The 60,948-nt window shown below is 38.3% G+C and overlaps 4 protein-coding genes, 1 long non-coding RNA gene and 1 other non-coding gene across 8 annotated transcripts; 3 read left to right on the top strand and 3 right to left on the bottom strand.

The window, feature by feature from the left end:
- Positions 1-1,792: 1,792 nt before the first annotated feature.
- Positions 1,793-1,878, bottom strand: LOC116189690. Its single transcript, XR_004152461.1, has one exon. It is a non-coding gene; the product is annotated as a small nucleolar RNA snoR53Y (small nucleolar RNA).
- A 3,922-nt stretch (positions 1,879-5,800) lies between these two features.
- LOC116188784 lies at positions 5,801-7,525 on the bottom strand. Its single transcript, XM_031518255.1, has 2 exons — positions 6,039-7,525; positions 5,801-5,936 (listed from the first exon to the last, which is right to left on the bottom strand). The coding sequence occupies exons 1-2, from the start codon at positions 7,523-7,525 to the stop codon at positions 5,801-5,803; spliced, it is 1,623 nt and encodes a 540-aa protein (XP_031374115.1).
- An 11,443-nt stretch (positions 7,526-18,968) lies between these two features.
- On the top strand, positions 18,969-24,440 carry LOC116188659 (coproporphyrinogen-III oxidase 1, chloroplastic-like). Of its 2 annotated transcripts, XM_031518146.1 has the most exons (8): positions 18,974-19,818; positions 20,276-20,351; positions 21,270-21,364; positions 21,821-21,904; positions 22,847-22,934; positions 23,047-23,171; positions 23,801-23,899; positions 24,007-24,440. In XM_031518146.1, the coding sequence occupies exons 1-8, from the start codon at positions 19,249-19,251 to the stop codon at positions 24,073-24,075; spliced, it is 1,206 nt and encodes a 401-aa protein (XP_031374006.1). In that variant the 5' UTR covers positions 18,974-19,248; the 3' UTR covers positions 24,076-24,440. The 2 variants fall into 2 exon arrangements, with proteins under 2 accessions (XP_031374007.1, XP_031374006.1); XM_031518147.1 differs by lacking the exons at positions 23,801-23,899; positions 24,007-24,440 and adding an exon at positions 23,621-23,781 and having other exon boundaries at positions 18,969-19,818.
- Positions 24,441-27,504: 3,064 nt separating this feature from the next.
- Positions 27,505-30,339, top strand: LOC116187543. Its single transcript, XR_004152092.1, has 3 exons — positions 27,505-27,790; positions 28,853-28,936; positions 30,034-30,339. It is a non-coding gene; the product is annotated as an uncharacterized LOC116187543 (long non-coding RNA).
- A 1,801-nt stretch (positions 30,340-32,140) lies between these two features.
- LOC116189165 (RCC1 domain-containing protein RUG3, mitochondrial) lies at positions 32,141-35,981 on the top strand. 2 transcript variants are annotated; one of them, XM_031518713.1, is made up of 6 exons: positions 32,141-32,554; positions 33,112-33,258; positions 34,172-34,366; positions 34,904-35,032; positions 35,119-35,274; positions 35,462-35,981. In XM_031518713.1, exons 1-6 carry the CDS (start codon positions 32,245-32,247, stop codon positions 35,653-35,655), a joined length of 1,131 nt encoding a protein of 376 aa, XP_031374573.1. In that variant the 5' UTR covers positions 32,141-32,244; the 3' UTR covers positions 35,656-35,981. The 2 variants fall into 2 exon arrangements, with proteins under 2 accessions (XP_031374573.1, XP_031374572.1); XM_031518712.1 differs by having other exon boundaries at positions 32,141-32,783; positions 33,119-33,258.
- Positions 35,982-45,489: 9,508 nt separating this feature from the next.
- LOC116187087 (probably inactive leucine-rich repeat receptor-like protein kinase IMK2) lies at positions 45,490-47,270 on the bottom strand. Its single transcript, XM_031515680.1, has one exon. The coding sequence runs from the start codon at positions 47,086-47,088 to the stop codon at positions 45,847-45,849; it is 1,242 nt and encodes a 413-aa protein (XP_031371540.1). The 5' UTR covers positions 47,089-47,270; the 3' UTR covers positions 45,490-45,846.
- Between the last annotated feature and the right edge of the window lie 13,678 nt (positions 47,271-60,948).

Below are 60,948 nucleotides of genomic sequence, written 5' to 3'. Positions count from 1 at the left end.
TTTTAGGCTGGATAAGACACTCGCAGCGGTATCGGAGAGGTTCTATTGGCCAAAGTTGAGGGGTGATGTGGAGAAGTACGTCCAATGGTGCAGCGCGTGCCAGACTTCTAAGGGGCATTCACAAAATACCGGGTTGTATATGCCGCTGCATGTTTCCGAGGGTACTTGGGAGAACTTGTCCATGGATTTCGTGTTGGGTCTTTCTCGAACTCAGCGAGGTATGGACTCTATTTTAGTTGTGGTGGATAGGTTTTCCAAGATGGCGCATTTCATCCCATGTCGCAAGACTACCGATGCATCGAGTGTGGCTCGGTTATTCTTCAAGGAGGTAGTTCGCTTGCACGGTGTGCCTAAGTCTATTGTGTCAGATCGAGATTCACGGTTTCTTAGTCACTTTTGGCTTACTCTGTGGCGTATGTTCGATGCGACTCTCAAGTTCAGCAGCACCGCCCATCCTCAAACGGACGGCCAAACTAAGTCCATGAATCGGACCTTGGGTAACATGATTAGGTGCATTTGTGGAGACAAGCCAAAATAGTTGGACTTTGTTATCTCACAAGCCGAGTTTGCTTATAACAGCGCTGTCCATAGCGCAATGGGAAGGTCCCCATTTTCTATTGTCTACCAAAAGGTCCCTCGACATGCGGTGGATTTGCTCAAACTACCCAAGGGTGCCCATTCTAGTGCTGCAGCTGAGTCACTTGCCGAGCACATCCAAGAGACAAGGGTGAAAGTTAAGGAGAAGCTCGAGGAAGCTAATGCAAAGTATAAGAAGGCAACAGATCAGCATCGACGGGAAAAGCTCTTTTCGGAGGGTGATATGGTTATGGTGTTTCTTCAGAAGGAGAGGTTACCGATTGGGAACTACAACAAGCTCAACCCGAAGAAATATGGTCCTTATAAGGTGCTGAAGAAAATCAATGATAATGCCTACGTCATCGACCTTCCAACGTCCATGAACATTTCTCGCACTTTTAATGTTGCAGATATTTTCCCATATTTTGATTCACAGGAGCCATTGTATCCGGAGCTACCAAGCTCGAGGTCGAGCTTTTCTTAAGTGGGGAGATTGATGTGGAGGCCCTAGGGGTTGAATTTATAGAGAAGTTCGATGGCGCCAAGCCCAAGTTTATAAGCCCGGGAAGAAGTCCAATGAGAAGGGGAATTTGTCCAAGGTCAAGGGAAGTCCAGGAAGTGAGAAATCAAGCCCATCATCAAAGGCCAAGGACAAATCAAGCTAAAATTCGTCCAAACTGAAGGAGCCCTCATAAATGTCAAGTGGTTGAGTCATTTTATTCAAATAATGCCTTGAGAATGTTTCCAAGGCTTAGTTAATTGAGTCTAGTTATCAGAAGTTGTTTATTTAGTCTGTTTTAGAGTGCCCATTGGTACTTTGGTATTGTAAGTGACATTTATTGCTTGTTTGACTTATTGTGCTGGAGTTGGATAGTTGTAAGCATATATGAATGGGGGTTGGATGAATTTGAGGGATCAATTACTTTCTATTTCCTTTCATATTGCTGAGCTCTGCTTAGTGTTTGTTCTGTCCTTTTTTTTGCTTGGTCTCGACGTGTTTGGGCTGAGTTCTACCGATCATCGCTGCGTTACAACGTGTAGGCAGAAATAGACCATACATTGCATGTGAGTGCGAGTGTTGAAGATATTAATTCCACATAGAAAAGATAAATCAAAATCCATTGATTTATATGACATTTGGGTATCACCACTTATCAGCTTGACCTTTTAAGTTAATATGGGTCCAAGTGTCTTTTCCTTTAGCTTGTAGAGTATGAATTCCCTAAAAAATAAATGGAGAAAAGAATCAATTACTGAATTGATCAGCATTAGCATGGTCTGATATTAAACATCACAGGGAACAAATTAATCATTGATTATTAGATGTGTAAATACATATAAAGGGTCTCTATCCATTTTTTGTTTTTTATTTTTTTTAATTTGGCTTTCCTTGCTTTTATTTTGCCACAATTTTCTCTATCACTTGCAATCAAAGTTGAATCCTTCCCTTCCCTCATTTTACTTTTATCCTCTCATCTCATCTCCTCTCCTCTCCCTTCATAGCTTTGACCGTTGAGTTCAGGCATGAGTGTTTATATTACAAGAGGAACAAAACTAAAACAAAGAGAAAACTGCATAAAAGATTGATAGATATAATATATATATATATATATATTAAATATATTGTTATTTATATATTTCACTCAATCAAAATGGAAAACATCACGAAGTCGATTTTCAGGGCTGAAAGTCAATTAATTACCGCACAAGGAAGCCGCACCCTAGTCATCTTGAAGTCAATTTTCGTGGCTGGGAAGATCCATTTCAATTGTGAACCCTCACTAACGTCCACTTTAATCACCCTAAGCTATTAATCACACTCAAAACCATATTTTTAGAGGTGAAAGGGAGAGCTTTAGAGCTTTAGAGCTTGATGGGAGACATGCGACTCTTCTCCTCCCTTCTCTCTATCTGTGTCTCTGTCTTCCTTTTCAAGTTTGCTCTTTTTATTTTTGGTTTTTATCTTTTTAATTTCCATTCATGCTGGCACTCTTCTTTCCCACCCCTCGCCACATAAGTTAAAGTTCGTGTCATGTAAACATCGGGCTAACGGCGTTGAACGGGAGATGACAGACTGCCTTGATTGAAACATTTTTGAAACCTTGTCCACCAAATTTTTACAATTTTTTCATTTTGCCCCAAAGTGTTACAATCTAGAAACATTCCCCCGGGGGCAATTTACCCTACAAAATCAATATAAAAGAGTAAATGGATCCGAGCATCAATGTTATGATACATAGATTAGAAGAACAACATAAAATTATAATAGAAGATAATATAGATGACAATATTGTAGCAGAAAACAACGAGCATGAAGTTATCAATACGAGATATAAATGAAGTCTGTCTTTTATTTGATGTTTCATTCATTTAGAAACAACAGGCCAATAACATGTCTAGCACGTGTTTTATATAATTAGGTACGTGGTTTGAATTTCGTTTCAATTTTAACACCTTTGTTAATGTTCGTTTAAAAAATTCCATTAAATGCTGATGGGTCATGTTTGGTGGTCCAAAATTGCACACATGGACTTTACGTGGCGATTAGTTGGGGGCACGACATAGGTGCTGGCGAAGAGGGCATTGTTGAGGAGGAGCTGCCCCTGCTGTGGTGATCTTGTCGGGGTTGCCAAAGGGATGAGAGATGGATGAGCTACCGCAAGAGTCTCGCTAATCGAGGATGCCTCTTTCTTACTCGGTTGTTGGTGTATATCTAGCTCCCTCTTTACGAGAAGCCTATCTCCTTGGCGTTTTTCTTGCTCGGGGCGACCTTGTTGGCTAGCCATGAGTCTCGCCATTCGTCATTGCCGTTGTTCATGGTGTTTTTGTATACGAGTTAAAGGTCAAGGATCCTTTGGATGTTGGACCCTCTGCCAACTATTCTCGAGAACGTTTCCAGGCGGCATTACGAGCCTTTCCTTGGCTAGAATTCATTGAATGATGGTTCAAAACCTTTCTAGTCTCTCTCCCACGCAACTCAGCCTTTGAGCCATACTTTGGTGAAGCATATCAGTTTGCGAAGGACAAACCTCTCCTTGACTTGCAGCTTTGATCGAGGGTTGATCCTTGGAGAAAACATTATGGGAAGCTCGGTTTGGCTCTCTCGAACCACTGAATTCGCTCCCAACCCCCATTGCATTGCTCGAAGGTGCAACCTCAACCTTGGATAGACCACTCTTGGCCTTATACTCGGATCGCTTCAGCTCTCGAATGCCTAGGCCAGAGCTAAATGTTCCCTTTTGTGAGCTTAAACCAACATGTTGTACTTCCTTGGATATGGGCCAAGCTGAAGATTCAACCCCCCGAGCTTTGCTTGAAGACCCGAAATCAAACGCACGCACAACTCCTCGAGAATTAAAGTTCTTGTGTCTCGAATCTCGGGATGGAGACTCAAACTTAAGCTTAACCCATCGAGCTTTAGAGTTCTCGTATCTTGAGTTTCGAATATTGTAGCCATCGTACCTTCGCTCTCGAAACATAGGCTCAGTCATACACCCGACCCCTTGTGCTCTACATGCGGATACAGAAAGGGACATATACTCGACCCCTCGAGTATTGGAGCTTCTCGAATCTTTCTCAACTTCAAATGGCTTTTCACCAGCTCGACTTCTACTTGTGCCTCTACTTTGTGGAGTCCATTTAGTGAACCATTTTTTCAATGATTGTGGCTTTGTTGGTTCGACGTGCTTTGCAACCCCATGCCGGCTTAGGTGGATTCGGTCAACGGGGACTTTTCTTGGAGAAAACCGACTTGGAGCAAGTCGAGCACAATCTTTTCTTCATGTTTAGCTTATGGAGCAGCCTAATAACCTCCTTGATGGTCTTCAATGAGAAATCCTCTTTTGATTTGTGCTTTGGCAAGATAGACCCCAAATCGGCCGAACCGATTAAAATTGGAGTCGTGGCTGGAAAATGGTTAGAATCGACTTTCATAGGCTTATCTTTACTGCCCCCGAAAAACTTTTTTGATGGAGTGGAAGAATTTCCATCCTCGAGACTTAGTTTAGCCACGTCGACTTCTATATCGGCATGAGCTTGATGTTCAAGATTGGCTAGAGCCAATTGTTGCATAGATTCTTCTCCAAGTTGGCACCGTATTTTAGTGTTATTAACACCATGAGACTTAACTTCATCGACTCTGGGAAAGAGTTTAGAAAAATTAGCTACGCTTGACTCTTGAGGCGGAATTGGTCTCGGCGGAACGATCTCATCTTGCATTAACGGTCTATGATTGACTTTTTCCTCTTTGATAAGATGTCCCTCACATGGAGGCTAAGCTGAAACTTCCTCGGGAACTAATTCATCCGCTAACTCGAGTTGAAGGGGATAATTTAGCTCATCCACCCTACCCCTCAAGAGTTGATCGTGAAAATCTTGACCGACTTTCTTCCTTCGGGAAGACGGTGATGATGAAGGAGTGGATAAAGCTTGTACCGGAAGCTAAAGTTGAGTCTGAACTGGAGGTTGAGACGGCGCTCGAGGCTGAGCCGTGTTGAAAGTTGAATTTGAACTGGAGGCTAAGTCATAGCATAGGGTGCCGAATAAGTTGTAGAGTGTAGCACATGAGGTTAACCAAGATGAAGCTGGATAGCCAGCCGAGTTTGATGCAAATTCAACTGACTTCGAGATGGACATAATTAGGCTAACGGGGGCATCTTCTCATGAAGCAACTGCTGAATCTAAGGCTCAACGTACTGTTGTTAATGTAGATTAGCCTGCATTTGAGGCGGTTGATGGTGAGCTACCACAGGCTGTTGCATCGGCGACGACAACATATGTCGAGGTTGAGCCACAATTGGAGGCTGAGGTGTCTTCCCATATGGCGATTGTCGAACATGTGCCTCCACACCTTATGGTTATTATATGAAAGGTGCTTTCGGCGCTGTCACTTGACTTGCCACTTGCGGCACTGAAATGTGTACAAATGTAGTCGGGGCATGGGTCTCGGTCATGGTAAAGGTTGAGACAGTTGGCATGCGGGGCATGGGTCTCGGTCATGGCAAAGGTCGAGATAGTTGGCGTGCAACTCATCAGATTAAGTGAACCGTATGGTCTAAAGGATGAAGGATACCGCGACGGGCACCACATTCCAATTGAGTATCCCTTAGGGTTCGAGACTCCGTGATTGGAAGAGGACGCTACTTCGGAGACTTCGTTGTTGATAAAACCCTAATTTTTTATGTTCTTCTCCTCTATGAGGTCTCATGAGTGGCCTCTTGGCTTTTTACCATGACCAAAGTCGCCTCAATTCTATCAAATATGTAGTGCCAACTTGGTTCAGGTAATAAGCAGCAGCATGTAGAGGCCTATGAAGTTGAACCTCCCATCTCTCATCAATAACTTTCCAAACAGGATCATAGCTAAAAGCATGAAACGAGCCATTATTAGATACTTATAAATTTCAAATAATAATGAATAAGTAAGTAAATACTAAGCATATGGCAACTTATAAATAATTTTACCTTTTCCGATCATCTTTGAAGTTTGTTTTGATCTTCTGCTTAGCTTTCTCCATCTCATTATAAATAAAGCCCATCGCAGGCTTTTCATCCGAATCCACCATGCGGAGCACCTTAATGAGAGGATATGCAACCTTCAAACATGTATTAACATTATTCCAAAATCTGTTATCCATAACAGCACGTTCCGCATACTTTCCACCTTTTAACTTTGCAAATCGACTCCCTTTCCATTGTTTGGATGCAAACATAGTCCTTAGAGCATTTCTATTATCGAAGAGGCATCCCAAAGTCAGATAAGCAGTAGCAAAGCGAGTCATAGCCGGTCTAATCAAATCTTTACCCTTTGTGAAACGCTTCAGCATCGTGATAATGAGTGTTCTCAAGTAAATGAAGGTTGTGATCTTCCTACCCTTCATTATTGTCAGCTCATGTACCTTAATTTTCTTCTCCAAATCCTCTAGCATAAGATCTATGCAATGAGCTGCACAAGGAGTCCAAAATAACTTCTTCCGTTTCTCCATTAACATCTCACCTGCCGCCTTATAATTGGCAGCATTATCCGTGACAATTTGAACTACATTCTCTTCCCCAACTTGCTCTACTATATCATCTATCATTTCGAACACTTTATCTGCAGTCTTAGAGATGTTTGATGTGTCAATAGAAGTCAAAAAAACTGTACCCTTGGGGCTATTCACTAGGAAATTACATATAGACCTCCTCTTCTTATCAGTCCATCCATCTGACATAATGGAACACCCCGACTTCCTCCACATAGCTTTATGCTCCTCAAGCAATGACATAGTATTATCAACCTCTTTTCTTAAATATTTATCTCTAAGCTCGTGATAAGATGGCGGTTTCAATCCAATGCCATACTTCCCAATCAATTGACACATCTTCTCAAACTCAGGATTCTTCACACAATTAAATGGAATTGCACTTGTATAGAAAAAACGAGCAATCTGCATACACACATCCTCTCTCAAATCCTTTTTCATCATCTGATTAATTGTCGGTTGTCCTTGCCTGCTTTGAATGCTCAAACTTTTCTTCTTAAACAAAGTAGAGATTTCAGTTGTTTCCTTTCCCTTTCTCTTTGTACCAACCCCTACATTTTCATCATCATTATCAATGTCTACAACATCATCATTTTCCAATCCACAACTACTAGCTTGTTTCTTCTTCATTGAAATATCCTCCAAATGCATACAAATCGCGAGCATATTATTCTTAACATCATCAGGAACAGCAATACAAGGTGACACATTAATCTTGGTACATCCCAAGTGATGCTTCAATCTATAAGGACCCCCAGAAACTATCTTATTACAGTATTTGCATTTAATCTTTAGTCTTTCTCCTGGAACTTCATAACCGTGTGCCCATGCCGAATCATCTCTAACTCCAGTTGCATTTTTTCTAGATTTGACAACTACCCCAGTATTACTAGCCGATGCACTCCCAGATCCACTTGCAGAAGCCATATCTGTTCAGCCCAAACTCAACAGTCACTCACTTAACGATAAAGAGACAACACATCAAAGGGAAAGGAAAACACACCAATCAATCCACTTCTGCATTCGCTTCCCACTCCTAAATTACACAGATGCAGCCAACATGACATAACGCTTGAGCATCATTCACCTATCTAGCACTACGAAGTCTACTTCATAAACAATAACAATATACTCACACAACACGCCTCTTATAAATTTAAAGCTTATATCTCTCGCAGCTTCTACGGCATACCCACAGATAAACCAGCTCGAGCACATTCAATTCCGGAAATCCACAAATCAATTCAAACAAAGAAACCGACTCTACACGAACCTAAATGGAATAAGAAAATGATCACAAAAGGAACCACGCGAGAAGGCACGCAGCTCAAGTGACCTCTAACTGAATACTATCAAGCAGCAAAAAATGTCGAAGGCATTAAGCAATCACGGCAGACAAGAGATCGCAGTCAGAACACGTAAACGTCACCAGTCACCGATCATCGTCGAACATCACAATCGCAAGGAGCACAGGACAACAACGCCTGCGTTGAATACACGCAGATGCCACAGAAACGAGGCAAACATCCTAAAAGGGCAGCGGATCGAATAGACGTGCCGGCGGAAACAATCGCAAGGGGAACAGAGGTCTAGATCTGGTGAGAAGAGAAGACGAGCTGAGAATGAAAGAGGGGGAAGGGAGAGAGATCTGACCGTCCCCGTCCTTGCTGCAGTATCGTGACGATTCGAAGATTTCGAACTATCGAAGATTTCGTCAAAGACGTTCGAACGAAGGTCGAATTGGAAGGACTTCAGCAGGGGAGAAATTAGGGTTTCGTTGCAGGAAAAGAGGAAGAAGGGCGGAAGAAGGGCGGGTGGGAGAGGGGTTTCGGGTTTGGGCTTTCGGGTCCAGGCTTCGGCCCGCTTATTGGGCCCGGGCTTGGGCCGAATCCAGGCTGAATGTAGAATCGCAGAATCGGCCCGATTCTGCGATTCTACGATTCAACACGCGATTCGGTTCCGATTCTACAATCCCGACTCACCTAGCTGAATCAGAATCGGTGATCCTCCTTGAATCGTAGAATCGTACGATTCTACGATTCGAATCGCGATTCTGACAACCATGGTGCCAAGTCTTAAACATGTCCACACATTGATCCACAAACTTGCGTTCCCATTCGTGCATATCCTCCTTAAACGGCACAGGGTCGTCGACACCGTCATGAGAGCAAGTTACCATCTTGATATCTAGCACTTCTTCGGTGGAAAGGTGGGTCCCACAAGGCGTGCCAAATTGTTGATCAAGTAAAAAAGTCAAGAGACCAATTCAGCTATGCATGTAGTGATTGTAGGCATGTCAGGAAGCAATTCCAATAATTGACGTGTCACTAGCTGGCCCCACCAAAACAAAGCATGTACCACGGCCCAAGAAAGTTTGCGGATTGAATTGCGACTAGGTTTTAAATCTTCAAAACTAAAGTGCGCTTCAGACGATTTCACGACTCGCGGATTTAGCTATTATTAGTTCTCCACCAATTATCCATGCACGAATCTGAGTTTGAAAATAAACAAGTGGCTCGTGATCCTACTTATTACTCTTGGCCAAATACAACTCAAAGGCTGAGTTGCAATAGGAGAAGGTTCACTTGAATAAGTGTACCCACAAATCCTTGCGTGTGTTCGGTCACCGTTGCTAAAGGTAAATAAATCTTCGCCTTGAATGCCCGGAAGATCCAAGAATGGAAGTAACTACAAGGGATCTGTTGAAGGGAAAAGTAAAAGGAACTGAAAGTACAGGGAATTGAAAATGCAGTAAAAGAAGTGCGATGAATGTAAAAGTGTGAGGAAAATGTAAAGGTACAAAGAAAATAAAGATGGGTAAAATGAAGTGCTGGAAATGAAAAGATAAGTAAAATGTACGATTGATGTGTTGGTCGGGGACCCTTACAACGAACTTCAACATGCGTATTGATAGGTGTCACATGAAACCCTAAAAAATCTCTTACAATCGGATACGCCCATAAAATACGGTATTGGACTAAAATCCGAATAGGAAATTGACTACCTAACCTAAATAAATTACCAAAAGATAAGATATCAAATAAAATCGGAGGAGCATCTGACTCATTCGATTTCCTAAAATCAAACATAATGCTAGAGAACACAAAAATACTACGTGCTTGATCTCCAAGATATCGGCTACCAAAAATATTTTCTTCCACCGCCCTTGTTGAATACAATTCACGCCGATACACATGCATATATGTATTTATGTCTTTCTCATGGGCTCCACTTGCAGGGCTTCCTTCAATTGGGCTCCAAGAATTAGGCTTAGTCTTCTAATTGGCTGACTCCACACTCTTAGGCTTAAATTAGTCCAAACCGTTCTACATATCCTCGACCCATCTCCTCTGTATCCAATTAGATATTTCTCCAAGACTCGGGAAAATCGTCAAGAAGTCACACACACGTCACGGCTCGACTATTTTCACATTTTACGAAAAATAGGTGTAAACATATGTATATTAATTGGATAATAATCCTCATGAAATTTCCATAAATTAATTAAATGTATGTATGAAATTTTCAAGTTAAAATTTTTTCTTTCAATTTTAAGCAAGATTTTTAACTTCTTCGATTTAAACGGAGGCCTATGAGCCCTAGTACATTGAAATAGAAATTATAAACTTGGTAGCTAATGAAAGGGCACAGTAGTTACCCTGCGAGAATCGAAGGTACAATCTCTTGGTTGACTAGCAAGAGCATGCGTCACTATACTGCAATCCTTTTTCTCACAAGCTTTTTAAATAAAACTTTTCATATCTACATTTAACTAATTTTTTGGAAATCGCATGAGAATAATTGGCCCTCGAGACCAACATTGATGCAATTCATGCCAAGAATAACGAGACCCGACAACTAAAGGATCCCAAGATCGTTCCACGATCAGATTTGATTGACAAACCCTCGACTCGTTATTTACAACATAAATAAGAACCTTGGTATAATTGACCTCAACCCGTTGTTTATTGCGAAAAAAGAACCTCGGTATAGGAAGATGCCACAAACAGTAGTGGAAAGCCGTTTGATAAGCCGATGATGAACGCCACGGAAATTTCTGATAAGTTCGAATCATTTCTTCAAGAACCAAAGAGAATACTCTCACGATTTTCTGAATGTTCATCTATTAAAAATTGACAAAATGAGTATATATAGACCAAAACTAATCCAAATCTGGTCATGTCTCATTGCAAAGTAAGGAAAATAAAATCTAAAGTATCTATAGAGATATAACTTAATTTATAAAGACATGAAATCTAAATATTCATAGAATATCTCCATCAGATTTAAACTTAAAACAAATTTGATGATATCCTCTCTTAATTTTTAACAAATATTCTAGAAACTTCTAGAAAATGGCATTATCATGGGTTAATCCTCTACATCATAGACTTGGCTGGAATTTTCTAGAACTTGAATCATGTTAATGCATCTTTGTTGATCACGTGGTTCGTGTCCAATGGGCCTCCACGAATTTGTTTGAGCCCAAACCTCTTGAATTATGCCATTGAGTTCATCTTTAAACTTCTTTGCTCATGCTCGCGTAATCGGTCCAATAGGAACTTGAATTGGATCCTTGGAAGTCGTGCTACGATTTGCATCATTCCCCTCCTCTTAAAAGAATTTGCCTTCAAATCATCACCTACATCAAAAGGAAGCAAATCAGTAACATTAAAAGTAGCACTTACATTGTACTCACCAGGTAAGTCTCGTTTGTAAGCGTTGTCATTGATGCGCTCTAGGACTTGAAAATGACCATCCCCTCTTGGAAGCAATTTGGAACGTCTTTAGCCGAAAATATCTCTTTCCTCATATGCAACCAAACCCAATCTCCGGTTCAAAAGTCAGCTTATGACGCCCCTTGTTGGCGTATTTTGCATACTGCTCCGTTCTTCGTTCAATGTTGAGTCTTGCTTTCTCGTGAATCTACTTGACAAATTCAGTTTTCTTTTTGTCATCTAAATTAACATGCTCAGTCAAAGGTAAAGGAGATAAATCCAATGGAGTTAAAGGATTAAATCCATAAACAATTTCAAATGGTGAAAATTTAGTAGCAGAATGAACAGATCTTTTATAAGTAAACTCAACATGTGGTAAACACTATTCCCATGTTTTGATATTCTTTTTAATGATTGCCCTCAATAAAGTAGACAAAGTCCTATTTACTACTTCTGTTTGTCTATCAGTTCGTGGGTGACAAGTAGTAGAAAATAATAGCTTAGTACCTAATTTACACCACAAAGTCTTCCAAAAAATAACTCAAGAACTTATCATCTCTATCCGAAACAATTGTTCTATGCATGCCATGTAACCTCACAATCTCCCTAAAGAAAAAATCAGTAACATGCGAAGCATAATCCGTTTTGTGACATGGAATAAAGTATGTCATCTTAGAAAATCTATCCTACAAAAATTGAATTTCTCTCACGTTTAGTCTTAGGTAATCCTAACACAAAATCCATTGAAATATCAATCTAAGGCTCACTAGGAATAGGTAAATGAGTATACAAACCGTTAGGCTACACTCTGGATTTAGCTTGCCTACATGTAACACATCTATCACAAATTCTCTTAACATCTCTTTTCACATGTGCTTAATAGAAATATTCTTGCAAAATAGCTAAAGTCTTTGCACCTCCAAAATGTCACATTAATCCCCAACCATGAGATTCTTGCACTAATAACCCCATCAATGATCAATTAGGCATGCATAATTTATTCTCTCGAAATAGGAACCCATCATGCCTAAAGAACTTACCACAAGGGGTTTCCTCACAAGCCCGATGTTCCTCACAAAATTCATGGTCATCAATCAACATGTAAATTTTTAATGTGCTCAAAACCAAACAATTTTGCATCAATTGTAGAGAGTAATGCATACCTGCGAGAAAGTGCATCGGCGACCACATTCTCCCCACCTTGCTTATACCGAATGACGTATAGAAACATCTCAATGAACTCTACCTATCAAGCATGTCTTTTGTTTAGCTTGTGTTGGCCATTCAAGTGTTTCAAGGACTCATGATCGATGTGAATCACGAACTCCTTAGGCCATAGATAGTATTGGCACGTCTCTAAAGCTTGAACCAATGCATACAACTCCTTATCATAAGTTGGGTAGTTTAAGGCTGCCCCGCTTAGTTTTTCGCTGAAGTAAGCAATTGGTCGTCCTTCCTGCGTAAGAACTGCACCTATACCAATACCTGAAGCATCACATTCAATCTCAAAAGTTTTTGAAAAGTTAGGTAAATATAATAAATAAGCGTTGGTCAGTTTCTCTTTGATTAGCTGAAACGTCTTCTTTTGTTCTTCTCCCCATCTAAATCCAACGTTCTTCTTGATCACTTCAGTAAGTGGTGCGGCTATGCTACTAAAGTCCTTTACGAACCGCCGGTAAAAACTAGCAAATCCATGAAAACTACGAACATTACCTACACTTGTGGGACTAGGCCACTTTTGGATTGCATGTACCTTCTCTTCATCAACCTGTATACCTTGTGCACTAACAACAAATCCTAAAAATACAAGCTTATCGGTGCAAAAAGTACACTTCTTCAGATTAACAAATAACTTTTCCTTCCTAAACACATCTAAAACAAATTTCAAATGTACCTTATGATCATCCAAGTTTTTGTTATAAACGAGTATATTATCAAAGTAGACAACAACAAATCTACATATAAATGCACGCAAAACATGATTCGTAAGTCTCATAAAAGTACTCGGAGCATTAGTCAAACCAAAAGGCATAACTAACCATTCATACAAATCATATTTTGTTTTAAATGCAGTTTTCCATTCATCTCCTTCTTTCATTCTAATCTAATGATAACCACTTTTTAAATTAATTTTAGAAAATACACAAGAACTATCCAGCTCATCTAACATATCATCTAAGCGAGGAATAAGATGACGATACTTTATCGTTATGTTGTTGATTGCTCGGCAATCAACGCATATTCTCCAAGTCCCATCCTTCTTAGGTACAAGTATAACCGGAACGGCGCATGGGCTCATGCTCTCCCTCACGTACCCTTTCTCCAACAACTTACTTACTTGCCGTTGAAGCTCCTTTGTTTCCTTAGGATTGCTCCTATAGGCTGGTCAGTTTGGAATTGTCGTATCGGAAAAAAAATCAATTTGATGTTCAATCTCTCGGATTAGAGGTAGCCCATGTGGTGTTTCCTCGGGAAAGAGATTCTCATACTCCTGCAAAAGAGAAACAACAGAACTAAACAGAGCGAGGTCATGTTCGTTAGTGTTAAAAAATGTATCTTTGTACAAAAGTACAATAAATGGTTGATTTGAAAACATTGCTTGCTTAATTTCACTCATTTTTGCATAAAAATTCTTTTGTTTTCTCACTGATTTTATCTCAATGAACGAATTTTGATTTTCTTTTTCTCTCTCATTTTTCTCGGCCTCTCTAATATTCACTCTTTTTCTTATGTTCTCTCTCTTTCTTTTGATCACTCTATTTTTGCAATCTCACTTGATCCTCATATACTTGCTGCGGTGTCAATGGTATAAGAGTGATCGATCCTTGATTAAGTACAAATAAATATTTGTTCGTAAAGCCATCATGCTTCACACGCCGATCAAACTGCCATAGACGCCCTAGCAACAAGTGTCTTGCTTGCATTGGTACTACATCACACAACACTTCATCTTCGTATTTATTGATTCGAAATGCAACTAACACCTGTTTGTTCACCCTTATCTCACCACTATCATTTAACCATTGCAGCTTGTACGGCTTAGGGTGCTTCAACATGGACAGTCCCAATTTTTCCACCATTGTTATGCTTGCAACATTAATACAACTACCACCATCAATAATCACACTGCATATCTTGTCTTTGATGTAGCACCTAGTGTGAAAGATGTTCTCCCGCTGCACTTCTTCAACTCCTTTTGTTTGCAAGCTCAATGCTCTCCTTGCCACCAATGTCAATGCATCAGAGGCTAAATATTCATCCTTGGAAACGTCCTCCAATAGCGGCATGTCATCAGTGTTGGAATCTTCATCAAAACCAACCCCATAATTCTATTCATCTTCAACCCTCACTTCCATCGATTGAACTCTTTCCCTCCTACGTGCATTAGGAGAGTTTCGTGGCTGTTCCACATGTGTGTTCTCCATCTGATCTATTCGTTCATGAACCTGCTACAACTTCAACCTCATCACATGCCTCATCTCACTCATTATGGCCTCCATAAGTACTTTCGGATCAGCCAATTTCGTAGCACCTTCGGGAATTTCTTAGCACTGTTGTGAGACATTATTGTTGTAAAATAAAGTTAGAAAGAAAGGACCTCACAATTCTCTCCCTTACGTGTTTACACTCAAGAGTGTGAATCACTCTACACTCGTATTTTCACTCAAACAAACATGGCTTTTAACCCTCTAATGTTCTCACAACTCCTGCCTTTTTCCACTCGATAATTCTCTTTTAGTTCTTTTGAAACTAAACAAACAATTCTCCAAAATTTCCCGCAGCAATTCACCAAGAACTTATCAAGGAAAATTAATGGTCGAAGGAAATTTAAGGAAGAAATGAAACAAGAGAGAAGGCAACTACTATGAAGGATGAAATATATCACAATGTTATATGTAATTCTTGGAACATAATCAATGTAGATCACAAAGAAAAGGGAAATAACAACTTTAGAATGGTCTGATGCAAAGAATTTGGATCAAATTGACTACAACAACTTCTTTCTTTTCTTTCGTTCTTTTTTTTTTTCAACTCTTTTTTTTTGGCCGAATTTTTATTTATTTATTTTTTTGCTGCTAACAATCCACAAATGACAAACCAAACAGAATGAAATTCAGCAAATTGAAACGAAAAAGATAAGATAAACTTAATTTGGAGCCTGACACTTTGATACCAAATGATGCGATTCCCACCAAGAATGACGAGACCCGACAACTAAAGGATCCTAAGATCGTTCCACGATTTAGATTTGATTGACAAATCCTCGACTCGTTGTTTATAACATAAACAAGAACCTTGGTATAACCGACATCAACCCATTGTTTATTGCGAAACAAGAACTTCAGTATAGGAAGACGCCACAAACGGTGGTGGAAAGCCATTTGATAAGTCGATGATGAACGCCATAAAATTTTTCGATTAGTTTGAATTAGTTCTTCAAGAACCAAAGAGAATACTCTCGCGATTTTCTGAATGTTCCTCTATTAAAAATTGACAAGATGAATATATATAGACCAAAACTAATCCTAATATGGTCATGTCTCATCATAAAGTAAAGAAAATAAAAGTTAAAGTATCTATAAAGATATAACTTAATCTATAAAGACATGAAATCTAACGGTGTGTTTGGTTTCAGAGTTAAAGTAACTTTAATTTTGATTATGGAAAAGGACAAATGTTATGTAGTGTGTTGAGTTAAAGTTAAAGTTAAAGTTAAAATTTTTGACTTGAGAAATGTGTATTTTTGTTGTGTAGTGTGTTGAGTTAAAGTTAAAGTTAAAGTTTTTGTGATTTTAACCCTGAAAATAAATAGGCCATTAAATATTCCTAGAATATCTCCATCAGATTTAAACTTAAAACAAATCTGATGATATCATCTCTTGACCTTACAAATATTCTAGAAATTTCTAGAAAATGGCATTATCATGGGTTAACATTTGCATCATAGACTTGGTTGGAATCTTCTAGAACTTGAATCATGTTGATGCGGCTTTGTTGATCACGTGGTTCATGTCCAATGGGCCTCCACGAATTTGCTTGATCCCAAACCTCTTGAATCATGTCGTTGAGCTCATTTTTAAACTTCTTTGCTCGTGCTCGCGTAACCGGTCCAATTGAAACTTGAACCGAATCCTTGGAAGTTGTGCTACATTTGCATTAAACATGCCTCCTTTATTGTCTACCATGTTGCTCATGTTCTACTTTGATAGGGCTATGATGGGCTCGACTTGAGAATCGAATAAATGATAATCAAAGTAGTACATGACTAGTGTAGTAGACAATGGAGGCCTGTTGATCTCAAATAAATTCACTGAAGTATTTCATGGTTAGGGCCAAATTAAGACTCTAACAAAATAGTCTTAGCCTATAAGCTAAAAATTCCCATTATCTTAATGAAAAATATCAACATAAGTTGTGAATCCAATTGATATTTTTTGAAAAAATAATAATTGGTCAAATAAGTCAAATGTGACTAAGTGCTTATTATTTTAACAAATGAGATTAAATGCCATTTCTTCAAATTTTAAGAGAGGTTATTATCAAAAAAGAAAAATCCCAAGAGAGATTAGTGTATTTGATCCAAAAAAATATTTTCTTTCAATATAATGTTTTTAAAGTAACTCGTTTCATTCCATTACATTCTAGTATATTAGTAAACATGAACTAATTCCACATAGTACCATTTATTATATGTATATATATATATATTTATTTATTTATCTCTCATTGATTTGCATTATAATTTAGGGAAAATAGCTTCATATAGCACAATTTTTACCTTATTTTCACTTCCTACACGTTTTTTAAAGTTGTAACGATCTAGCACGAATCACCATTTTATTTCGAGATCTAGCACACCATTAAACTCTGTCTAAAAACCGATAAACACCGTTAGACGGAGTGTAACGGTGTGTTAGATTCGAGAATAAAATGGTGATCCGTGCTAGATCGTGACAACTTTTAAAAACGTGCTAGGAAGTGAAAATAAGGTAAAAACTGTGATATATAGGGCTATTTTTCTTTTTTTTTTATTTGAAGATTCACTGTCTAGAAAAATCTGAAAATTAGTGTGGAGCTTTATAATAATATCAGGAACATGGGTTAAAAGTTTAAACTATTTTTGAGATCGGATGGTTCACAAAAACTATCAAAATCAGAATACGAAAAAAGGGGTAAATATTTTTTATCTGAAGATTCACCATCCATAAAAATTTGAAAATATGTGTGGTGCTTTATAATAATATCAAGAACATGGGTTAAAAGTTTCATCTCGTTTTGAGATCGGAAGATTCACAAAAACTATCAAAATTGGAACACCGAAAATATAGGTAAATATATTTTATCTGAATATTCACTGCCCAGAAAAATATAAAAATCTATGAGGAGTTTTATAATAATGTTAGGAACATGGGGAAAAAGTTTTATCTCGTTTTGAGATCGGACGGTTCACAAAAATTATCAAAATCAGAGCACCAAAAAGAAGGGTAATTATTTTTTATCTGAAAATTCACCGCCCAAAAATTTTGAAATTTTTTGTGGAGCTTTATAATAATATCAACAACGTCGGGTAAAATTTTCACCTCGTTTTGAGATCAGACGATTCACAAAAGCTATCTAAATCACAACACCGAAAAAAGAGGTAAATATTTTTTATCTGAAAATTCACTACCTAGAAAAATCTAAAAATCTTTGTGGAGTTTTATAATAACATCAGAAACATGCGGTAAGAGTTTCATATCGTTTTGAGATCGAACGATTAACAAAAATTATCAAAATCGAAACATCGAAAAGATGGGTAAATATATTTTATCTGAAGATTTACAGTCTAGAAAAATCTAAAAATCTGTGAGGAGCTTTATAATAATGTTAGGAACATGGAAAAAAAGTTCCATCTCATTTTGAGATCGGATGGTTCACAAAAACTATCAAAATTAGAGCACCGAAAAGAAGGATAATTATTTTTTATCTGAAGATTTACCACAAAAAAAAATTTGAAATTTTGTGTAGAGCTTTATAATAATATCATGAACGTGTGGTAAAAATTTCATCTTGTTTAGATATCAGACGATTCACAAAAGCTATCTAAATCACAACACTAAAAAATGATGTAAATATTTTTATCTGAAAATTCACCTCCCAGAAAAATCTGAAAATTAGTGTGGGGGTTTATAATAACATCAGGAACATGGGGTAAAAGTTTCACCTCGTTTTGAGATCGTACGGTTCACAAAAATTATCAAAATCAGAACACCGAAAAAAGTGATAAATACTTTTTAAGGGAAAATAGCCTCATGTAACATAGTTTTTACCTTATTTTCATTTCTTACCACATTTTTAAAAGTTGTCACGATTTAACATGAATCACCATTTTATTACCAGATCTAACACGGGTTAAACTTCGTCTAATGGTGTTTAGACGGAGTTTAACCCGTGTTAGATCTGGTAATAAAATGGTGATTCGTGCTAGATCGTGACAACTTTAAAAAATGTACTAAGAAGTAAAAATAAGGTAAAAATTATGTTATATGAGGCTATTTTTCCTATAATTTAATCCAGATTTCAATTCAAAGACAGACCAACTTCGATCCCATGGTATTGTTAACAAACTTTCCGGGTAAACTGAGAAAATCAGGGGGCTCTGCCCTTAAACGGACGGAGGAGTCAAAGTAAACCTCCCAAATCCAACAGTCCTCGGTCTCTTTTCAAGTCCGTGGGCTCCTTCTTCTTCTTCTTCGTCTTCTTCATCATCTTCTACTTTCCCCTCCAAATCCCAATCCCAATTCCCCACCTTATCCTCTTCCCTCTCTCTTTCTCCCTCTGGCTCTCTGGTTTTTCATCGTACCCATAAGAGAGATTTCACCAAACCCTAATTCTTCCCTGAAAATGCTATAAAAATCTGCTCTCAGACTCTTCTCACACCCGACCCCTACAATGCCGCCACTTGCCGCCATTTCTTCTCCTCCTTGTTCTTCCTCAACTTCTCTCGCCGTCCGTACTCTGCCCTCTTCCTCCCCCACACTCAGAAGGGTTTCCATTATCAGACCCACCCCCAAGCCCGCCTCTATCCTCCGCCTCCCCTCCTCCGCCCCCAAAATGCGGAGCTCTACCGTCCGGTGCGCCGTCATTGAGAAGGAGAACCCTGAGACCGAGCGTCCCGACACCTTCCTCCGCGACTCCGACGGCCAGAACGGCTCCGTCTCCTCCTCGTCCTCGGTCCGGGTGAGGTTCGAGAAGATGATAAGGGACGCTCAGGACTCGGTGTGCGAGGCCATCGAGAGGGCCGATGGAGGCGGCAAGTTCAAGGAGGACGTGTGGTCGAGGCCTGGCGGTGGCGGTGGGATCAGCAGGGTCCTCCAGGATGGGGCGGTCTGGGAGAAGGCCGGGGTCAATGTCTCGGTGGTCTATGGCCTCATGCCACCCGAGGCTTATCGGGCAGCCAAGGCTGCCGCCTCCGATCAGAAACCTGGCCCTATACCCTTCTTTGCGGCTGGGATCAGCTCTGTGAGTCTTATTTCTCTTATCTGCTTTGAACTTATTCCGGCTTCTGTTCCGATAAAGCCAAGGTGATATCTTCGTGTAAGATAGGATTTAAGCACCTCCTTGTGGAGTGGCATTTCCATGTCTATTCGCATAGCTGTTGCCCCTGAAAATCGACTATTAGAAGCAGATAAATAGGTTTGAAAATTGCATTGCATAATCAATGTATTCGATGATGAGAAGCAGATAAATAGGGGCAAGATGTTGATTTTTGCGAGTGCTTCTGTACTGATGATAAGAGTCCATTCTGTTGTAATGTCAGATTTTATTGGTTTCCCTTCAAATGGGAATCCAACAGGGGCCTAAAGATAGCACATTGCTGCTGATATGAGCACCAAAAGCACCAAAGAATATTGAGATCATAGCCCACAGCTAACTTTTGCTATGTTTCTCACTTGTTTCGTTTTACTTTGATGGTCAGGTTTTACATCCGAAGAACCCTTTTGCACCAACATTGCACTTCAACTACCGATATTTTGAGACAGACGCTCCTAAAGGTGCTGAATTCTATTTCCAGCATCCTTTTTTCTTCCTCTATCAATTTTTAACAAGGATGCGTTGTCTAGTTAGCATGTATCTGCCTATGCAATCAATTTCTTGGTTCTCCGGTTAGTTGGAGATCACCTCCTTTTATAATTGCTACATCAAATTGTTTAACTTTCAAATTGTGGAGGGTTTGTGGTGTTTATCGGCTTGAATCCTTATTGTGGATCTTAGTCTTTTTAAAGCCTTAAGACAATTTTTCATAAAGATTGTATTAAGATGCTGGTGATATGTTATAGTTGCTCGATTTTTGGGTTTTGGAGATGCCTGCAATTATTCATTGCAGTAACTCTTTGCATGAAGATCGGATAGAGAATCCTCCTTTTTATGGCTTCTTCGCTACTATTATAATTCAATCTCATCAACATTAAACATTCAAATATAAAGAAAAAGAAAACTTGTCGCTAGTATATTTGCTTGGTAAGAGTAATATCGAGAGAGGATGCTTTTCTGTTGATGATTTCAGACTGTCCATTTAATGGAAGTTACAGAAGTTAATTTTATCAAGTATAAATGCTAATCAGTAAATTTTGATTATATCTAAGGCTCTCCAGATAAGAAAGTTGTAGCCATAGGTTTTGGAGCCCAACTCTTAAATTGCCTTCTTTAGCAATATCGTTGCAGAGCTGCTTATTGCATTTAGCACCTGCATTTCGAACATTAGCCAAACTTTGAAATGTATGTGATTATAACTAAGTAGCAGTGACAAAAAATGGAGTGGATCTTGAGGAGTCTAATTGAAATAAGTGCTAAAGGTTTTTGCTTGACTTGTTTATTATGTTCTTCATTTGCGATTGTGGTGTAATTTAATGGAACAAAATAATAGACAAGGAATGAGTTCTGACAAGAGACTTTCTCCCAATTATTGGCAGATAGTCCTGGAGCACCGAGACAATGGTGGTTTGGTGGTGGAACTGATCTTACTCCTGCTTACATCTTTGAGGAGGATGTGAAACACTTCCATTTGGTACTTTGCTTCTCTGACCCCAAAACGTTTTTAATTTAATATGCTAATACCGAGTGCATGCAGTGAACATCTTTTCTTTTCCTGTAAGTTCATTTAGCCTGCTGTAAGGTAGAGCATGAAGACCTGATAGGGGGAGTTTATTAATAAGAGCAATTTATTTTGACAAAGAAAGCTAATCAGAACCTCACTCAATTTCCTTTTGAAAGGAGCTTTTTTCCTAGTTTATCTGGATCACTTGCATTGCATATCTGTTTCTTTTTGTGGCTTTAATTGAGATTCTCTGTGGACTTTGAACAATGCTGACATTGCTTATCAGTGGTAGAATCTGGCGAAAGAATTTCCTGATAGGACTACCATCACCTATTGGAATTGCATTAACTAGTAGTTTGATTGTTTCTGCTGAAGCTATGGCTGCCAGCTTAATCATTGTCACATAGATGCTCTTGCTTTCTTCAGGTTCAAAAGAATGCTTGCGATAAATCTGATCCTTCTTTCTATCCTCGATTCAAGAAGTGGTGCGATGATTACTTTTATATTAAGGTATGCTCATCTTCTACATGATCTGTGGGATTCAATTTTTCATATATTGCATTTTGCTTTTTGTCTTTTCATTGCTGTCTTAAACTGATGTAAAGTTGCTTTCTTGATACTGCAAGTTATGTACCTCCATGCTCTTCAACTGTATGATGTTCTGTGGTTATTATTCTCAATTCTTAATTGATGTTCTCCATATAAGATCTAAAGCTGCATTGTAAATTACAGCCGACAAGTTCATGTCTCTGTATGTCATACCCAAGGATGTATTGTTATAATAAAACTGTTGGGACATTACAATTAAATAGTGTAGCATCATTTGGGACAAGGCACTTTTGCATTTCCACTCTAAAAAGGAATCATAGTCTTTTTTCTTTTCATTGCTTGGATTGAAATCATAATTTAGTTACGGGATTTCCATTTTTATAAAGCATAAACTGCGAATCGTCCTTTGTAAATATAAAGCATCTTAATTTTATTCTCGAGAAAGGGATAACAAAGATTTTTATTGGAATACGGATGCAGCTTTTGCCCTGCGCTTCCCGACGATGCAGATTTTTCTTCTTCAGTCATATATCCTATTTGTATTCAGACATATATTAATACTAGATGTTGACTAGGATGAGAAGGAATTAATAGCTTCATTGTTTCGGGATCTTCTAGATTTCTAGTTCTATACTACTTAGTATTACAGCTTTCATTCTTGTTGTCCATTTTGATAGGATATATCAGTTAAACGTACTAGTAAACTTATCTTCTAAGTGCCCAAGTAATCTTATCTATTCACTTTTGTGCTAATTTTGCTGCAAGTAAATAGATATAGGAGAGCACAATTGTGGGGATCATTAATATGATCAAACTGTTAATAATAAAAGTAAAACAAATAAAGTGTTGGGTTTTTGACACTTCTAGGCTCTATATTAATAATTGGATACTGTTGCTTAACAGCATCGAGGTGAAAGGAGAGGACTCGGAGGAATCTTCTTTGATGACCTCAATGACTATGATCAGGAGATGCTTCTTTCCTTTGCCACTGGTAATTTTACAAACATGTGGAATTATCTAATTCTATATTAGTGAATAATATATATAATTAAACTTTAGATAGGAATCTTGAAAGAAGCTTCTCAAACTTTGACTTGATGCAGAATGTGCAAACTCGGTAGTTCCCGCTTATATACCTATTATAGAGAAAAGGAAGGACATGCCATTCACTGAGCAGCACAAGGCTTGGCAGCAGTTACGAAGAGGACGCTATGTCGAATTCAACTTGGTAAGCTTTCATATCCAATACACTCTTGAGGACATGAGACAAAGGAAAAAATTAAAAATTCAGGTCATAGTTTGGTCACAAACCTTTCTACATAAACAGAAAAAGTGTGACATTCTGTTGATTCAGGCTCCTTGTTTCGTTGTCTGTATTCCTGAAGGAGTCTTGCAAGGTGTGGACTGCTGTTTTGCAGTTTTCCATACTGAGTTTAAAGAAATTATTTGTTTTAATATAATATATTGTTTTCCTGCAGCCATCAACTAGAATGGTATGGGGGTAATTGCAAATAAAAAGATAATGAAGTCGCAAAAACTGAAAAGGAACTCATCGAAAAAAATAAAACTGGAAAGGAGGAACACTCAAATTTAGAGAGGAACTTTCTGATAAAAATAATGCAGGAGAATACTCCCTGTTCAGCCACCTGCATACTGACCTGTTCCATGGGCTTGCAGGGTGTTCACATGGACCGTGGGGATTATGGGCAAAGCCTGGAACCCCTCGTTATCAAAAAAAAAAAAGGGAAATTTTAGAAGGAAGACAGATTTTAATTAGTTTTCTCTTTGCAATGGAAGGTTGCCTTTAAAGTTCTGTTTGATATGATCATTAGATATTCTTCGTTCAAAAAACTGCAGGTATATGACCGGGGCACGACATTTGGGCTCAAGACTGGAGGACGTATTGAGAGTATTCTCGTCTCTCTTCCACTCACTGCTCGATGGGAGTACGATCATGTATGTTTCATTCCCTCTTGCTATCTGGTTCATTTCCTGTATAGTCCTACTGTTGAGAAACAAATGGATAGGCCGGATGTTGTCTAATCACATAATTCCTTGTGCAGAAACCCGAGGAAGGGAGTGAAGAGTGGAAACTACTTGATGCTTGCATCAACCCGAAGGACTGGATCTAACATTTTCATCCATTTTCACAGTTTCTTGTTCAATATTACCATCATCTCGCTTATCTTGATCGTCATTGTATGGAGATGTTATTTTGTTTATCTTATTGGCTTCTTCTCTTCTGTAGTAGCTAGCGGAGGGAGCATCTGTTATTTGAAGTTAATGCTGAGTGGTAATGCAAGCCTTTTGGATATATATAGAACATTAGTTTCCTGTCTATTTCGCTTTTGAATTTTTCTTGTTTTCTGTTTTAGGGGTTCGAATCAAACACAATTTAAACCATTGTACAATTTATATGGTTCTGTTTTAGGGTTCGAATCAAACACAATTTAAACCATTTCACAATTTATATGGATTTATTTATACTGTTGCGCTAGGTTTCTTTCTCTCATCTCGTTCTCCCACCGTCAAATTGTTAAAATTTTATATCGTCCTTTTGCATGTAGACACAATGTTGCAATTGATAACCTTCTTGTTGTGCCACCGCGCACATACAATTTTTTTTTTGTGGAAAAAGAACCTATTCTGGTGCACTATGATTGGTTTCATGTAACAAAAGTAACACATAGGACGCGCCACGTCAGCAAAATGTTAACGGTGTTAGGGCCAATTGACGGTTTGTACCATCATGAAACAACTTTAAAACATTTTGTACCATCATTTAGCGAAAAAAACTTTTTGGATTATAATGAAACATTTGTAAAACATTTTGGACCACTAGTGCAATTTTTCCTATTCATTTTGCTTTGGAATTTAGTACTCATTGAGACGCAGCTCAAACCCTGCATATATTTTTCCAAATAAGCTTCTAATTGCGCGGAAGAACTACTTTTTGATATCGGGGATCAGTTTGGAGAACTAGGTAGGAACCTTAGTTATTTGATAGATATCCTTTTTGTATAGAATGGACTTGAGAATGTCACGACCTGAAACTTTTATCTAGTTGGTTTAGCAATGTAGCTTTGCTAGAATCGTACTTATATAAATATATATGTGAAAGCATTTGTAGTAGTTGTATGTTTTTTAGAGTCATGGAAAGCAGATTTTATATGAATAGTTACGTGATAATGGATGTCGAGGAAATACAGGAAAAATTCAGCTGAAATTTCGGGTCGTGACAATTTTGGTATCAGAGCCTAGGTTAGGAGATCCTGTAGACTTAAGTTGAAGCATGATCTCCGAGTAAATTTTTGGATAATTATGGTGATTTTGCTAGGTTTTCTTGAATTCTATGTTGGTTAAGTGAGTTGTTATTGCTTCGGACATAAGCATGGGCTTATGTCTGCTTGTTGAAATTTATATTTGCATTGTACAATAGGGAAATTGATACTAAGCAATTGAGGATTGGAAATATCATTAAAGAATTAGGTTTTGCACATCAGATTTTACAGAAATGCTTGCAATTCTTTGAGTATATATATATATATTTGATTTAGCTTGTCGGAATATCGTTTGGATCTCCGATTGATTTCGATGTTTGCTGCCATGTTTGGAATCTCCTTCTTTCTTTTGGTAAACAATGAAAATATAGACTTTTGCACGTGCATACAGATATTCTTGGATAATTATAAGTTGAGTTGGCTTATGTTTGAGAGGATTGTTATGCTTGGAAGAAACACGGTGATAGAGAGCTTGATTAAGAGCTCGGAATAGGAAGAAAGTCAGACAAGGATGATTTGGGGGTCAAGAATAATAGAAAGCGTATGTTATGTGGTTTTATTTTGATTGTTTAGGAGACTTATTGGAGTCGGAAATTTAAAGAATGACCTTAAGTAGTAATTTGGGCTCGAATTCAGTTTGCTATGGAAGTGTTGTGTATATGCTGGCGATTTGATTTCTTCTTGTGTCTGAGTATGTATTCCGTGTGAGTTCGATGGAATGAGCACATCAAAGAGCTAAATTGAAAAGTAGATGGTTAATCCATTAGAATTTTATTTTTCTCTGAACTAAGTAAGAGGCAAGATCTAGATTGGGATTTCAAAACAAAGATGAATTGAATTGGAAACAAATGTGACTGAGTTTTGATTGTGATTTCCCGTCTAATTGCTGTGTCAATTATTCGATTAGTTTCGGTCTTAATCGCTCGATTTAATTATGAGGAATTTTTAATACTTTACTGACATATTAGTAAGAATTTTTCAAAGGTCAGCGTTCATTAATTTCCTTGTGCTTGGTTAAAGAACAAGCTTGGGACTTAAGTATACTTTTCGAAATCTATACATAATTATTATAATGTTATTAAGATTTGAGTAAAGGGAAGCACCTCAGGTTCCCCATTGGTCAAGTTCCTCATTGAATCAGCGTCAGAATCAGTTATTCTTCAAGCTCCATACGAGTATTGAATTCAATTAAATATCAAAGTCAAGATACATCTCGACTATACAGATAGGATTTCACAAGGATTCTTTACAGATCAAGTTCAGAGGTATTCTTTCAAGAAGTTCTCGCGACTTCTAAGCATATATGTTAGATTTATTTCATTGGGATATTTCTTGGGGCAAATGGTGATTCCATATTATTTTCTCGATCATCTTGCGTTCTTCGATTCTAGCAAATGGTGATTCCAGATTATTTTCTCCTTTATATCTGCAATCAGTCAGGGTTGATATTGTCGTGAGAATGATCTAAAAGGATTGAGAGAAGTGTTGCTTTGCTTACTGAACGGGATCTTACTGGGCCCTCATCATTGATCTTGGAATTCTATTGTTGCGTAGCTTAATACTTCAGTCTCGTATCATCGTATGAGTTCAGCATGGGTTTCTGGTATTCTAAATCATCGCTATCAGTGCCTACTTTGGCATGGATAATTATTCTACCGGAAAAGCTACCAGATTTAGACAAGACAGTTCTACCATCAGCAGGGATATATATATATATATATATATATATATATATAAATCTTTGACCACCCAAGGCAGATTTGGGGTAACAAAGGAGGAATTCTATTGATTAAGTTTTGGACGGAGTTTTGGGTATTCAGACTCGAAAATCTTAGAAGTATTTATTTCTGTCAAAGAGACGGTTAGAAGCCTTGAGAATCGCTCTACATAGTGAGATTTGGATATTTTACAAGATTGAGGCTCAGATCATTCTATTTATTATAGCGGCTCAGTGGAAACTTTGTGATCTATGAAGGTGCTTGGAAAAGTCAGTTCAGAGGAAATATGGGGACCTGGGGATGCTATAACACTTAATGCTTTAACATTTATGGTATCACATAAACAAATTTCGGGGACAAAATTTTTATTAGTGGGGGAGATTGTCAGAACCGACATTTCTTATTTCAAATAGCTTATATATACATATACATTATATACATATGGCTGGGAAAAAAAAAAGGCAAGCATGGACCCACGCGGCCTACAATTTTTCCACTGAACACCCCAATTCCACCGCCTCAGCTTGTCTTCTATCATTCTCCATTGTTTTTTTTATTTTCACTTTCTGCGGCTGGTGAGCTTAAAGAATAAAAAAAAATGAAAAAAAGGGGGTGGGGATATGGGCTCTACATGTCCCACAATCCCTCCCCTCATCTCCACCGACCTATCATTCATTCCATTTATTTTTCTTTCTTTTCCCTCTTTGCTCGGTGGGAATGGAAGGGGAACAGAGCAAGGAAGAAACACACACACACACAGAGAGAGAGAGAGAGAGAGAGAGAGAAGTGTGGAGACGGCAAGGAAGAGCTCGATTCTGCTCGGTGGTTCGACTGTAGACCAATTTCAGGTATGTAGTGTGAATTTCCATTTAGTTTTGTTAGTTGGGATAGCTGAAACGGGAGCAAGAAGATGAAGGATGGTGAGTTTGTTTCGGGTTGGATTGATAATGGAGGGTGAACGGTTTTTTGAAGGATTAAACATTTCCTATGTTAGTGATCAAGCTTTGTGGGGATCGGTGGAGTTTTAAGAGCTTCTGTTTGGATTTGGATTGGGAACTCCTTTCTTTCATTAACTGAATTTCACTCTGGATTGTGGTGAATTGTCGTCATTGTTGATTGTTATGTCAACCCGGAGGGCCGATTGAGTGGATTATTAGATTGACAAGTTAGAGATCGTCTTGCTTATTCACCTAAATGAAATAGCAAAACATGTCCTTAAGTTACATGTTTTGGAGTAGTATTATGTTAGAATATGAGCATGGATTGGTGAGGTTATTGAAGAGAAATTTGTTGTTGTTTTAAAACATTTGAAATCGGGTTTAAGCACCTTATTATCAGTTGCTCTTAGTGTTTGAGATTGCCTATGCGGAATTGATTTTCTTAAAGACTGCTTCAATATTGTCTGAATGAATTATCATATGGGAATTTTGTTTTAGTGGATGGCTAAGGGAGATATACCAAACTAGTTGAGGTGTATTGAAAGCATTGTAAGAGTAAATGTTATTGGTTGGTTTATTTCCCATTAGATTTATTGAATTGCACTGTTAGTGCTGATCTAAATATTCCGTTTAGGTTGAATGGTACTACTCTATCGATTGTTAGTAGCTCTTTTTATTTAGGTTGCTTTGTTGAAGTTGGTTAGGGTGAGAAGTTTGCAAAGAATGATTATATTGCCTTAAATTGGTTTTAATGAGGTTAAATTCTTAATTGGAGACGTAACTCGTAATTGGTCAGTGTGTGATTTTAGTGTGAGTAGATTTCAATGAGGTTAATTTCATAACTAGAAATGGACATAATGAACACAATATACATAAACCGGGACTCATTGGAAATAATAGGTTTCTAGTGAAGATTGTGGGAGATATTGGAAGTTCCTCTGATGTTGCTATATTTTTATTATCTAATCAAAGGTATGCGAATAATAGGGATCGCGAAGACTGAATCCTAGCACTAAAAAGGGTCGATCGAATGAGCTGTAATTCTTGGAGTTGTCGGTGAGTACCTTATTCCATTGTGAAATTATATATATATATATATATATGTATGTATGTATGTATGTATGTTATTTGAATATTCTAGTCCTTTGTGAAATGATGCGTTCTAATTATATAAATTGTTAAGATGAATATTGTGATAGTTAGATTAAGGAATTGGTCGTGCTATGTTCCGTGATGACCGTGATGGAATTTGACAGGTATTGTCTTGTATGTTTCACTTTGATTTGAGATAATGCGGTGTGATTGTATTTGCTGGTTGTGTATGAGATATGTGATAGTTGTATGACGTGAGATGGTAGGGTTACAATTGATCATGATTGTGATTATGGTTTGACTATAACCATGGCGGATTACAAAAGGGCCAGATCGGCCGTTGGACCCGGCGGATTACAAAAGGGCCAGATCGGCCGCTGGACCCGGCGAAATATAAAGAGGGGCATGATCAGCCGCTGGACCCGGCGAAATATAAACAGGGGCCTGATCGGCCGCTGGACCTGGTGGAATAGAAAAAGGGACTTAATCGGCCGCTAAGACCCGGCAGAATACAAATTGAGGTCAACTCTTACCGCCAGAGGTTAATAGGCGACCCTCGCATATAAGATATGAATATTGAGAGTTGAGGATGATATGAATGAGATGTGCGGGGTCACGGTACCGTCACAACTCTGTTACGAGAAAATGCAACCCTATGGCTATATTGACGTTGGTTGTGTTGTCTATTGTTTGTTTGGTTTGATTGCTGTAAATATGATGATTGTTACGATTGTCTGACTTATTATGTGGAGGCCGTGTTGTTTGCTAATGTGATTTAGTTAGGCTATGAGTGCAAGGTGATGTTGAGCTAATGATTAATCTAAGAATAGTTTTATATGGTTATAAAGATAATTGATTGGTTACGAATGAGTTTGATAATTATTTGTATGTATTGTATAATACACCGTGTTGGTAGATTAACTGATAGACTTGGTTATGCTGTTACTATCTATATGAATATTTGGTTGTTTAAATTATATTTATCACTTAATATTATTCATTTTGCTTTGGAATTTAGTGCTCACTGAGATGCAGCTCAAACCCTGCATATATTTTTCCAGATAAGTTTCTAATTGCACGGAAGAACTACTTTTTGATATCGGGGATCAGCTTGGAGAACTAGGCAGGAACCTTAATTATTTGATAGATATCCTTTTTGTATAGAATGGACTTGAGAATGTCACTACCTGAAACTTTTGTTTAGTCGGTTTAGCAATGTAGCTTTGCTAGAATCGTACTTATATAAATATATATGTGAAAGCATTTGTAGTAGTTGTATGTTTTTGAGAGTTATGGAAAGCAGATTTTATATGAATAGTTACGTGATAATGGATGTCGAGGAAATACAGGAAAAATTCAGCTGAAATTTCGGGTCGTAACACTTTCTAGGGTTTAAGAAATGGATCTCGAATGTTGGGCGTTCGTGACCCTGTTTGGATTGATGTATTCTACGGATTTCCTAGGGAAAATCCGATGATTACGACTTATTTTACATCTTTTTGGACATAAAGTCTTTATGGGTGTGGTTAGGAAATTAGTTTCCTGGGTTAAGATTTTACGGGTGTAATTAGGAAAGTTTTTACAGTCGAAACACTTGGTATTTTCGAATTACGACCGTCGATCTCACATTTTATCTCTATAAAAGTAAATAATGCATTATAGGGTAAATTTCGACAACATCCCATATAGTTTGTAAAATGGCCAGCGACACTCTCTCATTTCAAAATTAGCCATGCACTACCCCTCCTTTCGCTGACTTTTACTTTTAAAAAAAAATTGGGTCACACTTGGTTCGAGTAAAGAAATCATATAATGGGTCAATTTATGCAATTTTGTGACATGGAATCCATGTGACAAAGCGAAAGTTTTCTTGGTGCTATGTCAGCAAAAGAAGAGGTGGTGTATGGCTAATTTTTGAAATGAGGGATGTTGCTGGTCATTTCACAAATTACAAGGGGTGTCGTCAAAATTTACCTTATATTATATTATCACCCACATTCCTTGTAATCCAATATATTTTACCAAACAATCTTATTTTTCGACCTTTAACTCATTTAAAATGATTTCATAGTTAAATTTTCCTTATAATATACACATTTCCTGTAATTTAACAATCAGCGAACCAAACAGTATGTAGAGGCGTTTGGTTCTACGTAAAGTTCTCACTTTACATTGTAAAGCTCGAACTTTACATAATATTTTATGACGTTTGTTTATAGAAGTCGTAAAAGTTAACCATTGTAATCATTTGCACAAGTTAAAACTTTACAGTCGTAGTCGGTAAATGCTTTACATTCAAAACATGTAAAATTGTTAGATTACAACGGAAATTACGGTCGTGGGACTCATAATCCTCTACAAAAAGTAAATCATGTGTTATATTGTCACCCACATTCTTCCATAGTTAAACTTTCTTACCAATCTTCACATTTCATGTAATGTAAAGATAAAACATATCAAAAGTGGGCATTTCCACCACCGCCATAACGTTGCTACTTCTTGACTTGGACAAGTCGGTACATGTTAGCTTAGATGGGAGCAGTAACAATCTTCTTATGAAGCAGTTACATGTTGCCTTTGCACTTTACATTTTTATTAAATATCTTTCTTTTCTCTCCATGCTCTGCCCGTGCCGATCAATTGCTTAAGGCCTGTTTGTTTTCCCAGTTAAAATCACAAAAATTTTAACTTTAATTTTTACTCAACACACTACACAACAAAAACATACATTTTCCAAGTCAAAAATTTTAACTTTAACTTTAACTTAACACAATACACAACAAAAATACACGTTTTCCAAGTCAAATTTATAATCCTATCTCATTTGTCCTTTTTCACAATCAAATTCAAAATTACTTTAATTGTGAAACCAAACGCACTGTTAAAGTCATCAAACCACTTAAATGAATGCGTTGTTGCTGTTTAAGCTACGATTAGTAAATGAGATCGAACTTCGCTTTGAGCATAACGATATGCTCTTTTTTTTTATATATAGTTAAGCATAACGATATGCTTATTACTTTCATTCCAAGGGTATAACGTTCAAATGATTTGCATATGATTTTCCACACCGTCCCTTTCAAATACAATTCAAATAAGGATTAGTGGTCAGAATGATTAAAATCTGAAGTTTAAGGGTTGCATTGCAAAACTAGCCCTCGGGGCCGCTCTCTTAAACCTCTGCCGCCGCCACCGCTAAAACCTCCCTCAGTTCTGGCGGCAGCCATAGCCGGAGCTCTGACAAACATCGAACCTCATCAGTTCGCCTCTTCATGTCATTCCTCCGGCGTCGTCTCTCGTTCCTTACCCGCCGTCAATTCTCATCGTCGCCACCGTTATCTTCTTCTTCTTCCGCCAAAGTCCCGCTACTCTACGAGGCCCCCGAAGGGACCGCCGCAGTCAACGTCCAGCTCTACTCATGGGGCCGAGGCTCCTCCGGCCAGCTCGGTGGCGGCGTCGAGGAGATCCGTATCTACCCTGCCCCCGTCGCTAACCTCCTCCTCCCTCGGTCATTCACTCTCTCCCCCATCCCGGGCAAGCTCCGGCAAAACCAGAAGGGCTCGGACTCGCCTCCCCCCTCCGGTGAGTTGGCTATCGAGGTGGGCATTTCCTGCGGCTTGTTCCACTCTTCATTGCTTATTGGCGGGAATCTGTGGATTTGGGGCAAAGGCGATGGTGGGAGGCTCGGATTCGGGCATGAGAATCCGGTGTTTGAGCCGAGTTTAAACCCTAATTTGGATGGCGTGAGCTGCATGGCTCTCGGCGGGCTCCATTCCGTCGCCCTCACTTCCGCTGGGCAGGTGTTCACTTGGTGCGTGCGGATTATTTCTCATGTGAATCAAACACCTTCTCTTTCATTTTCAGCTCTTCAGACTGAATTTCTATGGCCAATGCTTCAATGGGCTGAAAAATCCGCTCAAGTTTCGAATTCCGTTCTTCTCCGTAAATGACATTGATAGTTTTGGTGTAAACTGTGGATGATATTTGATGCTCTGTGCACTTGGGGTAAAGGGTGGTGGGCATTTGGAGACAAGCTACAACGGACATAATGGGAACCTTTTTGTTGTCTTTATCTTAATTTCATAGCAATTTATTGGGTCTGCTTGACTTGATTTTTCTGTGATTTTTTCGATGTGAAGTTTGCAGGGGATATGGTGGATTCGGAGCCCTCGGACATTCTGTTTACCACAGGGAGCTCCTTCCTAGACTGGTGGAGGGTTCTTGGGATGGTGCAATATGGCATATTGCCACTAGCGGCACTCATACTGCTGCTGTTACTCAATCAGGTTACACCGTAGCTATTCTCTCTCAGTGCAATGACATGATTTTTAACTTAGGCATCCACTAATTGCTGCGTGGTGAGAACTGTGGAAGATTTGTTCTGGTAGGTGAGGGTTACTAGGATGGTACGGAGGAGGAGTTTCAGGGGGCTGTTATAATGGAACTCGATATCATTAGTGTGCGTAGTGAGTGGACAGATATAAGCAGCGACACTGCAGACATCATCTAACAGACAATTCGTGGGAGCTGGTTGTTAATTTCCTATTCTCGGGGATGGTCCCTTTGATATTTACCTCACATTTTAGGAGACAGAGATATCCTAATGCAATCATCTTTGGCAAAAACAGGCAAAAGAGAGTATGCTGGTGGAAGATAAGCTCAGCTGTGGTTAGGAAGTTAAATTTAGACCGACTTCATATACTACTACTGTCAATAAGTTATATTTTAGAAATGGTAATAAATAGAGATTTCAACTGATAATCAAGTGGATGGTTGAAAAATATCAACGAAAGAAATGTAGGAGAGTAGCAGGAATTCCTTGAGAAGGGTTGTAAAGCTGACTCTCTTCACTTTTTTCATTCCTGCGGATATCGCTAGCAGATAGAGGGTCCCTAAGTTGGGTGACACTGATTGAATAATGAACAACATATACAGCATCTTTTGGTTTTTTGTTCAATTTGAGATTACTATTTCCATTTTCGGGAAATAATCTGGAGAACATCTTCTGCTATTTATTTGGGAACTAACTTTCCAAAAATAGTATCTTATTGGGTGCCTGTACCAAGAACAATTTTCTGAGGTAGTACAGTGCTGCTTGTTGTTTTAAAATACATGGCATTATCTCTTAGCTAATATCTCTATTTTTCATCTTAATAGTAAGTTTTATCTCTAAATTCTGTTTTAATGATTTGAGCGCAGGTGAGCTTTATACTTGGGGTCGAGAAGAAGGAGATGGTAGGTTAGGGCTTGGCCCTGGTCGTGGCCCAGATCAGACCGGTGGTCTTAGTATACCTTCCAAAGTCAAGGCACTTCCGGTCGCTGTAGTTTCTGTCTCCTGTGGGGGATTTTTCACTATGGCTCTAACTGAGGAAGGTCAAGTTTGGAACTGGGGAGGTATGCTTTACCCTTTTTAAGTTCTTTATATCATTCTTTAATCTTATACAGATTCTAATTTCACCTTCATCAGTAGTCAAGTCTTGGTTTTTGAATGTAGCTTGATTGACAAAGTGAAGAAAATATTTATTTGCAAGTGGGTTTTAATTTAGCTTATTATTATTATTTTTTTCTTTCTGGGATCTAATGTTTCATTCCATGTTTTTCTTTGATTGTTATAGTCTTCAGAAATGTATGGAGACGTAACAGTGATTAGTCTTCATATGATTCTAATCTGAATCCAAAAATTTCATCTATAGTAATCAATAAATAATAATACCAAATCTTTATTTTGTTGACAAAGTGAGGATCATATTTATGCTGTAAGCATTAGTACAGTTCCGACTTGTTTACCTCTCAGTTTTCTCGAACTGAATGGTTTGATTTCCATTTTCCCCCCTTCCTAACTGCATCATGTGAGATGTTGGAAAATAGTCTCTGCTCTATGCTGAGACACACTGGTAATAAATTCATGCAAGATACTTTATTTTCCTGCAGCTAATGCCAATTATGAGCTTGGAAGGGGTAATAAGGTTGGTGGATGGCAACCAAAACCAATTCCTAGCCTGGAGAATGTTCGGATAAGCCAGATTGCTAGTGGAGGATATCACTCTCTTGCATTAACTGGTATTTTTATGGTGAATTATTCAGAATCATTTTGGAAGCTTGTTTTCTTTGATATGAATTCGGTGTCTTTTATATGCTTATGTCAGATGATGGCAACGTACTTTCATGGGGTCATGGTGGACATGGTCAGCTAGGCCATTGTTCCATCCAAAGCCAAAAAGAGCCCCAAGTAATTGAGACATTAGCCAATGAACGTGTCATATCCATTGCTTGTGGAGGATCATCTTCGGCAGCTGTGACTGGTAACGCATTCAAAAATTACTGATGATACATTTTCTTAGAAGGACTGAATTGATAAATGCTCACAGGTAGTGGCATTTTCCGGTAGCTCCACTAGCTGCATATTATTCCCCTGTGGTAAATGAATACTCTTTATATATCTTTTGCTGATTGCATGGGAAGTATATGAATCTTGTGGCTCTTGAACAGATAAAGGCAAGTTGTACATGTGGGGAAATGGTAAAGATGCTCAATTAGGAGTTCCTGGGCTAGCTGAGTTACAGCCATGTCCTAAAGAAGTCAAATTTCTAGTCGAGGATGATGGACTGGAGCCCCACAATGTGTTATCAGTTGCAATTGGGGCCTCTCACACTCTGTGCCTGGTTTCAAGGACTGCTTTTTGAAGAGGAAGCTGGTGGAGCAGGAATTTATCAAATCCGTGCCCCGGAGTTTTTAGTGCTCATGGAAGTTCTGGCTATTTCTGATGTCTGACCATGAGTTTAGCTTCAGAACAGGGACGACTTCTACTATCAGATGTAGGAGTTTTGTAGATGAACGTCCAACAAGAGACTGGCTTCGAGATCTGAAATTAATTGTTGAGCTATGTCGGGGCTATTCTGTGCTTTCTAATTTTGTGATGTGATGTAGAACTATTAGTTTGTCTCAAACTTGTGTGATATTGGAGAATACTGATTCAATAAGATTGCAAACTTGTTCATATTTTTCTTTCCATTTTGAGTTGGAATTCTTTTCTTACAGAGCCGTTGGTATTTTGGTTAAAAGTACATTAGGGCTCAGATTGTAAATTAGAATCGCCTGTCATCTACTGCAGTCCAGAGTTTATATTCATGTTGATGCGTTGAGCTTCTTATATTGATAAACCGCAACACCAAGACCTCTCCCGAACAGCTCTCTGCTCTAGACCTCTAATAGCTGCCCGATGGTCGAGACCGACAGGCGAACTCAAATTAGGGTCGTGAGGGCCCAATTTGAACCTCCGCTTAAGTAGGGATGGAGAGGCAAATATTTCAGATGAAAATCTCATAGAATTAAGGAGGTGTATGAGAAAACATTCAATTGGGTCCTCAAAAGATCAGTTTGTCAACAATTTGGTCCCTCAATGAATTTTGTCAACAATTTAGTCCTCGAAAGATTAGTTGGCCAACAATTTGGTCCCTGAAAAATTAGTTAGTCCACAATTTGGTCCTTGAAATACCGTTTCAGTAGCTAATTTAGTCCCGACATTAACTGACCATTGAAGTCATTACGATAATATGACCTAGAAGATGACTTGACACATCCTTAAATAACGGTAATTGAAAAATTATTTTTTAATCCCCAAACCCGATATGACATAGTCGGGACTAAATTGTTGGCAAAATTAATCTTTCAAAGACCAAATTATCGGCCAACTAATCTTTCGAAAACCAAATTGTTGACAAAATTGATAGAGGGACTAAATTGTTGGCAAAATTAATCTTTCAAAGATCAAATTGTTAACAAAATTTATTGAAGGACACAATTATTGACAAACTGATCTATCAGAACCAAATTGAATGTTTTCTATAGGCGTATTTATGAGGACTGACCTTCAGTATTTTATTTAACTTTACAAGGCAACCTTCATATATGCCAGTATATGCCGACCCGTGGGTCGTCAACCAACCTCTAACGTGTTTACTTAACGAGCGTTCCTTGAGGGCCAAGAATTTTATGTCGTCTCCGCATGTTCCCTCATCATTGAATTGGACCGCCTCTTTGGATTATATTCAGGCTTGGCTGACGCGAAAATTTATTCGGTCCAATCCTATACCGTCTCGAAATAAACACAATCGAGTGCAAAATACAACATATCCAGTCCAATCATGTACGATCCCGAAATAAATTACAAAATACAACATAATAGACTGAAATAAGGATTTTAGGATCCAGTTGACTATTTTTATTTGGTCCCTCCGGACGGCACAAGCGGGGACCGAATATGCTCCGGACTGACTATTGTTTCTTGGAGCCTACTCTGACGAGACTCAGGTACATAAATAGTCCACAACACAATTGAGTTTAAGTTTGCTTGCGGGGTTGGAAAGGTATCTCCTGATTTTGACAGTTCTATTATTAACTTGTGCAGACAGAGATATTTTAATCGATTCGAATGATGTTCAAGAAAATTTATTCCTGCCATTGACTTGGGCGGAACTATTACCCATAAAAAAATATTATAAATATTAATTATTGTATGATTGTAGAATTTAGTTTTCGATAATTTGCAAGTTGACGATTAAAATAAATTATTGAAGTTATTTTAATAGAAATTAAATTAATTAGTTAAAATTACAATATAAATTAAAACCCGATGTTGAATGCTCTGTGACTTAACTCGATTCTGCAACTCAAATCGAGTTTAGTTGGCGCAGTTGAATCTCGTGAGGAAATTAGAGGTGTCTCCATACCAGTGTTATCAGAACCGGACCGGACCGGTTGGTTCGACCGGTCGGACCGAAAACCGGACATATATCCGGTCCGATTCTCTTGAAAATCGAAAATGCATAAAAAAACCGATGAACCCAAAAAACCGGCCGGGTTTTAAATAAACCCATCGAACCCATTCAAACTGGCCGGTTTCATGGGTTCATAAATTTTCAAGGAAACCATATCCGAATCTTCCCGACCCGAATCGAAAATGTGTAGGAAATCGCAAAATTGAATCGAAAAGTGAAAACCTAGTCTTCTTCCTTCTATTTTTCATCTTCGCTCTTCTCACACTCAGACTCAGTTCATCATTCCAAAAGCAATGTGATAGATTGGAACCGAATCCAACCGGTTTGGCATGAGATTCGACCTCCAGGCGGCCGTGGAGAGCAAGATGATTGGAGCAGGCATTTCAACGAGCAGTTTGGAGGCGGAATAGCCACAACGAAATGGACAATATTTAGTAAAAGGAATGGAAGACCATGAGCTAAGCAGAGGAAGAGAGAATAGGTGCTCTTCTTGGTGTGGGATTCGACAACCAGCTAGCGTCAAGGTCGAGATGATTGGAGGAGGCATTTCAACAAGCAATTTGGAGGTGAGAGCAGACTGAGGAAGGGAGAGAACTATTGGAATGCGATGCTCGAGCAACAGCACCAAATCCGACCCCGACTCCCCCTGATTCGGCCAAACCTCCCGCCCTTCCTCCCCACCTTCTCGCACTCCAGCTCGCGCCCCCGCCACAGAACCAGCGATGGGAAATCCAAAAGCCTCGTCGCCATCGAATCACCACGCTGCCATCACCAAGAACCCTAGACACACAGGTTGAGCTATCAACTAGCTTCCCACCGCTTTCGATGAGCAGAGAAGAGACACGAAGGGAAGGGAATGGGGGAGCAGTCAATCAACAGAGTCTAGAAGTTCCTCTGATCAGCGTTTATTACTTTTTACTTTTATTTTATATTATTTTCTTAAAATAATAAATATTTATTTTATAATTAAACGTGCGGTCCGACCCATTGAACTCCTGGTTGAACCCATAAATCCATGAACCCATGCCTTGACCGGTTCGATGTTCGGTTCGGTTCTGATAACACTGCTCCATACAAACAAAATATTTATTATATAATTGAACTGCACGAAGTGCATAGGGATTATGACACATCTATCTAGTATCTAGTCTTTTCGATGTGCATCCTATTATCTAGAAGTTTGCTAGATTTTAACTAATTCAATTCGAGTTAAATAGATTCACTAAGAGGTAAATCTCTCTCATTAGTAATTTTCTCAATTCACAATAATCAAACTCGGAGAAACAAGTGCCCCATCCTAGAGTTTCGATTCAATGGATGCATGCAGGCTAACAATATGTTATAACCTATTGTTATATAAACAATAGGTTATAACATGTAATTACATGTTGACGTGCGCAAAAAAAGAAACTGCTCATGCTCTTATAAGCTTGTTAAGTCCATTTCTCTTTGTAATATGAGTTTTAATCCCACATTATAACCGTCCCGCCTGACGAGGATTTTGGGAAGCTGAGCACATGACTTCCTTCCTACAACCGGTGTCATGATGAGGCTGTGAGACCACACTCATCAAATCTATATCGCACAAACTGATCTATCGGTACACAGGACAACAAACGATCAATATATCTTAAAAATGACTAACCATGGGCATAGATGTATTCCCTGTCCTTTATATAACATCATTTTGTCATGATGACTAAGCCAGAGAGGAATGGGCAGTGGACGCAGTCACAACACACGCTCGCATGAAGATGGATATAATAATTCATAATAATGGCAAAAGGTCCTGTGCGTGGGGAAAAGAAAAAAGAGAATGGTTCTTTTCACTTGTGACGACCGAAACGTAGAAACCATGTGGCTGATTAGTCGTAAGGATGGAGGGGGAGTGTGCATGCGCATATTAAAAAAAGGAAAAAATGACACTGTTGGTCCTAATTATTTAATATTTTTTTACTTTGAGTCCTAAAAATTTTAAAAGGGATAATCGAGTCTTATAAGTTTGGAAAAAGTATCAGCATTGGTCCTAAATCTAACTGACCGTTACTGTCAGCCTACGTGGACCTAACGCAGTCAAAGTGGCCGTTACTGTGATGACGTGGCATGTTCCTATTGGTCCGACTCAACTATAAACTTTTTAAAATTAAATATTAACCCCTCATTTTTTTTCATTTTCGAAAAATGCCCCAGGTCGACACTGATCATCGTCTTCTTCGGGAACCAGGTGGAGCACTAGTTGAACAGAAGGTTGTTGGGTCCATCACAGCTTCTACCTCTTTGAGAACTGGTACGTAACTATAAACTTCATTGATTGTTGGATTTATAGATCTCATGGATTTCGGCTAAAGTAGACAACCGACGGGTGGGAGGCCAATAACTTCCGACCGTCTATTCCGAACAAAATGCCGTGCGGTTCGGTTCCCTTTTCCCTTCCGTCAACGAGATGGACGAAAGCAGCCGATTCCCCACCTAACATTACCAAAAGCTGACGCCAGTGACGCAGCCCCACTCCATCGGCACCGTTCATCTTACCCCTCCAGCTTCCCAGTTGCCACCGTTCATCGACGCTATTTTCCGTTACATCTGAAATCATTTTCTGATATTTTCTCTTTCCTCCTATCTGGCTATATAAATCACGTTTGTAGGGGGATCTTTGAATGCAAAGACGTATAACATCCAAGTTCAGGATGCACTGATAAGGAAAATAGATTTTGTGAATTATCCCCAGAAAAAGAAGGAAAATAGATTTTCTGATCCTCCATCAAATTCTCTTTCCTTTGTTATGCATCTGAGGGATCACCTAGATAACGTTTGCTACTGTCTTGTCTATATCCAGTTAAAATCTTGATGATAACCTTACCTGGTGACTGCCAACTGATTTTGGCGCACGCAGTAACCCACGAACTGAAACGGAAATCACAGTTATTTGTAAATGACATGGTGATTCCATTCCAGCAACCTTCTGTTCAACCAGTGCTCCACCTGGTTCCCAAAGAAGACGATGAACAGTGCCGACCAGGGGCATTTTTCGAAAATGCAAAAAATGAGGGATTAATATTCAATTTTAAAAAGTTTATAGTTGAGTTGGACCAATAGGAACGTGCCACGTCATCACAGTAATGGCCACTTTGACGGTGTTAGGTCAACGTAGGCTGACGGTAACGGTTAGTTAGATTTAGGACCAATGCCGACACTTTTCTCAAACTTATAAGACTTGATTACCCCTTTTAAAACTTTTAGGACTCAAAGTCAAAAAAAGCCAAACAATTAGGACCAACAATGTCATTTTCCCTAAAGAAGGCCCAAAGTCTTTAAATATATGTAGTCGGAGTTGATCAGGGATGATGTAGGATCCTAAAGTTGTTAGGGGCAAACTATTTTTTAATACTAAATTACAATCTATTTTGATTTTATATGAAAATATTGTCTAATAATTTATAAATTCATAATAATATTATAATATAAATAAGAAGATATATAAAATTTAGTCACTAAAATCTAAATATGATTAAATTAAAATATATCTCATAATTATCCACTCGGAGAAAGATTTGTGAGATAATGCGGGTAAAATGTGCTTTGAATCGAATTTCTAATTTCACTCTCTTATATATGTGAAAAGAAGTACAAATTTCAAATTTCAAATTTTTCAAGTTTTTACGGCTCCAACTAACTAAAATGAAATAAAAAGGTTAATCGCATCAAAATTCAATTACTTTCTTGAAATTTCAAGATCTACCAATTTTTTATATTTCGACCTGAAAAATTACAAAGTTTTCTTTCGTTTCAGATCTAGCAATCCGTTAATTGCACGGTTAGAATTGCTTACATAACTATTAACTATGTTTATGTGGCAGACAGTTACTTACGTGGATGGCATGCCTGAACTTTTTAACATGAAAAATCACATATTTTGCTTATTTTCCTACATCTAGCAAAATATCAATAACATTAAAAAGTCAGATAGTTTGCTTATATTCTCCCATCTATCAAAATATAGCTTCTTTCAAAAATCACCTTTAACAAAAATGTGGCTTCTTTGTATGATTATAAATTTGAATTAGGGATTTCTATGTATGTATATTGGTTTGAACGTTAAAAGAATTTTTAACAGAAAAAAAAGTGTTAGAACAATTACAAATTTATTATTTGCAAACCAAAAGAATACTCATATTTGTTAATACATTAAGTAATATCGGAAGAACTCCAAGGGGTTTGGCCTAGTGGTTAAGAAGGAGCTCCAGTATCCACCTGATCCCGAGTTCGAAACCCCTTGGAGCCACCGGAGCGTCTTTGGCATGATTACCTGCTTCAACGCGAGTAACCGTCACAGACCCGTTGATTCGCGCACGAATACCGGAACTACAACCTTCTATACCTGTTGATTCTACGAATACCAGGAAATATGCATCAAACTCGAATTCGAGATTAGACAAAGCACGAAAGCTCTGAATTTTATTGATAATCAAAAGACGACTCTCTACTCTGCCCTAGGGCTTACAGAAAACTTAAATAGGGTTTAAGAAAACCTAAATTGCATAAAAGAACTAAACTTTTTTTAAATTGCAAAAACACCCTAATTAACATAAATTGCCTGTTTGAGACCCTAAATGATGGAATTTGCCTTAAATATCGAAAAATCACGGCGAGGCAGTGAGTTTTGCTTCGGAGGCCATTTCCTTCGAAATAGGGTCGTCATAACCTATTTTTTTTCAGGTACCGACTTGCCAGGTCTTCTGCCGCATCACAATCATAAGTGACCAACATAAGGTAATGAATCATTCATTGGTTGCTTTTCTTAGGAACAATTGCTCTCATATGTATCGTTCGCTGATTAACTCTACATGTTAATTTCAATCTTGCCGGGACTTGAAAATGCTATGAATGCCATCATGCCTCGAGTTGAGCATCAGAAATGTGCCAGACACATCTATGCTAACTGGAAGAAGAAGATGGACTGTTTATGTATGTACCATATTATATAACAATTGGAATGGTTATTTTAGCATGTTGATTGCATTTGTAGTGTAATATATCTAAGTTGTCATATTACTTAATGTGATAACATATTTGGGTATTCTTTTGATTAGCAAATAGCCAATTTATAATTGTTCAAACACTTTCTGTTAAAATTATTTTGACATTTAAATCAACATACAGACATATAAGTCTCTAACTCAAACTTATAATCATTCAAAGATGCCACATTTGGAAGATGTGGTTTTTGAAAGAAGTCATATTTTGGTAGATGTAAGTAAACGGTATGATTTTTTAAAGTTATTGATATTTTGGCAGATGCCGGAAAACAAACAAACCATGTGATTTTTCAAGTTAAAAATTTGAACTTGCCAACCGTGTAAACTATCATATGATACATAAGCGTCGTTAACAACCACATAACGGGCTGGTAGATCTGGAAACGAAAACAAATGTTGTGACTTTTCATGTTAAAATATAAAAAATTGGTAGATGTGGGCATTTCATAAAAGTAATTGAATTTTCATGCTATTAATTCAAAAAAAATCATAATACGAATGCTCTAATAAAATTTTCAAAATTTAGTGGGGTAAATTGACAGTACTACACTCAAAGTATATCAACCCTGTCATGGATTACAGTGATGTGAGGAAAAAGCGAATTCTGAAAAAATATTGGGTAAATAATACATAGTCAAGTGGTTGTTTAAAATTCTATTCTCGACTAACAAGTGTCTCTTTACATAATTCTCTCTTTCTTACTGGACACATGTCATTCAGAGGTGGAGTTTTACACAGCCATTTGACTGTGTATTACTCATCCAATATTTTCTCTTTTTCAATCTTGAAATAACGTTAAAAAAAATACATATACCTTTTTGTTGGTTTTACAGAACAATATGTCAATCTCGATGATTGAAAATTACATATACACGATGGTAATATACACAAGATGCAATTGAAAATTACATATACACAAGATGAACCGTCTAATAGTTTTTTTCCCAATGTTGGCATCAGATTTTAGGGTCTTTATTCACTGCGTGACCCTCACTAATAACTAGTGCAATGCACTCATTCCTCTTTCTATCTTCCCTCTTCACACTTTTCACGCATATGTCTTCGAATAATTAATGAGGAGGTACATTATTAATTACACGAGTACGCATGCATGGCTTGATTTAAGTATATAGGTAATCAACAGTCAAAACATACGACAAAAACGATACAATAGCTTTTGGGTTATTATAAACATACAATAATTGTTTTTTGGGCTATAGAGGTTTTTTTCTTCGGTTATACAGGAACATACAATAAATTTATAAAGTTACTTTACGTGTCTATTAATTATAAACTTAAGTTACTTTAAATTAGTATATTAGAGTGAAATAATTATAAACTTAAGTTAAATCTCTAAATAAATATAAACATTCATATTATATTAAAAAACTAATTATTCAAAAACCGTGAATTTTGCAATAATTCAAAGTTATATACTTTATTATACTATGTATATAAAAATATATCGAATTTTAACTTAGTATTTTAAAGCGACATAATTTACATTAAGTTAAAACTCAAAATAAAATTTTCAACTATTTACTTGCTTGAAATATAAAGAGATTTTTAAAAAAAAATACATTTTCAATTTTCATGTAAGAACTAAATCAATCGAGAAACTAGTAGTCTCATTATGAAAAAAGTAAATAGTTTTAATTAAACTTCTAAGTAAATTAATATTATTTGAATACAAAAACTTAAATTGCATGATTGATTTATTATTGTTTAGAAGATGTGAGATCTAGAAATAAAAGTCACTTTACAATTTTGATAATAAAAATTTTAAAACTTTTTAGAAACTAGAAATCTAATTATTTACTTTAATTGTAATTAAAATAAACTTATTTATTAGATGACACTAATTTATGTAGAAAATATATAAATTTAGCTATTTAAGTATTTTAATAAAGTTAGTCAATCCATTGTGTTTAATAAATATTTTATGTTCAATGTTAAATTGAAAGTATATTGAGAAGTAAATTTTATATAATCATAAATTAATTAAAAATTTATAATTTAATTAATGACAGAATATACTAAAATTTGTCGCAAATAACAATTCCGTGCAAAGAGCATATGGATTGACTAGTTTATAGTAATTTCTCAGGAACGGACTAACTATTTACTAAGGAGACAATTTAATTCTTTTTAGCGAAATTAAGGTCTCGTTTTGGCATTGTGGTGTGCCAATATATGATGTCCTTGGCTTGAGTATGCACCAATGGAAAATAAAGGAAACATAAAATGAGATTTCATAGTAATCACGTTGGATCTTGAAGTTGACCATAAATAAAAATCCAGAAATTATCATTCCTCCGAACCCAATGTGCCGAACAGCCTGCAAATGCCTCACACAACATAATTGCCATTGATATTATAATTAATTATATAAAAAACCATCGCGAGTGATTCGGCACTGTCGATTTGGCTGATTAATGAGTATACATTTTCTTTTTTTTTTTTGCTCGGTTCTAAGTATACATTTTCTGTTGTGAGATTGTTTGCTTCCTTCATTTATTTCATATATTTTTTGTTTTTATCTCCTTCATAAACAACAATAAATAAATTATCATCTATTAATGAAGAGGCAGCTCAAAAATCTGATGAAGAACACGAAAAGCTAGGGAAACTCTTCATTCAAATTCCAAATCCAAACAAAAAAGTAGGAATATATAAAGAATCTGAGTCAGACACAGACAGTAGATCCCTCAAACCACAACTACGAAGTTTGGTTAATTAATTAATTAAATGGGGGCAAACTTTGCACGCTGGCTATGAGAAATTGAGAATCTTTATTCGCTGTCACGGTCACTCCCTATAAACAATTTATGAACACCGGCCAAAAAAAAAACAAAAAACAAAAGACAAATTACAAACACAAATGAATTAAAAAGTAATATTAATGATAAGATTATTAAATAAACTAATCACTAATTGGCCCCATATGACAACTAATTAACCCGACCCTGAATCTATCTATACGAATGTATTTGCTCTATGGCTTAGTCGTGTTACCAACGAATAAAATTCAAGTATCCGACCGTCCGATCGATCCATTACATCAGCCACGGGACCCGCCGCCGCCGCCGATGAACAAGGAGCACTGCCCCGGCGGCCGGGAGAGTTGGGTGCCGGCGCTGGACGGGCACCCTGCAAGGCCCACCGGCGGCATCATGCAGTTGTATGACAGGCACAGCGAGACCGAGTCCGGCACCGACATTCCCCGCTCTAACGGGAACTCCGTCAGGTAATTGTGCTGAAGGTACAGCGTTCTGGTGGTCCCGTCGCACACGCTCCTAACGTACTCGTCAGGTACGGAGCCGATCAGACGGTTATTGTTCAAGTAGAGTGTCTCGACGCCCGCTAGTATGGGAGATAATTCCCCCGTGAGGGAGTTGTGGCTCAGGTCGACGATTGATCCGGGGCCGTAGGATTCGCCACGTGGCGCTGTGGGGACCACCCCGGACAGATTGTTCCGTTGGAGCAGCATTGATGACAGGACTGTGGGGCGGCTGAAGAGCGAGGCGGGGATGGGCCCACTGAGCCGGTTCATGCTGAGGTCGAGGTACGCCAGCTCGGGGAACGAGCCGGAGCCCAGCTCAGCTAGTGGGCCCCACAGGTAATTCTGCGACAGGGAGAGGTACCGGAGCGACGCCGGCAGCCGGGGGATGCCTCCGGTGAGGCGGTTCTGCCTGGCGTCGAGGTGGAGTAGAGTGGTGGCGACGCTGGGGAACTCGCCGGAGAGGCGGTTGGCGGAGAGGATGAGGACCTTGAGCTGGGGGAGCGCGGTGAGGCCCGGGTGAACGGAGCCGGAGATCTGGTTGTAGCTGAGGTCGAGAGTGTGGAGGTTCCGGAGGGCGGAGAGGGAGGCGGGGATGGGGCCGGTGAGGCGGTTGTGGGGGAGGGAGATGACGCGGAGGGCGGAGAGGCGGCTAAACTCCGGGGGAATGGGGCCGGTGACAATGCCGGGGGAGAGGACGAGCTGGGTCAGCTCGGAGAGGGAGGAGATAGAGGCGGGGAGGGAGCCGGCGAGGGCGGAACCGAGGGAGAGGGCGGTGACTCGGGCGGGGGCAGAGGAGGAGCAGGAGAGGCCGAGGAAGGTGGAGCAGGGGTCGGGGGAAGCGAAGTCCCAGGTGGAGAAGAAGTGGGAGCCGGGGAGATCGGTGAGGCTGTCCTTGATGGCGCGGAGGGCTGCGATGTCGGCGGGGCTGATGGTGCTCTGTTGATACGACGGCGGGAACGGAGTGAGGAAGAGGAGGAGGAGAAGGCAGAGGAGGGACTGTTGGTGGGCTGGTCGGGCCATAAGAGGAGGAGGACGACGACGAAGAAGAAGGAGGAGAGAGAGAGAGAGAGAGAGAGAGAGAGAGAGAGTGGGCGTGGGAGTGAGTGTGGGGGCACTGAGGAGTTGTGGGAGTCGAAGATACAGTCAGAGCCTCAGCAGAGAGAAAGATCTGTTGGTCTCTTCCCTTCTTCTTGTGAGCTTAAGTACAGTAGTGATCATGAAGAGAAACAGAAGCAGAGGACGGAAGAGTAGTAGTTTGGAGGTTTGTACGACTTTTGTCGTGGGCTCCCACTTTCCCATTTTACATTTCATTTACGGTCTCACTTCATATCGAACATAAAATCTCTTAATTATTAAATAAAAGAATACATCACTACACTATATTATCTTTAATAATTTTATTTATTTATTTATTATTATAAGGGAGAGATGAGCCCTTGTGCCAAAAATTTCCATTCATGAGAATTAGAGTTGGGATCTCATGGTTCCACGGCAGGGGCTTGTGCTATTATGTCCCCTTCCGCATTTCGTTACTTTCATATTTATTTATTTATTTACGTTATAGTCTTATCAATCTATTAATTGCGAATAACATTCACGCATTGTCCTGGACTGGACAAAGCTTTGAGGTGACTCTAATGGATTTCGATCACTTACATAGCAACTAAAATCCATTGCTGGGAGCTCAATTTTTGTGAATCTACATCCTCTTAATTTTCATCTTTTATTTTTTTTTAAATATGAGCGGTATTCACAGTTTATTGACGGAATCTAATACCGATTTGACTTTGACCATTTCACCTCTGAGTTTTGGATCTCTCTCCACTAACAATATAGTTTGCGAATTCTATTATTATGGCTTACCTTGTGGAAATTTATTGATTATTTTACGTTGTTCAATTATTAATGATAATAATAATATGTCGAGTGGGAGTAGGCGGGAATTAATTGTTTAATTAATTGCAATCTCAAGAGAAAGCAATTATTCCTATTCTTTGGACATTTGATGGTGATGGATTCGCAAGCTTTGTTATTATCAATGTCATGCCGCTTTTGCATGTGGAGCCCTAGACTAGTTAGTGAGGGCTGTCCCCCGTGCCCCCTGACGGAAAATTGTCCGAGTTCTTTTAATTGACGAATTATTTCCTCCTTCTGCATATATGTGTGTGTCAGCTCAACAGCGTATGTAAGTATGATGCAATAAAAAAGATTTAGTGTAGTAACATCACTCCCGTCTAATAATTAAAATATTTCAAATTTGATATTTAATGGGATTATCGTACCCATTTATTAACTAATAGGAGTTTTATTTCATTATATTAAACTCATGACCATATAACAAAAAATATATACGATGGAAAAGTCTTGTTGAAAGAACAAAAATTAATATAAAATATATTGCATAAATTTCAATTCGAAAAATGTAAAAATATTAAAAAAATTACTCATATGCCCTTGACCCTTGCCACCAGTGAACCTGGAACTCGCTGACGAACTCAACCCGGGGAATGGTAGCGGCAGGCGACTCCACCAACCCCGAAGAATTTGGTTGAGACTAGCAACAAGTTATGATTTTGCCGGCGATCTCATACCGTGGATGGATTGGTGGTCATCGGCGAGACCACAACTCCCGGCAAAGCACCCACACCCTTAATTGGCAAGTGCTGCGGCGGGTGGGTTTGTAGTTTTTTATTTTTTATTAATTGGCCATTCAAAATTTCCATCAATTTTTGGATGGAAAACGAAGTGGATTATAATTGAAACGAAAATCAAACGTTGAGCATTTTCAGAAGGATGGGCTTAAATTTAGAAAACCTATTGAGTATATGTGTAATTTACTTGAATATTAGGCCATTTGAAATGTATCATCGCTAGCTAGCTAGTTCGTTGGCAAAACTGATAGAACAGTCCAATTGGATGTGACAGCTATAGGAGGAGTGAGATGAACGGCTGCTTCTTGTTTCCCACGGAGGGAATTACATAGATATATTTCAAACCTATACAATGTCGATCCTATAAAACAGGATTGTCTTGATCCGACATGCATGTCCGTATGAACATGCCATTGCCATCAGGGGATGGCCTACACTGTCAATGATATATAAGCAACCTTTTTTTTTCCCCTTCTTTTTCCACGGTAAAACTATGACATATTTTTAAGCTAAATTTACTCTTAACTACCAACATGAATTGGTTCAAACAGTTTGACGTCTGTTCCATTCAAGTAAAATCTCTCTGGGGTTTTAGTCCTGTGAATAGAGAAAATTTATACGGAGAAAGTTTTACATTTTTAGTAAATCGACCTGACTTAAACTATATTAGAGACCCATTAAACTTCTGAATATGAAAGTACATACGGGGAAAATTTGGGTTCAAGTGTTGATTACTCTTTCCGCAAAATACTTACGTCCAGTGAGTGTACGAATTCTTGCCCTGCACATAAGGACGGATGTATGTCATGGGTAGTGAGTGGGTCATCAATTAAAAGAAAAAAAAAAGGGTCATTTGTTGACCCGAATTGCCTTTCAAGCAATAAAAAAAAAAAACTGTCATTAGTTGACCCCATTTAACATTTAAAATTGGGCATGGTTCCGCAATTATTTCAAATATATCATATATTTTTAAAATAATCTACAATATCTCATGTTTATATTTTTTTCAAATCTATCACACCGTTATATCTCCGTCAATATTTAACGGTTTTGCCACTGCGGCCCTTTTATTCGTGATAGATTTGAGAAAAAATTAAAATCATGGAATAGATTTATAGTTTATTTACGTTTCAATAACAGAAAATATAACTTCGTGATAGATATGGAAAAAGTATAAACCATAAGATATTTTATATTATTTTAAAGTATAAGATTGATTTGAAAGAAAGGTCTTTAAAATAAATTCAATATGCGGGCTAAAATTGAAATTATTTGCTTATTTTGAACTCTCTTTTTCTTTTTTTTTCTATTTTAGTGTTAGAGCATAAGTTTGGATCAACGCAAAATCTCTTCCCTAATTTGTTGATCATATTCACTCTCTGCTACAAGAAAATTTTAGATGATCCTACCTCAAATAATATGGTGAGAAAGAACCAATAATAATACTTTAATGAATAATAATTATAACAATTATTCGAGTGATTAGCACCAAATCCCTAGTTTCATGCATTTTGATTGGTACTTCCTCATATCACGTGACGAAGTAGAATCATCCAATAAGTTCTCCTCTGCTACTGCTAAATAAAAATTTCCTTATCCAAGATTGTTTTCTTGATCTTGAATCGTATCTCTCTATTTTGTCTCTTAAGTCTTGTATTATTATATCACATCATTTCAATATGATTTCTTGTCCACAATTCTGACGCAGCGTGGATCACGATTTCTCGCGCCTAAATCCAAATTAGACTCGAAGGGAATAACGCACGTCTAAACCCTAGCGATATGCTGAAAACCAAGAGTTGTGCAAACTCAAAGTATTATTAAATATTAAGAGTTTCTGAGATTTATCGTTCTCCCTTCTGGTACATTGAGATGGACTATATATAGACCTAAGAAAACTAAGAAACTAAAATAGGAAATTAGAATGTAGGCTCCCTTACTATGTAACTTCCTAAAACAAAACAAGTAATTATTTCAAAATTGGAAACTTTTAGACTCTTGACTCGAACTAAAATTGCAAGTAACATATGATTCTAAATATATTTCTATCTAAATTAAATATATTACCTAATTAAGATAATAATATTCTCAATCTATGGATCAATACATCTCATCTCCCCCTTCCACATCACGAGAATATTTCCTTAATATATCCAAGATATGCTTCTTTGGGCTTGAGCTTATTAATACAGATATGGGCTGAAAATCCTCCGCGTCAAATTCAGTTTTGACTTTTCAATTACAAAACATTCTCTTCACACACAAATTAGTTTAAATCAAATGACACTGATAAGTGCCTTCTCTATTTGCCTGCACGTAGCTATGCAAATATGGAGAGGATTTTTGCAACTAATGGGAAAAATAAATTATTCATTTAAATGAGAAACTTAAGATGTGAATGATTGTTTATCTGCCTATATTTAAAATATGTATGTTAATCACGATCTCAAAATATGATATTTCATAATTTTCTTTTATCTTTTTACTTTTTACTTTTTATTTTTTTGGGTGAACTTCAAAATTATAGAAAACGTTACTTTTGCAATTCCGGGAGTTCGAAAATTAAGGGTTATTCCTCTCTTATCAAGTAAGCTTTCAGGACTCAAATTTGTGTTCTCCTCCTTACGATGGTTGGAGCTGCTTATCACTTAATCAATACTTTATTGGTAATTTTTTTCTATTTTAAAATGTAATTATCGTGGGCAAAAAGAACGACTTATCAAATTGAACATTGTCTTTCGTTAAAAAAAAATTAATTAGCATGTCACAAATGTCATTATACAATATTATCTGTCGCCATTGACCCGTGTGCCCTAGATCCGCCCTTGACTGCACAGGGAGTAAATTAAGACCGGCGACTAAAACCTTAGTTTAGCCAACTATAATAAAAGTACCTTTATAACCTATTAACCTCGCGAGGAATATTAAACCAATAACATCATATGTTGGCCAAAATGGAGTTGGCAGCTGTAGCCATTTTTACCCAAATTTTTATTATCTTCCACTAAGATATGTTGCCGAGATTAGAGGAAATGAGATTGCAATTGAATTCCGGAACCAATAAAACGTCTGAGAGAACAAGAGTATACGTACTCGTCCATTTTTGCAAGCATCAGAAACTCCCCCCTTCGGTATATGAATCTTTGACCTCTTGGCAAGTATTCGTGACTCAACAAATAAATCTGCACGTCCAAGCATATACCTAAAAGCTCTGCTATCAATTATCCAATCATGCCTAAAGTTTACCAGAATAAAATTTTTATTAGTGTTAGGAGGCAAGTTATCATCATCGGGACCAAGAAAATCGAGCAACTTCTGGAATGTCGTCTCCGAAATTCGGGACAACTTGTTTAGCCCACTGCTAGACTGTCCCAATTCAGCCTGATGGGCCTACAGCCCACCAAACTGACTCGGGCCTGGGGCTTGTCTACGTTGCTGCCCTGCTGCTGTCATCCCTCCCATCTTTCTTCTCGAGGATGCTCCTTTCCCTTTCTCCTTCATCTGCTTCGATTCCTAGTTAGTGGGATAGCCATGTAACAGCCAACACGAGCTATTGATATGGCCTACACGACCATAGTGATAGGATGTCTTGGTATTGCCCGTTCCTCCTACACTTCTGCTTCCTCCCTATCCTCCGTAATTCTAGTTGTTGTTGTTGCTTCCCTGCAATTCTTGCTTCGTTCCTGTCATTCTGCTCAAGAACATCGCTCCATTTGGTGCGGTATTTTCATGGGATAGAGCAACCATATTTTGCCTCTCTTCATGCAGGATCATAGCAAACACTTTATTCAGCGAATGAGCAGGTTCGTGGCTAAGTATATTCGATCTCACCGTGTTATATTTAGACCCCAATCCCATCAAAAACTGATGGGTCTTCTACCGCTCTCTTTATGTTGCATACATCCTGGCCGCCGAGCACATGCACGCCGGTATCTCTAGGTAGTTTTCTAGCTCATCCTAGAGTGTCTTCAGCCGCGAGTAATACTTTGGGACCGACATGCCCTCTTGCTTCAGACTTCCTATCTCGACCTTTAACTGATATATCCCTATCTCGTTCCCCTGCAAGTATCTCTCGCGGAGATCCTCCCACAACGTTTGAGCCACCGTTGCATTAGGCCATACTGGATTGAAGTTCAGGGTCCAGTGTATTGAATATCCAGAATATCAATAAGGCACTGCACATATCCCATCATGCCCGGTTGGGATCGCCTTTTGGTGGTCTCTGCACCGTTCCATCCACCATTTCGACCTTGTTATTTGCTGTCAACGCTATCAACATGGCTCTTGACCATGTAAGGTAGTTCGAGCCTTTCAACTTGTAGTTGACTAGTCTAACACCAGTGTAGTCCGATGGATTGACAGTGTAGATAGACAACAAATCAACCCCGACACCCTCGATGCCTTTTCCCGACGTTTCTTCACTCTTCTCCATCCATGCCATCACTCATAAACAACCAAAGCAACTCTAGACCAGAAAGGATAAGACAATCCTTGAATTACACCACTCTAATACCATGATAATTTGTCAAATGGGAAGCTTGAATTCATTCATCAATTGGTCATGTACATATATTACTGATTACGGGAAAAATGGACAAGATATCTGAGATATTTATTGCCTAATATACATGAAACTAATAGGGCTAGCTATGATTTTATGATACAAGATAACTCTGCTAATCTCAGCAACATATCTTCGTAATATATCCCGTAATACTATGGCGCGAACAAATTGTCAAGTCAAGAGACTATATAATTGACGGATAGATTCACGGCTGGGTACTGAAGAAACACTAATTGGGAAAAATATATATGTTTGTTCCACCGGAAAAAAAAAAGTGTTGGAGTCATTTTCCGGATATGATGATGTGATGAACAATGGTCATTGGATATTTACATCATCTCTCATGAGGTAAGGCTTGGGAGTGGTCATAATCCGAAATGTACGTAGAAGCAGCATGAGACATTCCACATCGATCATATATCAGACGGTCCTACGACATCAGAGGTCATTTTGGTTTGTCTATGTAGGCTTCTAGGTAGGTCTCTATTTCACATATTATGTTCTTGGCTCTTTTTTTTTTTTTTAATTCCGTTTAATTTTAATTCGGCCAAGTGGTTAGGATAAAGAATGAGTTGCTTAACTTTTTTTTGTCCATAAAGAAGTGTATTGAAAAAATATGATGATAATCGTCTTTACAAGCAGACCAAGACGCTTACCTCTTTCTAATGTAGGATTTGGTATCTCATCACAGGATGCTATGGAGAAATTGGGGGATCCATAGTTGACCAAGATGTTGTCTTATTATTATAAAGCTCTCTGAGAATGAGGAGATTAGGAAGAAGAGCACGTGGGTTCGTTCCACTAAACAACGCCAATGATGGAGGTGTGGGCTAAAATCCGCGATGTGAAGGTTTTGCATACTCAGGAGCTATTGCCCGCTAATACATGACCGATACGGTTTTGTTCTTAAAATACACTTTATGGGTGAGAAGGGTGACAATTACTCCTATAAACTGGTCAAAACTCTATCTCTATTCAATAAAAATTTTGGAACCTCTTTAGATTTCATTTGATTTTTATTGCAGACTAGTAAAGTTTGATATAATGAACCTAAAAGTACATAGTTCTCATTTTGATTTTTTTCGCTGAATAATGATATTTCATTAAAGAAAAGGAGCAATTACATTGGCCTGTGGATCTAGGTTTGGATACCCTTAAAAAATACATAGGGAATGAAAATTTGACTTAGAGCCAAATTGGCCAAGATCATGAGCGAGAGTATTATCAGACCTAGGGATCTAAGAGCAAAGCCAATCCAAGAATAATTTAAGATAGGAGATTATATCCGCAACTATTGTCCAAATTTCCCAAGGCGAGTTATGCGGATGCAAAAAGGCGTCACATCTGAGCCATATCTTTGACAAACCCCTTTCAGCCCCTATTAACAGGGCGAGGAGGGCTGCTTGGGCTTCAGCTTGGAGTGGTTTATCTTCACTGTATATCTGGAACCATGATAGAGATGGTGGGTTATTCGGGCATTGAATGATTCTCGAGAGGCATGTCCTGCTACTGTTCCATGCTGCATCAGTGCTGATAATGCTCCAATCGGGACTAGTAGGTATGTGGGATGTAGCGAGCTCTAGAGGATGAGTCTGCAAGGTTCCAACACTCTGATCCATACTGCTGCCACTCTTAGTATGCTCCATGAAAGGCCTTTTGATTGTTTTGATAGTTTCGTGAAGATCTGCTTGTTTACCTGCATGCAAAACAATATTTCGTGAGTTCCACAAATGATAGAGAGTTATTGCTGCATATAGAGAGAAGTTGGTCTTATCATGAGTGTTCGATGGGAAAATAGAAGGAGGACGAGCAATAAAATTTATCAAATCCATCGCATTATCGATTGGGAAAAAACTGGATTAGAAGTTTCAAGGTGATTCCCTCCAAGCAACACGATAAAAGATACACTCTCTGTAGAGGTGTTCTAGTTTACCGGAGCTGGTTTGGCAAAGAGGGCAAGGGGTCTTCACTAAACCAAGGGAGGCTTTCACTGGCAATTCTCCATAGGTGGAGTTTGAGACGTTTATGAATTTTAAGATTCCAAATGTCTTTCCAATTAATACCGCTATTATTATTTTGAAATCTATGCTGTTGATCCAAGAGATAGAAGGATTTGACGGAGTGCTTCCCTGATATGTTTGGCATCCAATGGGCTGAGTCTTCAAGGTCGTCTTGGATAAGATGGATCTTGAGGATATTCTGCACTGCTTCTTGCTCGAAGAGGCTTGTGAGAAGTGGGATGTTCCATCTCTTTGGTTGGTGCAGAAACAGGTCGCTAACCTTTAGGTTAGGGTCTTACATTGCATTGGGTTTGGGAGATGGCTTGTGATCTTTTGTGCCAGGGATCCATGAATCATGCCAAGCCGAGATGGTTGTGCCATTTCCAACAGAGAAACAAGTACATCCCTAAATGGTGTCCTTGCACCATTGAAGTCCTTTCCAAATTGGAGGGGGGGAGATCGGTTCGAGGTGTTAAGGAATTTGCCATACTTAGCCTTGATAGCTCTACCGGCAAGGCTGTTGTTCGTCTTTGTTAGAGCCCATGCTGTTTTGGAGAGCATTGCCTCGTTCGCATCTTCAGCTCTTAGGAATCCAAGGCCGCCTATATCTTTCGGTTGGCAAATGGAGTCCTAGCTCATTGGCGCATAATAATTGCCCTCCTCTTTTTTAGTGCCCCCACTAGAAACGTTTGGTTAACTTATCAATGTTGTTAAGAGTGGATTTTGGTAATTGGAACAGTGACATGGTGTAGATTGTGGTACTATTGATAATGGATTTGATCGAAGTTGCTCTGCCTACCCAGGAGAGAGCCTTAGTTTTCCAAGATACAAGCTTGCCTTTGATTTTATCAATAAGGAATTGGAACGACTCATTCTTCTTCCTTTTCATGAACAATGGGTTGCCAAGTTCTCATTTTGATTAGATTACAGTGAACAACATCAGTTTTCTCAAATATGTTGACCAAAAGGTAATCACGGAGTGCTTGATTTGAATATTCCTCAAGTGATCTGAGGACGGGGTTGCTTTAAACCATGTGCGGTCTGGATCATTATCAAGTTTAACTTATCCAATCTAATTAATGATTGGCAATATGCAAGTAAGAATAATTTAAAATAAACTAAATAAAAATCCATATGTGATTAAAAAGGGTGTAGCGCAGAATGCACGTTATCAACTGTTAATCTAGACGTCGCAAGTTCGATATTTCGTGGAACTACCTTTGCCCTTTTTTTAATTATTTAGTATTAATCTTTCATTGTACTATTATGAGTATATCAATGTCCTTTTAAAAGTTTAAGTTAGAGTATGTTAGGAAAAATTTACAGGCATATTTTGGACTCGAGCCCATCCGTAACTCAAAAGCTTAAGCCAATGGGTTGCTAAACCATAGTCTCTTATAAACCTATGAATTTTCTCTCAATTTTTTATGTGGGATTACCTCAAACATCCGCCCTCATCATTCTCCATATAGGAGAAAAACCGTTCCAACAGAGTAACCACCGTGGCTTAGTTCAAGCGGTTCGAGGCTTGTTTCCCTCAAAGCAAGATCTCGGATTCCAGTCTTGTTAATAGAAAAATTCATGCTGAGAGAGTTTTACTCCTTAGTGGGCCAATCCGACTCTACTGAATTAGTTGGGGCTCATTAGATTTGAAATACCAGGATTCGCACTAAAAAAAGAAAAACATTTAAGCTAGAGTAATTGAGATATGGTATAAATGATCGACCGTGTATTAATCAGGGAGTGTCATTATGCATCCCATTACATTGTTCTTCGAGAAATTTACTGAACTTTATCGCCTTGGCCTTGGTAACTTAGACGCACAGATCTTTGTTTCAGAAAAGCACAAATCTGAAAACTTTAAAATGAATACAGAAATCTTGCAATATCCAGTATTACTACTGGACTGGGCAGCTCGAAAGTGCACTGCAAATCAAAACTCGACTCAAAGCCTCAGTGGTCTAAGTCGTGACCTAAAAGGTTATTAGCACGAGATGTCCGAGAACAATGCCTCTTGGTTTTACAATGTGATTGGCTTTTGCTTGCAATTAACCGCGCAAATATATCCTTAAGAAAGTGGTACCTTAAACCCTTATCGCCATTGGATTGGGAGAGCTTACCACCCGCTAAACGAATGAGGCCTATCCAACATTGATGGGATGTAAGATATCAGACGAGCGGGATAAAACTAAATATTCTAACTCAATTATCGATTTTTTTTTGAGGTAACTACATGTAGCATATGACATAGGACATGGGATAAATTGTCCTATTGAGGCTGTGTTGGAGACGAGAAAAACGGTCGGTTGGAGGATGACAATGACAGGCGTCATCAGGTGTTGGATTGGATCCAAAACATAGCATATATTTATCATTAGTATTATTTATGTACATGACAAAGATATCACTGTCGGTCTCATAAGTCAAGTCACAAGTGAGATGGCGGGATGCAAAGTTGCCAATTGGGTACTGCCACGTCGGCTTACGGGATTTGGCCGTGACAGGACTCGAAGCATGAGATCCTGGTCGTCCAAACGCAACCACCGGCATTAGGAAAAACTAGTCGATAGGCCTACCTTATGCGCAGGATACTGTAAGAGTTTGCTCCTGCAATTCAAGAACATTTGTTAATATTAAGAGTGCGTTTGGAAACAGAGTTTGATTTTGATTTTGATTTTGATTCTGGAAAAGGACAAATGAGATTGTATTATAAATTTGACTTGGAAAAATTGTATTTTTGTTGTGTAGTGGGTAGAGTTAAAATCAAAATCATGATTCTAAAATTAAACTCCGTTCCCAAACGGAGCCTAATTTTCTTGATTTTTTTTCTTCCTTGTTGAACATTTCTTCTTCTGTTGATAGAGTAATATGGAGAGAAAAATCTACATGAAAGAAGATAATGATCAAATACTTCTTATATATTGTTATTCAAATTTTCTTTAAAAATTCTATACAATTAATATTTATATAGATAGATAAATTTAAAAGGTCGTTCCAAATATTTCTTAGAATTTATGATTTATTTCATAATATATACTTTAAGGTATTTATCATTATTATCATATTAAGTTTTTGTTTATACCTTTTTTGCGTTAATGTGTGAAAAAAGCCGAGTCGTGAAGTGTATTTGGTAATCTCGGTATTTTCCTGAGTTTCCGGGATGTGCTAGTCTGGAATTAATAAAGTGGGCCGTGATCATCGAGGCAGGCCGGGTCGGATTGGATCCAAGGTCTTGAAGGCAGTCCATATCATGAAGACAAATCTAAGACATATAAGAGGAGGCTCAATGGATCAAGCCCAAGAGAAAGCCCAGCAATGTGAGCCCATGATGAAAATTATGTGCATACGCACATGCATATGGGCGTGAGTTCATCAGAGACGGTGTTAAGATTTCAATTTCAATGGCAACCAATATCCTTGGTGATTAAGCATGCAATATCTCGTGTTATCTCATGGCATAAGAGTCGGACGTCTTTTCGATTTTCTATGTATCTTGTTTTTTGTGTGGGTTAGGAGTCAATTTCCTACGTGAATTTTATCCTAATATCGTATATTGTGGCGTATCCGATTACGATATATTCTCTAGGGTTTCATCATGACGGCTATATATACATGTCGTTTTGTTCATTGTTAGGTTTTGCACATCAATCAATCAAACCCGTACTTTCATTCTATCTTTTGTTTATTGCACGTTACTTATCGCACTGTATCTTACTTGCATTTTCGTTTCTCACACCTTCCTATTATATAGCACCTTTCAATTATCGTTCGTTTATTCTTCAACCGATTCCTCGTGGATCGATGCAATCTTCGTCTTTGGAGCTTCCGAGCTTCAAGACGGGATTTATCATTCTTCAACACCACTTGCCAAAGTTTACTCAAGGTTTGGGTTCGCTCGTTCGGGTGAGCTTATTCTATATTTAGCTCGGCTTTCTGAGGCTGAGTGCTGGCGGAATATTGATTGGGCAGGTCGAGTTGCCGTTTGATCGTTTTCGAACTCGAGTTCGTATTCGTGCATAGAAAATTAGTGGAGAACCCTAAACGGTCAAATTCCCGGACCGTGAATCGTCTAATGCGCACTCTAATTTTGAAGATTTAAATTTAGCTGCCAAGCAATCCTACGAACTTCTAAGGTCATAGTACGCGCTTTGTTTTGATGGGGCCGATTATTGATACCTTGGAATCGCTTCCTTGCACGCCTAGATCTTGTTACAGTGTTGCCAATTAGGTATCGAGCGTATTTAGCGTGAACAGTTTTTGTGATTTTTCATTTTATTTTCTATGGCAGGGGAAAGAAAAGGGACATTGAACGTACTCAAGTATCTATCCCACGTTAACCTTAATTGCCACGAGGCCGCTTCTTTCACTTCTATGCAAAGGAAATAAGGAGTTCGAGTTCATTAATGGACAGGGGACCATTCTTGCGATTGTCCTTCATACATATCCATGCGCTTCCCTCCTGTAAATGTTCTTGTTTGACGAACGAATTTAACCTTGCTACCATAAATTCTCATTCAAACGTATGGTTCTGTTTATTAGAATATATTTTGGAGATTCTTGCCATAGTTAGGAGATGTACATACCATGTGAATATATATTCTAGTACTTTTGGGTGATGCGACTTTAGTTGGTACCAAAAAATAACCACAATTGTTATTTTATTCATGATTGTTAGATCTCCTTACTTAAAATTCTGATCGTACACATGACTTAGATTCTTTTGGTTGAATATTCACCTCTCATAATTTAATTATCCACATTTTCAAGTATGCATTTTCTCGTTGACGTTTGATCTCATCTGTGAATGAACCAGATCTGATTCCGTATTAAATCAAATCGAATTGTTATGGTTTAACCAAATAAAAAATAATTTAATTACTTAAAAAAGATAAACAATAAAGAAACAGTACAAGGTCGTCTTCTACAACATCTTCTCCATTCGAACAAAAGGTAAGATGTTATTTCCTTTCATTGATTGCATCCCCATAGTTTTCGTCAATATCAATCCCTACTAACCTTTTTTCAATCTCGAATTATCCTTATTGATGACAACTAAGTAAAAAGTTTTTGGCTTACTAATTTCTTAGTTAGTACTTACAATGAATTTATTGTCCTGGAAATAAACTATTCCTAGTTAGAGTTGCCTGGCGGGAGGGGTGGGGTTGGGGTGTGGGGGAGAAAGGGTCATGTACTACGCACACTATGATGCAAAATTGTGGTTATTATATATGCCATGGCTAATGTTAGCACCCCGCTTTAGTCCACGACTCTAGGAGAGGATATCAACAGCGCTCATGACTACAACTCCCGGGACTTTAACAAAACATGACCCAGCAAACCGCCCGGATCATTATTCATAGCGAGGTTAATGGGGTCAGCTAGACAATCCCGGGGCACAACACTAGAGAAGACTTCGGGGATTCCTTACAGATCACAGAGAGCAACCGAAGAGTTCAGACAGCGCCTAATCTCTGGCTGACAAAAATCGACCCCTACAACACTATTTACAACCTACTCGCCAGGCCATCAAAAGGTATCCAATATGGGGCTCTAAAAATCCTTCATGATGCCAAATTGATGAAAAATACCTCCGAGTCCGAGCACATTTCAAAAATCATCTGCTTAAGTCAGGGGCCTCCCGAGTAACCCGAGACGGTTTCCAACG

This window comes from Punica granatum, chromosome 8, assembly GCF_007655135.1.
Source record: "Punica granatum isolate Tunisia-2019 chromosome 8, ASM765513v2, whole genome shotgun sequence".
NCBI lineage: Eukaryota > Viridiplantae > Streptophyta > Magnoliopsida > Myrtales > Lythraceae > Punica > Punica granatum.
This window is presented reverse-complemented; position numbering and strand designations above follow the sequence as displayed.

Excerpts from the sequence above, each read along its gene's own strand:
- LOC116188784 (XM_031518255.1), bottom strand. The coding sequence starts at position 7,525 with ATGGCTTCTGCAAGTGGATCTGGGAGTGCATCGGCTAGTAATACTGGG. Across the intron at positions 5,937-6,038 it reads TTCAAAGATGATCGGAAAAG|CTATGATCCTGTTTGGAAAG; the intron begins GTAAAATTATTT and ends TCATGCTTTTAG.
- LOC116188659 (XM_031518146.1), top strand. The coding sequence starts at position 19,249 with ATGCCGCCACTTGCCGCCATTTCTTCTCCTCCTTGTTCTTCCTCAACT. Across the intron at positions 21,905-22,846 it reads ATGATTACTTTTATATTAAG|CATCGAGGTGAAAGGAGAGG; the intron begins GTATGCTCATCT and ends GTTGCTTAACAG. Across the intron at positions 23,172-23,800 it reads GCTATGTCGAATTCAACTTG|GTATATGACCGGGGCACGAC; the intron begins GTAAGCTTTCAT and ends AAAAAACTGCAG.
- LOC116189165 (XM_031518712.1), top strand. The coding sequence starts at position 32,245 with ATGTCATTCCTCCGGCGTCGTCTCTCGTTCCTTACCCGCCGTCAATTC. Across the intron at positions 33,259-34,171 it reads TGCTGCTGTTACTCAATCAG|GTGAGCTTTATACTTGGGGT; the intron begins GTTACACCGTAG and ends ATTTGAGCGCAG. Across the intron at positions 35,033-35,118 it reads TCACTCTCTTGCATTAACTG|ATGATGGCAACGTACTTTCA; the intron begins GTATTTTTATGG and ends TGCTTATGTCAG.
- LOC116187087 (XM_031515680.1), bottom strand. The coding sequence starts at position 47,088 with ATGGCCCGACCAGCCCACCAACAGTCCCTCCTCTGCCTTCTCCTCCTC.